The 72089-nt window shown below is 36.4% G+C and overlaps 3 protein-coding genes across 4 annotated transcripts; 2 read left to right on the top strand and 1 right to left on the bottom strand.

The window, feature by feature from the left end:
- Positions 1 to 15924: 15924 nt before the first annotated feature.
- Positions 15925 to 69973, bottom strand: LOC137938833 (protein transport protein SEC23 D-like). Of its 2 annotated transcripts, XM_068783894.1 has the most exons (8): positions 69395 to 69973; positions 68187 to 68332; positions 67932 to 68086; positions 19821 to 19902; positions 19603 to 19718; positions 19420 to 19515; positions 16727 to 16786; positions 15925 to 15962 (listed from the first exon to the last, which is right to left on the bottom strand). In XM_068783894.1, exons 1-7 carry the CDS (start codon positions 69765 to 69767, stop codon positions 16780 to 16782), a joined length of 975 nt encoding a protein of 324 aa, XP_068639995.1. In that variant the 5' UTR covers positions 69768 to 69973; the 3' UTR covers positions 15925 to 15962; positions 16727 to 16779. The 2 variants fall into 2 exon arrangements, with proteins under 2 accessions (XP_068639995.1, XP_068639994.1); XM_068783893.1 differs by lacking the exons at positions 15925 to 15962; positions 16727 to 16786 and having other exon boundaries at positions 19194 to 19515.
- On the top strand, positions 27605 to 33759 carry LOC137939327 (uncharacterized; the record flags this gene model as incomplete). Its single annotated transcript, XM_068784610.1, has 6 exons — positions 27605 to 27988; positions 29330 to 29395; positions 31896 to 31951; positions 32763 to 32778; positions 33354 to 33434; positions 33673 to 33759. Coding segments are annotated over 6 exons (690 nt in total), but the record flags the coding sequence as incomplete, so codon positions are not given.
- On the top strand, positions 38730 to 39218 carry LOC137939326 (probable DEAD-box ATP-dependent RNA helicase 48; the record flags this gene model as incomplete). Its single annotated transcript, XM_068784609.1, has 1 exon — positions 38730 to 39218. A coding segment is annotated over one exon (489 nt), but the record flags the coding sequence as incomplete, so codon positions are not given.
- Positions 69974 to 72089: the final 2116 nt, after the last annotated feature.

Here is a 72089-nt window from a genome sequence, read left to right as displayed (position 1 = left end):
ATTCCCAGAAGTAGCTATACAACTTACCCAATAACCCCTCCTAGGGAAGTATATTACTCAGGTAATATGCCAAGGATTCCTTATAGTGAACCAGTAACTTATGATCAAAAGATACATCCCAAAGGAAAAAGAAAAGAAATAGAAAGACCTATAAAATTCCAAGAATTGGGCAAAGGAAAAATTCTTAATCTTTCAGCCCATGACCCTCAAGAGTAGACAATAGTCCTAGACCTCTGGAAAAACCAAGTAGTTTCAGACTACATTCAGAACTTTCAATCCCAAGATGTAGAAGAAATGTATAGGTACTTAGAAACATTTTTAGGAGAAAGTGTAAAAGCTTTATGGGAAGGCTATAAAAGAAGTAATCCCGAAGAATTTGGTCATTTAATGAGTTTAGGATCTAACCCATATAACTTTGTTAACAAAGTCTATCAATTAGTAATAGGAGATGATCCTAATCTAGGATTTGTTACATTACAAAAAGATGCGGTAGTTTATCTAGAACAACTTAGTTTACACAATTACAAATATGTGAAGAAATTTCTCCAAGATTACTTCAACTATACCTGCATTTCAGGAAATGCATTCAATAGAGATTTAGGTACTAAACTGTTTAGAAAATTACCAGGAGCATTAGGAAAGGAAATTTATGATAAATGGCAAAACTTAGAAATTGCAAATCCTAAATTCAATAGGACAAAGAACAAAATTCATAATAACTATCCTTCAAGAAAAATGTACAGATATCCAAATACAAAGACAACTCAAAGGAGATGACTTTGGGTTATGTAAACAGATATATACCACCCAAGCTTATGGTTTAAAAGACTCAGGACAAAGACCTAGAAAAAACAAAAGATATTTCAAAAAAGGATATTTTATCCGAAGATTGAAAAGTAGAAAACCATATTTAAATAAAGATAGACATGTTAGAAGATTTAACCCAAAAAGAACCTATAAGAATAAATTATCTTGCTATATTTGCGGACAAACTGAACATTTAGCCAACACCTGCCTAAAAGACAAAATATTAACTCTAGAAGATCTACCCTTGTAGTGAATGTCCAATAAGACCTTATAGAAGTTGACGAATATATGTCAGACACAGAATCCATTTACATCATTGTAAGCATACAAAATGCTCCTCTAGACTTATTAGATTCCGATGAAGACTTAGTCTTAGACATAGAAGGAAACCTTGATCTTATGGATACAACTTCAGAATGCACACATACCTGGTCTTGGAATACTGGGTTAGACAACAACCCTTGTTTTAAGTGTGCCTGGTATCCCAGTAAGAAACAACGAGCAAAGTGAAATCAATGTTCCTTAGAAGCCTGTATCCCTTGCCTCAAAATCTTAGGAATAGAACCCGTCAACCAGACTATCCATAATAGGATACATAACACTAAACTCGATATCATGGCCAGAAAAATAGAAAATTGTGAAGCAGAAATTACTCTCCTCAAACATAGATTAGATACAATCGAAAAAGACTCCTGCGATGGGATTACTATAGGCATCGAAGACCCAGAAACCTCTTACGTCTGTAAAGATAAATCTTTTTCCAGCATACTTGTTAGGGCTAAGATCCTTTTCCCTAATAAACAATCCCTCATATTAGATGCTCTCGTAGACTCTGGCTGCACAAAATGTATTATTCACCGGAGACTAGTTCCCCCTCAGTTTCTTAAGAAAACAACTAAGCAAGTATGTAGCCAACAGGTATATGGTACTTATAACCCTTACACCACCTATTTCGATGAAGGCAAGATCCAATTTTTTACTAATTGCTCTACCTTTTCTGGATCTTATTCTTTACCCTTAACATGGGTTAGAGACCTCAAACTTAAAGTAGACTTTAGTTTAGGTCTTAATTTCATCTTACATAATAATGGCTTCCTTACTATTTCCCGAGACTATTTACAATTTCACAAGAACTCTAGTACTATTCCTGTCCAAACCACTTATTCACCAACTCTCACCTCTACAGCAGAGCGTGGTGGTCCCCTAGATACAGAAACTGACAAAGCAAAAGAAACTAGTTGTCAATGTAAAATTTTAGGAAGCTGCAAACAAGTTAACAATCCTACAATTTTAGCCTTAGAACAACAATTAGATAATAATATTGTTAAATTAGATAATAAGCTCTTCTGTTATGAAGAAATAGATGAAGACTTAACAGAAGTTCCAATACAACACTCCCAGACTTTTCCTGAAGCAGTAGCACATACAGGCTTAGTCCAAGTCTCAGTCCAACCAGAACCTTATATCCAACCATTACCAAGTCCACAGGATTATCCAGAAGAAATAATGGGAGAAAATGAAGACTTTGATGATTGGATAGAACGGATGATAGACCTAGATTACACCTTTTTAGATACAGAAAATTTTTATTTAGAAATAATTAATGTCCATCATAAAGATAAACAACACTTGCAACAGATCATAGACAAATTAGATCAATTAGAATATTTCAGAGAAAATCCCTTAAAACATTGGGAAAATAATCATATACAGTGCAGGCTAGAACTATTAAATCCTAATTACATAGTAAAAACAGCCAACATAGAAGCTACAAATTTAGACAAAGAAGACTTTAAACTTCATATCACAGAATTATTAAACCTAGGAATTATTAGAAAATCCATAAGTCCCCATAGATCAACAACCTTTATAGTTAGAAAACATAGTGAACAAAAAAGAGGAAAGTCTAGAATGGTTATTAATTACAAAAGACTAAATGATAATACAGTCACAGATAGTTATAACATACCAGATAAATCTCAATTAATTAATAGGATTCAAGATAAAAAAATATTTAGTAAATTTGATTGTAAATCAGAATTTTGGTAGGTAAAAATGCATCTAGATAGCATAGAATGGACCACATTCACATGTCCAGTAGGACATTTCGAATGGTTAGTAATGCCTTTTGGATTAAAAAATGCACCAGCTATTTTCCAGAGAAAAATGGATAATATATTCAAGAAATATGATACATTTGTGCTAGTATATATAGATGACATCTTAGTGTTTAGCAAAACTATTGAAGAACATATAGGTCATTTACAATTAGTATTAGCCACCTTTATGCAAGAAGGAATCATTATTAGCAAAATAAAAATTGAATTATTCAAAGAATATATAAAATTCTTAGGAGTAAATATAGGACAAGGACATATAGAATTACAAGATCATATTTCTAAGAAAATATTAGAAATGCCAGATGACTTATCGGATACAAAACAATTACACAGGTTTTTAGGATTGGTCAATTATGCCAGACCTTTTATTAAAGACATAGGAAAAATTATTGGCCCTTTGTATGGAAAAACATCTCCAACAGGCCAAAAATTCTTTAACCAAGAAGATAAAAATCTGGTTAAAAAGGTTAAAGAGAAAATCCAGACATTATCCAAATTACAAATACCTTTAGATTTAGATTATCTAATCATAGAGACAGATGGTAGTAATCTTGGATGGGGCGGAGTCCTTATTGCCAAACCCAACAAATATAGTGAAAAAGAAGAAGAAAAAATTTGTGGCTACGCTAGTGGAAAATTTAAAGAAAAAAGCAACATGAGTAGCATAGATTCTGAGATTTTAGCAGTAATTTATTCCTTAGAATCTTTTAGATTGTTTATTATTAACAAACAAGAATTTACCCTAAGAACAGACTACGAAGCTATAGTAAAATATTTCCAAAGAAGCAAAGAAAATAAGATAAGTAGGAGAAGATGGTTAAACCTTGTCGATATTATTACAGGTAATGGGTACAAGATTGAATTTGAACAGATTAAAGGTAAAAATAATAGCCTTGCAGATACTCTTAGTAGAAGATTTTTTGACACACATATTATGACTAATTGAACAGATGGATTTTCTAGACCACGGCTCTTCCAGATCATCTTCCTCCAGATTCAATAATTATGGACAAGAATTTCTCAGCTTTGGTAATCAGAAATTAGTAGTTTTTCCAAAATCTAATATTACTTTTAAGACTTTACCAAGTATTTCAATTACAAAAGAAGAACAATGTTTATTAGATAACTTATGGCTTTCTTACCAGAGAATTCCCAAAGACCAGAAATATTTTTTAGCTATCATTAACGAACTTTCAGAATATTTTTCACAGAAAAAGAAAAGTTTTAATTTTTATGTTGTTTTCCAAGGTCACACTCCAGGAGTTTGTCATTCCTGGATAGAAGTTGTTGAAAGTATCCAGAATTTTAAAAGACCCATTTACAAAGGCTTTAATAACCTTCAAGAAGCACTAGAGGCAGCCAAATTAATTATTGGCACCAATTACTACATAGCCCCTTCCTTAAGACATATGAGAGAAGACCAAGTATCCTACGGTGTTGCCAAGGATACAAAAAGAATTATATTTTGTGACCATTGTGATACCCTGGCCAAGACTATTCAAAGACTCAATGAGAAGAGAAGATTACTAGAAGAGAAAAATGACTTCCAGAAATAATATATCAAGACTTTAGAAGAAGAGAATAGAAGACTTAAGGCAAAGACAACAGGTACTATTTGTACCTAGATCCCTACTAGTGCAGGGTTTTCACTAGCTAGTCCGGCTCAAACGGCAGCCGGTAAAGACACATCAAGTCCGTTGATGGCTAGACATTTGCCAAAAATGTCAAAAGACAAGAAGCAAGAAAAGACTGAAGAAAAACAGTATACAGACTCAGCGGACATCAAGAAGATGATGCAAGACTATTTTCAAGAATATCTTAAAGAACAAGGGTATGAAAAGAATAATTCAGACACTTCTAGTAAAATTGGCTCCACTGGAACCGGTACCCAGACTCTCCAATGCTATTCTCAAGATGAAGACGAAGATTTTGATTATGACTCAGAGGCCATCCATAATTTGACTACACTTGATGGCAAATAAGACACTTCATTACAAAAGAGACTGGATAGAAAAGACTAAAAGACATAGTACTTTAGAAAAGAGACTGGATAGAAAAGACTAAAAAGACAAAAAAAAAAATCAGAGAATATTTAAAGTCTCTCTCTCTCTCTCTCTCTCTCTCTCAAAGAAAAAAAGAAAAAATCTTATCCACAACTAGTGGACAGTTGGCCTGTATGTCGACAAAAGAATGTCACTATCACTCTATTTGGAAAATCTTTTTATATTTCTAACATCACAAGGGATTTGGCCACTAGTCGCCATAATTATGGAAGACAGTTGGTGCAAAGCAACTAGCCCTCCAATAGTACCAAAGACAGTTGGATATATAATGATGGCAAGGTCCACTCAGAGAACCTGCCGCCTCAATAATAGAGGCATCAACCGCCTCAATTATGGAGGCATCGTGTTACATTTTTATTGGTGGACTTGTAAAAAATTTGAATGCACCTTTGTAAGCTCCATCTATATAAGGAGGATTGTTTTACTAGAGAAGGCATCACCTGGAAAATAATCTTCTCTGTCTCCCAGGTTGCTTAGCAATGTGTTTGTGTTTTACAGTTTAAATTGTAAGTTTGATTTCCTTCTTTTCTTGTTGTTTTTAAAGTTGAATTTCCTCGCTTTTCGTGTATGATATCAGAGTCATGATTGGCTAAATAAGAATGTTTCTATATGACTCTATGATGTTCTAGGTTTCTTATATCATAATTAGTAATGTGTTTATTCAAGCTTGTTGCTTAAACATCGTTTCTTCTGCTCACCATCTTCCTGAGAAAGTATGGGACGTCACCCAAGTCGAGTTGAGTTAGGCCGTGTTGCCAGAAAGGCTTTGAAAGCCGTGCATACTCTTAAATCATTGATAGACATGTACTGTATAATGAACAGTAGAATAGAGGTTTAATTTGCTATGCTTTGATTAACACACTTCCTCTTATTTTATAATTTTCATAAAACATCAATAGTCATATAGAACATTCATTTCAATTTAGTTCCAATGGCTTCTAGTAGTAGAAGATCTGTGAAGAATTCACAATTAGTTGAATATCGAATTCAAAAAAAAATTAATACACAGAAAGCGAAGAAAATTCAACTTTAAAAACAACAAGAAAAGAAGGAAAACAAACTTACAATTTAAACTGCAAAAAACAAGCACACTGCTAAGCAACCTTGGAGACAGAGAAAATTATTTTCCAAATGATACCTTCTACAATAAAACAACGCTCCTTATATAGATGGAGCTTGCAAAGGTGGATAAAACTTTTTTACAAGTCCACCAATAAAAATGTAACATGATGCCTCCATTATTGAGGTTGTAGGTTCTCTAAGTGGACCTTGCCATTATTATATATCTAGCTGTCTTTGGTACTGCCGGAGGGCCAATTGCTTTGAACCAGCTGTCTTCCATTATTATGGCGGCAAGCGGCCAAATCTCATGTGTTGTTGGAAATATAAAAATATTTTCCAAATAGAGTGATAGTAACATTCTTTTGTCGACATACATGTCAAATGCCTCTCTATAAAAGCCAACACGGGTTCCCATACCCCCGCATTTCAAAATGATTAAGATGAAGTTCGGGAGGTAGTAGGTACTATGGATCCCCTGACTCCCAATCGGGTTGCCAAACTGGGTCTCGCCGGTGTTGCCGGTAGGTCATGATGTGCCTCGAGATGGCCGTCTCCTGTCCCACTGCCGGTGGGGAATCCGCTCCCAGGTCGTCGCTCTGCTGCATCTGGCCCGTCCTCTAGGCACCTTTGGAAGGCAGGGAGTGTGACAACTACCACGCTTCCCCGGTCCTTCTCATCGCGCCTCTTCATGTTCTGATGCTACTGCACCACCCGTGAAGCAAGTGCCGCTTGCTGTGGTATGCGGGGTTGCAGCCGCTCGAAAGCAATGTGCCGCACACGTTTCCTCCTTAGTCGCGCACACACATGTTGCTCTAGTTTGCTGCACCGTGTGCGTCTGTGCCCTTGCCAGCAGCTGCTGCGCCCTTTTCATTTGCACCTGGTTGCCGCACAAGTTGGAAGGGTTGCTGCGTGCGCCAAGACTGCACTTGCTGGTGCTAGTTGCACCATGTGCGCCAAGCTCATGGTAGTCTCTTCCTCGTAAGAGTTAGGTGCGTCCACCATCCTGCCCAGTGCGTCTGTAGCACCATTGGCCTTCCCTGCTTTATACATCATCTGAAAGTCAAACTCAGCCAAGAAATCTTGCCACCGAGCCTGCTTTGGATTGAGCTTTTTCTGCGTAAGAAAGTAGCTAGATACGACGTTGTCAGTTTTTACAGTAAATTTGGAGCCTAAAAGATAGTGCCTCCAAAGACGTAAACAATGTACTACAGTCGTCATCTCTCTCTCTCTTGTACAATACAGCGTTGCTCAGTTTCATTCAGCTTCCTACTCTCATAAGCGATTGGGTGTCTGTCTTGTTCTAGTACACCTCCAATGGCAAAGTTCGAGGCATCTGTATTTACCTCAAACGGCTTGCTGAAATCAGCAAGGTGCAACACTGGTTCAGCCACCATGGTGTCCTTTAGCCGTTGGAATGCTCTTTGGCATGAGTCCGTCCATCGTCACTTTTGGTCTTTCTTGAAAAGGTCAGTCAAGGGGGCTGCTATAGCTGAGAAGCCCTTGATAAACCTCCTGTAATAATTTGCAAGACCAAGGAAACTCCTAAGCTCACGCACCTTGGAAGGGATCGACCAGTCATGCACAACCTCCACCTTCTTGTTGTCCATCCATATCCGTCCTCCCCCTATCCAATGTCCAAGAAAGGATACCTCTTGCAACCCATAGGAGCACTTCTCTTCCTTGACATACAGCTGATTATTTCTCAACGTTTCGAACACCTTTCAAAGGTGTTTCTTGTGCTCGTCTATACTCTTGTTGTACACCACGATGTCATCCAAATAAACAACGACAAACTTGTCCAAGTATTCGGAAAAATGGGAGAGTGAGTTTTGGATCTGAAAAAAAATTGAACATCCAAAATGGAAATGCACAAATGCTAAGAGAGATAATTCCAAAAAGTGGGTTGTTTGGCTCTGGTAAATATCCAACCACTTGAGAATTTGATTTTTTCTACTCGTTGAAAATTTTGGATCATTAGGTCACTTGCATCCTCAACATGTTTCTGGCATGCATGTCCACAACATTTGAAGCATGTTAGGATCAGTTAGAAGTCCCTTTCCTATAAAATTCCACCAAGCTTATTATTAGGGGTTGTACTAGTGGAATTTCCCAAACATGGATAACAAAACATTGGAGTTCATTTTTAGTGCGTTCACTTACATTTATTATAGTTTTCAAAAAAAATTTCACACATGAACTCTTAAATTTTCATTTTGTTATGCCTCATATCTTTTTTGTTTACGAGAAAAATGGGAGAGTGAGTTTTGGATCTGAAAAAAAATTTGAACATCCAAAATGGAAATGCACAAATGCTGAGAGAGATAATCCCAAAATGTATATGTGATTTTTAAGGATAGGCAAAAAGTGGGTTGTTTGGCTTTGGTAAATATCCAACCACTTGAGAATTTGATTTTTTCTACTCCTTGAAATTTTTGGATCATTAGGTCACTTGCATCCTCAACATGTTTCTGGCATGCATGTCCACCACATTTAAAGCATGTTTGGATCAGTTGGAAGTCCTTTCCTATAAAATTCCACCAAGCTTATTATTAAGGGTTGTATTTGTCGAATTTCCCAAACATGGATAACAAAACCTTGGAGTTCATTTTTAGTGTGTTCTCTTACATTTATTATAATTTTCAATTTTTTTTGCATAAAATTTTCATTTTGTTATGTCTCATATATTTTTTGTTTACGAGAAAAATAGGAGAGTGAGTTTTGGATCTGAAAAAAAATTTGAACATCCAAAATGAAAATGCACAAATGCTGAGAAAGATAATTCCAAAAAGTATCTGTGATTTTTAAGGATAGGCAAAAAGTGGGTTGTTTAGCTCTGGTAAATATCCAACCACTTGAGAATTTGAGTTTTTCTACTCGAAATTTTTGGATCATTAGGTCATTTGCATCCGCAACATGTTTCTGGCATGCATGTCCACCACATTTAAAACATGTTAGGATCAGTTAGAAGTCCCTTTCCTATAAATCTTGCCACCGAGCCTACTTTGGATTGAGCTTTTTCTGCGTAAGAAAGTAGCTAGATACGACATTGTCAGTTTTTACAGTAAATTTGGAGCCTAAAAGATAGTGCCTCCAAAGACGTAAACGATGTACTATAGTCGTCATCTCTCTCTCTTGTACAATACAGCGTTGCTCAGTTTCATTCAGCTTCCTACTCTCATAAGCGATTGGGTGTCTGTCTTGTTCTAGTACACCTCCAATGGCATAGTTCGAGGCATCTATATTTACCTCAAATGGCTTGCTGAAATCAGCAAGGTGCAACACTGGTTCAGCCACCATGGTGTCCTTTAGCCGTTGGAAAGCTCTTTGGCATGAGTCCGTCCATCGTCACTTTTGGTCTTTCTTGAAAAGGTTAGTCAAGGGGGCTGCTATAGCTGAGAAGCCCTTGATAAACCTCCTGTAATAATTTGCAAGACCAAGGAAACTCTTAAGCTCATGCACCTTGGAAGGGATCGATCAGTCACGCACAACCTTCACCTTCTTGCTGTCCATCCATATCCACCATCCCCCTATCCAATGTCCAAGAAAGGACACCTCTTGCAACCCATAGGAGCACTTCTCCTCCTTGACATACAATTGATTATTTCTCAACGTTTTGAACACCTTTCGAAGGTGTTTCTTGTGCTCGTCCATACTCTTGTTGTACACCACGATGTCATCCAAATAAACAATGACAAACTTGTCCAAGTATTCGGAAAATACCTCGCTCATGAGAGTGCAAAATATTGCAGGTGCATTGGTTAGGCCAAAGGGCATAACCATGAATTCGTAAGCCCCATATCTGGTTACACAAGTAGTCTTCCCCTCGTCTCCTTCAGCAATCCGGACTTGGTAATAACCACTTCGCAAATCCAATTTGGAGAAAACTTGCGCCTCTTTCAACTGATCAAAGAGATCTGCAATAAGAGGAATAGGGTACTTATTCTTTATAGTTACCTAGTTGAGCGCCCTACAATCGATGCACAGTCTCATACTTCCATCCTTCTTAGTCTGAAACAGTATAGGGGCCCCATAAGGTGCTTCGCTTGGCCTTATGAACCCAGCGTCCAGCAGCTCACTGAGTTGTCTTCGCAGTTCGTCCAACTCTATGGGTGCCATTCGGTATGGTGCTTGTGCTGGCTTTCTTGCTCCGGGTTCAAGCTCTATGCGATGGTCCATCCCTCTCCTAGGTGGTAACCGCGCTGGAAGTTGTTCAGGCATGACATCTCTATTCATGCAGTACGACTTCTATCTCTTTAGGGGTAGGCATGACCTCTACCTGCTCTATAGCACAAATAGAAGTAATGTAAGTAGAGCGACCCTGCTTAAGACCTTTCTTAAGCTGGAGGGCTGATAGCATTAAGTCCTTTTTTGTTACATCTTTGTTGTCAAGTTCAGAAATAGTACAAGGACTTTACTCGTCCATAATCCCCACTACCCCAACATACGGCATTGCAAATGCCTTACAAACCGTGAAAAACTCCATTCCCAAAATCACATTGAAATCATCCATGACAATAATAGTAAAATTCAGAAATCCAACCCACTTGCCTATCTCCACCGGGACGTTCTTGGTAATGTCTTGGACTTCACGAGCAGCAGAATTTACAGCTTTCATTTTGCTCCCATCTTTCTCTCCTCGTATATTTAGGCGCCTAGCCTCCTCCGACGAAAGGAAGTTGTGGGTGGTGCCAGTGTCCACCACTGCTTTAACAGTACGTCCAGCAAGTGTTAGAGAGATAAAAAGAAGTTCTCTTAAGGGTCTTACCGAAAGTGGAGCAACCTTCTCCTCCTTTGAACGGACAATAGCATGGAGAAGTGTTAAGGAGCCCAACCTAGGCTCAATCCCTCCATTGTTCACCTCAGTTTGAGCAGCATTGAGGAACCTCTTTCTAAGACAATCCCTCGCATATGAAATAATGGACCTTCTTTTTCTGTTTGTCCCCTCGTTTCTTCTCTTCCGGCCTAGTCTTGGCTTCCTTTGCCCATGACTTCTTCTCCCCTTTCTCCTTCTTAAAATTTGTTTTACCATTGTTATTTTCCTTAGACACTTTGTTAGCCGAATAATTCTTTCTCTCATATTCGGTTAACTTTTCAGTAGTAGATAAAGGTGAAGCTAACATCTTTACTTTCCGTGGGCTGTGTAAGAATTGAGAAGAAGTCCAAGCCCATTGTTCAAGCTCGCAGTAGGAATTGAAATAAGCCCAGCAATTATCGCAGCGAGGAACAAGGTTACCATTGGACCCGGAAACAGGGGGGTTACCAAGCTCGTCAACTGGAGAAAATGGGGTAACGGTGACTCCCCAAGGAAGGCCGGAGGCTTCCAGTGCATTGGGATCGGTCGGGAAATGAGATACTGTCGGCCTAACTGCCATCGACGAGAAGACAACAGCAGAGTTGCAAAGTCGTGAGATCGATAAAAACCCAAATAATGAGGAAGCAAAAAAAACACAAACTTCTTTCCCTGCTTGGCTCTATTCGTCTAAACCAGTGATCTAGTAAACGCTGTTTGAGCTGGTTCGGCCAAAGAAAAAGTGGGTTAATTCAGAGGGGAAAGCATGGGTCTAGTTTTGAGAACCCGAACCCCAACTCGAAAACCCGAACGGTTTAGAAATCAAACATTATCCATTATCTCATTCCCAAGTCAACCTAGTAATTCTCCAATTAAAATATTTTTTAAATATAAAAATAATTAAAGAATACAATGCATAAAATTATTATACAATGTCAAAATATAAATAATAAAAAATAAAAATAGATAAGTTTTATTTATATGTTATTTTAATTTTTAAAAAATATCAATAAGGTATTTCCATCAAGTTTAGGCCAAATTTGGGAAAACCCAAGCCTATCTCTAACTTAGGGTTCTTTCCCTCCATCCCTTCTCCTCCCAACAGAGTGAATTTAAGTTTTTTTTTTTCGCCCACTCCTAACTTTGATTATGTGTTGGACCTCGAGTCCCAAACTTGACCTGAACTTAGGGTTATTTCCTTCTATTTCTCCACCCAATGGAGTGAATTTAAGTTTTTTTTTTTTTCGCACACTCCTAGTTTTGATTATGTGTTTGACCTGAGTCTTTGATGAGGGCAATGCAACCTTAGGTTTGTGGAGGTCATGAGAAACATGATTGAAAAATAACAAGGTATACCCTAGCTAGCACATATTTTACTTATGTTATGGAGATTACATGTAACGAGTCATAAAAAATTTAAGGGTGTGTATATGCCGATAGAACATTATAAGAAAAATATATAGAGGAATTTTTTTTTTTTGAATTTTTTTCTAATATTTGCATGAATAGAAAAAGTTTTCTTTTTTATCTTCTTGTCTTTAAAAAAAAATAAGTATGTTTCTTATTGCTTAATCTGATATCATGGGAAAAGTAAGCCAAAAAGATTTATGTTGATTGCTCATTTTCTATATTTAATTTCTTATTTTGTTCCAATTGTAAACACTACAGCTACGTAATTATTATTTTATTTTATTTTCAATGGCGTCACAAATGCAAGAAAATTTGTCAATAAAAACATCATCCAATGAGAAAATTAGTAAAAGAAAAAATAATTTTCTCACCGTTTTATTTTCCTAAGTCGACACAAATGATCCTTAAGCGTTGATGTTAATGTCTTATGCAATTATCAAAATTAACTAAATCATCTCTTACAACAGCTGAATTGCCATCAATTATGCATTAAATTGGAAATTGAAGTGAAGAAAAGTATTGGTGTTGTTAGATACATACCCTTTATTACACACTCTAGTGGTCTATGGTATGAGTTGGAGTGAGAAAATAGAAGATCGTAAAAGTCAAATTTTATATAAAAGTTATAAAACCTAGTTCATATGGATTAAACCATGGAATTTAACAATAATTCAAGTCCATCCACAAAAAAAAATGTATTATTGATCCATTCAGTGTTTTTCATGGGTTACCCTAGATTTGAGAAATGGTATATAGATGTTATGACCCTCAAAGTAGAACTTGGTATGTTTCGACATATGTTTCCTTCTTTTAAGATAATCCTTAACTATCGGCCCAACATGTTCAAAGATCATTCTCATGAAGAAGTACTTATTGTCCTACCAATGAATGCATTGGAAGATAGGCAGAGTTGATAATTGTGATACTCCTCTTCAAGGCTCCCTGTAATCATTTCTTCCGAAGGAGAGTCCTCTTCCTTATTTCCTAATTTGCATTTGCTTCTTGTTATTAGGAAGGGAGTTAGACAATGAACGAACGAGTTGCTTCTAAAAAGGGAAGAAATACTTTTCGGTTTCAGTATTCTCGATTCTAATTAGTTCTCTGTCGCTCACTGTAAGGGACACAGAAGAGGGACCTATTTCTTTCTTCACTTGAAAGTGATTACAGGGGTGGACGACTCGTTCGTCGCCCCTTCTGACCACCGCCTCTGGAAAGAGCAGAAACTAAAAGACGAAGAAGCAGAATACCAATGCGATATCAAAGGCTGCTCCATGGGTTTTGACACAAAGCATGATTTGGTACTACAAGAACATTTATTTATCTATCTATCTATCTATCAAGCCATAATTGATGCTTTGTTTTACCCTTAATAGAGAAGAACTGATCATCATTAAGCACATATCCAAAGAGGGTTTTGTTCTTTTAAAATAGAAGAAAATAAATATTTATTTGATAAATACCAACATAATACTAAAAAAAATCATATATATGGTTGTCATTGTAGAAAACTGACTTTTAACATGGACTCATATATGTAGGTGTGAACCTAGCATCCTATTTAAAGATCATTTCTTAAATGAAATCCTCAAGGTATACACATCCAAGGTGGTCTTCTTCAAAACCAACATTATTTCTAACAAGTGACTGACAATCGACAGCTTGCACCCACCAATGGAGGGTTTATACCATGAAGAGGCTCGCTCATGTTAGAGCAAATTGACAACCTCATCATTGCCACATTATTCAATCCACTACATAGGACAAACTCCTACATAACTCAGCAGCATTATGTCTTTGCAAGTGCAAGCATGTGGTAGCATTGACCAACCAACTCTAGGCCACCTCTTGGGTGGTACATCCAAAACTGGCACCCTCAAAATAGCAAATAATCGAGCCACACAGGTTCTCGACATTGCATCTACAAGGTCAGGTAATATAAGAAAAAAAGTTCAAATATAAACGTACAACAAATCAATATGCTTGGACAAGATGCAGAACACCAATCAGTAAAATGCAGCTCAACTAATTTGTGGCAAAAAACACAAAAACCAAGGCACAACAAGAATTTTTTTTCAATGACAACAAGAAAAAAAGAAAGAATTTATTAAGAAATACATGGAACAGCCTGACTATTTGATAGGAGAAAAATGAAAGCAAATGTAAAAAAGGATTATCAAGAATGGATATGATAATATTAATTAACATATTCTTGATATAGAATCTTATATGATATAGATCGCGATATAAGATATCACCAAGCACTACGTCAGTACAACAACTCCAAATGACTGGCAACCACAACAGAAGTTCTGAAATTTAAATTTTTTCATCCAATAGCATCACCACCAAAGTTCTTGATAAGTTACTTTAAATAGACCATGTCAGACATTTGGTATTCCACACTACAAAAGAGAGCAGCCTACTTCCAACTACATGATTCTTTAAATTTTTGGTAATAGAAAAATTAATTGAAATTGCACCTATCATGATGGAGATGTCCACTGGTAAGCATGATTATGTTTAGCCTATGTGACAATCAGTATAATCACAGTACCAAGATGAAGTAAGATTATACATGAAATTGGATGAAATCATGGATGACCAATGTGTAATTAGGGGTGGCATTGAGCCGAGTCGAGCCCGAACCTACCTATGTTCGAGTCGAACTTGATTTAAATATTTCGAGCCGAGCCTCGTCTCGAGCCTAAAATTGTTATCGAGCTCGACCCCAAAAATTTTAACCGAGCTCGAGCCGAGCTTCGAGCCGAACTCGAGCCTCACATACATTTAAAAATTTTCAAAAAATATATATCAAATAAATTATATATAAAATTATACATACATTTTATATAAAATTGGACATGACCTCTACAAAAAATTAAGCATAACCTATATATATAATACATGTATAAGATTGAGGCATAACCTCTTCTTAAAATTGAGAATAATTTATGTATATAATACCTGTATAAAATTCGGCATGACCTCTACTTAAAATTCGGCATAATCAATATACATAATACCTGTATAAACACTCCATAAATACTCCATAAACACTCCATAAAATTATCTATACATTCCATAAACACTCCATAAAATAGTCTAAACACTTTATACACTGCATAATATTATAAATAAACTTCATACAATAATCAAACACAACAAAATTAAATGAAATATCGCTATCAATTTACAATCACCCAAATAAAAACTATAAATCCATTATAAAATTACAAACTATAATTGTTTCTCTTAATGCTAGAAAATAATATACATCCTTGCATGAGCAAAATCTCCACCTACGACAAAAACAAAAAAATAAAATTAGTTATTATCAGATAAAAAAATACTCTTCTATTACTAGTTACTTAATGTCGTTAAAAATATTAAAATTACCATGATGAGAGAAACATGAAAAATCATGTAGCTGGTAGCATTATCTCTACACTCTTCTTCTCAGGCTGTAATCATAAAACAAAATGTTAATAAATAAAACTAAAAAATATACTAAAAAATATCATAATAAAGAATTGATCAAAGAAATTCACCTTTTGATTTTTCTTTACACTCTGAAGAACCCGAATCCAATCACTGCCACAAATCAAGCATTTGGTGAGAAATAAAGCTTACTGTATCATTTCTGAAGTCACACTCCTCCAACATGGGATACTTTAATGCATTTGGTAAGCACCTTTGCTTGACACTTTCAACCTGTAAATGTTTAAGTTGGGTCAAAAAAATTATAACCACTAATCACTTAAATATACATCATCAGTCATAGACCACCCTACTTGAGTAGGATCTATTTCAAAAGAATGGGTTTCTTTCTCTTCAGCTATTGCTGCCACATCAGCACAAGTGAACAACTCCTGATGACCACCACCATCCATTTCACTCAAAGCTTTGCTAACTGTAAATACATCACTTCCTTGTGAACCCTAAACAGTAGATCAAGAGTTTGCATCACCATCAGACTTTTGTCAGAGTTCTCATGATCTATCATAGAAATTTAACCATTTATCTGAAGGTTTAGCCATAGTGACAAATAATCTCTCCATGCTGCAGTGTGATAGTGGCTTTGGAGATGATTTCATAATTTCAATTCAAATGAGTTTTGATTCACTATGCAGGCAAAAAATGATTTAATTATTTAACAGCACAGTTTTTTTTTTTCAAAAGAGATGTTCAAACTCCACTTCCCTTCTATGAAAAAGAAAAAGAGCAGAAGTTATTTTCTTCCACTGTAACAAGCAAACAACTTCATGATTTAAATGGTAAATGCAACCATTTTGAATAATAGTAAAATATGTAAAGAATAGGCATATAGATGAATCCATAGAAACTCCTATGTAAATTTTCTGTCACTCGCCAAAAAGATAAGATAAAAGACAAAATATAAAAAGGCACAACTCAAAATAACACCTCAGAAAAATAAAGTGGACATGCATGAAGAAAATAACAGCAAAATAAATTACCTCATTGGAATAAATTCTCGCTTTAGATATAACCTCGTCCTTCAGCAAAGTCTTCAGCACCTGCAAGTATCATGTAAAGCAATAAGTTCCAAATTCCCCTCATCACCATAAGAATAATAATAATGATAATAACAACATCAATAATAATAATAAACCACTTGTGATAGAATACGAGACCAAATTCGCACCACTGGGAAAGGGGACTACACAAAGTACCGGTTCTTCTTCAGTACAAGTTTTACTTTCCCATAATTAGAAGTTGAAGCATAAATGAAATCAATCATTTCTTTAGGGAGCTTAGTATTTGATAGCTTGTTCAAAACAGTAATTATTGTTTCAGTCTCGAACCCAACAGAAACAGCAGCATATAAGGAATGAGGCGTCAAGTTATACTCATGCATAGACTCTGGCCTGCACAACATTTTTCCAACAAAATGAAAATGAGCAACCACACAGAGTTTTAAGTAGAAGAAAATAGAAGGACATCTTAAATACCGGCAAACGGGCTCAGCAATTGCAATGAGGAAATCATAGGCTTGCTTATACAACGGTGAGAATGTCTCAAGAAAGATCCGGCCATCAGCGCAAGCCCATAAAGGGCGGTTTGCATGATCAGGCTTTAATTCGAGTTTAGAAAAATCCCTCTTCGTCAGTTCGCTTTCATCTTCATAATCCATATTCCGTACCCATAAACACAATTCAAGCACCTAAAGTGAACTAAAAACAAAAAGCTAAAACAAAACGAAAAAACGAGCAAAAGTAATACCTTCACGACGATCCTCACCAAAATCTTCGGCATAATCAACATCATCATCAACAATAGCAATTCGATAATCCTCCTGCCAAGAAAAAACAATCAGGGGAAGAACAGGAGAGCAACCAAATACATAACGAGAGTTGGGGATTTCAAAATTATAAAACCTTAGTGGAAGTCCTGAGCTTCTTATTAGGCCGACCTTTTTCCCTTGCAAATGAAGAGACATGAAGACATTTCAGCTCGCAGAGAATTGAACCATAGGATTGAATAATTAGGAGAAAGAAAGAAAGTAGTACCATGTCCAGCCATATTTTATGAGTCCCACAGTTCGATGTAGTAACCGTCAAAATGAACGAGTTGCTTCTAAAAAGGGAAGAAATACTTTTCGGTTTCAGTATTCTCGATTCTAATTAGTTCTCTGTCGCTCACTCTAAGGGACACAGATGAGGGACCTATTTCTTTCTTCACTCGAAAGCGATTATAGGGGTGGACGACTCGTTCGTCGCCCCTTCTGACTACCGCCTCTGGAAAGAGCAGAAACTAAAAGACGAGGAAGCAGAATACCAATGCTCTATGGGTTTTGACACAAAGCATGATTTGGTACTGCAAGAACATTTATCTAGCTAACTCATTTATGCAAGATACTCCGCCACCCGCTGAGTCACTTCATCCAAGAAGGATACAAAGCCTACCACACTTGTTAAACCATTACCATCAACATCCTGCTCTTCTATGAGATAGTTTTCGAACACAGTGGCATCGTCCTGTCCCCCTTGAATAAATGTGAGCTTTGGAGTGATACTTCTGTCTTGTTTCAGTTTGTTAATTGTTGTTCGCAAGAGGCCTGCACCAAATAACATTAGTATTAGTAGGTGAAGCAAAACAATCTATAAAATTTTGGTCCAGTGAAATTCCTGACCTTTTTCATCTCCTTGGATCCATTCAGAGAGAAACAGAAAGCTGATTGCCTCACATTTGACTGCTAGAATGGAGACAATCAAGGAGTAGATACCACCATAGAACAGGTGGTAAAAGCACAATTTTGATCTCAGAGCAATCCTAGCCTAGCTGGTGGATGCAGTGTTACCCATTGAGGCAGAGTTTTTGATCCTCCTCATAGGCCTTAAGAGTGTTTACCAACTCTTTTTTCTAATCCTGCCATCATTGAGGTGATTTGGCTGTTGTTTCAAGCAGGATGTTTAGGGAAGTCCTCACCTTGATGCTTAATTCTGATTTTTGAGAAAATTGTCGACCTTTATAGGCATTTGATGGAAGAGCTGGATGCCACTCTATGGGGATGTGAATCATCTAACTGATTTCTTGGAACAACAACTCATTGTGGGAGATTCCCTTCCCATTGCTTAACATTGTAATAGATTGGTTGTGCTATTGTATTTGTTTTCTTTGTTGTCCTCTAATAACTATTCAGTTGTATGCTTTTTAAGTTTGCTTTTAACATCTTGTACCTCTCTCTACTAATAAATTACTATCTCGCTTTTATACAAAAAAAGAAAAAAGAGATAGAGAACAGCTAATAACTATTCAGTTGTATGCTTTTTAAGTTTGCTTTTAACATCTTGTACCTCTCTCTACTAATAAATTACTATCTCGCTTATATACAAAAAACGAAAAAAGAGATAGAGAACAGCTTATTACTCCTCTTCCCAAGAAACTCTAATATTAGACCAATTTCTGATCTCCATACATTGCTTCTATAATACTAATTACAATATAATATGAAAAACCAGAGAAATCCTTGTGATGACATAGTACAAGAAACCTAAAATACATATGATTCTGGGTTAAAAAAACTTTGATGTTTACACAACTTTAACTGTAGGTAAGAGCAATTATAAATTTTAGTCGATTAAAACACAGAATGACCACAAATGAAAAGACAAGGACTTCCTAGCACATGGCAGCTGGTTATACGTACTTGTTTTCAGCACTTGATCCTGAAACTGAAGATTCCTCAGGTGGCACAATGACAGTATACTGGAAAGCAATTTGTATCACAGGAGGCTCTGTGTGTCTGTACATGATTTAAGACATTGTTTCATATTTCTAAAATAAAGACCCATCCTTCTCAGTATATGACATCAAGACAGGATCTGAATACCTCGAGAATCCCACAGAATTAGAAAAATCAAAGTCATAACCATAAGTGGCATAAAAGTCGCAACATATAATGTGCTGAACGTTCTCATACTGAGGATCTACAAAGAAATGACCATACTATAGAAGAAAAAAGTAAATCAGACCACATAAGAGCAGCTCTTAGTTAGATATGAATCAGAAGCAAAACTTAAATGTTTTTGAAGATCTCCAAGACCATACCGAGCGTCCTGGCTGGAAATCAGAGGATGTTCTCAATCTTAGTATGCATCGAAAGGCATATGAACGGCTAAGCATCCGGTATCTGAAACATCAATTATATCTTCAAAAATGAACTTAGATTAAGCTACCCATGAAACTGTCAAAATATAGACAGTAGTGGACTATAGCTTATCCTTGCCCATTATGAGTCATATACTTGTGTTGAGTCATACATGTAATATCAGAATAAAGCTTCACCCTCTTTGAATTAATAAAACAGTCAAACAAACCAGTTTGAGGGTAATCTAGCACTCACTACCAATCAGCTTACTCATAGATGTTTTATTTAAGAATAAAGATAACGCAAAATTTTCATGTAATCAATGGAGAAGGTAGTGACCACACAATCAAAATGTCCATGAAAGCACCGAGCCTCATTGCCATTGTGGCAGGCAGCAAAGACGACAAGCCCTTTTTTACATTTTTTGGCACTCCAGCCACTAATCTGTTAATTTCCCCTCCTCCCTTCCTCTCCCATAAATTTTTTATGTAATATTAAAGAAATTCAATAGAAAAAACAACAACATAATCTGCCTTTATGTCTTCCACTATGAGAAATCAAGGGCAAAGAGCGGATGCATGCAAAGGCTAAGCAGCTTTCAGCTTCATACCACCTGCATCCAAGCTCCAAATCACAACCACAAATAACATCATAAGGGTGAAACAAAGACCAATACACCAATTGGTGCACAAACAGAGTTTCTAAGCCCCTTCCCAAGAAACATTTATAAGAGAACCAACAAAATCTAATGACTGCATCTTCCCCATCACTGCACAGCACTTCCTTTTCCTTCTCTCTGTCATTTTTATTTTAGATAGTAGAGAAATAGATACATGAGCCTACTAAAAACATTAGATGACTGCAAGGAGCCCATCATCGCCAGTCCATCTATACGAGGGGAATGCAATCACCCATGATAGGATTGACTGCTGTAGTCACTCCCAACGAAAGAAATATCATGGAGAATTGCTGAGCGAGGGGTGCATACCCAAGAAACAGCAAGAGAACTTTTTTTTAAAAAAACTTGTCATCGATCTCCTTAAACATATGTGAGAGCTTCCAAAATGGAGGGATCTAGCCTAAACCCACTAGGTGACATTTGAAGAGGCTCCTTCAAGTCTAAGCAAGATGAAAAAGCAATCTCTAGACAGCCTCAAACCATGAAGCAGAGGCCACAATGCTTGAACAGTCTCATGGTTTCCTCCACATCCCCTCCCTGACTCTGCATTTAGTGCTATGAAATCCATCTGCAAGCTCACTCTGTTGTTTTTAGTGGATTATGAATTGATGTCCAGAAAGATAACTTCACCAGATGTTTGCTTGATCCTGGGTCAGAGGTCTACATGCATATGCCAAACACGCTCAAGTTAAGGTCCAAAATTCCCTTCATCACAGTGGTACATTTTGTCCTTGAGACCTTAATCAGAGGCATGCTTTGACCAACACTGGGATGGATGAGGCAAGAAACCTTCTTAACCACCTTGAGAACAGATACATTCTTAGGACAGGTTGTTGACCTCATGGTTTGGAAAGACAGCACATAGGGTCATTAACTGTCTACTCTCCGACAATAATCATCTGGTTGGCTGACAAGCACGAGCATCTCTCTCTCTCTCTCCACTCTTAATCCTATGGGTCAAATCAGGAGACAAAACAATTTTACCAATTTAAATCTCAAAACAATTGGCCAACAGCTAATTCGTATTGAAGATTTTTTGGATAAAGGTAAAATCCAGAGAAATATTGTCAAAATCCTTATGACTTATCTTCTCGAAAATTACCTTTGTTGATGAACAATAAACCGCTCATCAAACCACCCGTTCCTATTAGGAACTTTAAATGGGATAATAATTCTAAAGTTGTTGATGAATTATTATCTCAGCTTGGAAGATTGAATCTTTCTGAAGATCAACTAAAACAAGCCAAAGAAGCAAAAGCTGCGAAGATTTTGAAAAGTATTCAAACATTAGAATCTCACGAAGATCTAAATGAAGATTTTTCATCTCAAAATTCTGAGGATTTAACTCCTTCAGCATATTCTGATTCTGATATTGGTCAAAACTCTAATCTCAACGATTTAGGTTTAACCAATGTCAATCAGACTGAAGAAATTCTTCAAGACATGATACAAGATCCGAGTATCCAAAAATTGGATTATGAGAAAAAGTCTACTCGGAAATGGGATCTACCTAACAAACTCTATTACCATAGGCCTACACCTCAAGACCTATTGTATGAAGAGAATGTTTATTTAGATAAAAAATCTTATGATGGCAAATCCATTTATGAATGGAATATAGATGGATTATCTGAATATCAGATATTGGAACATTGTCACCGAATGCTTATGTATTGTACAATCTGTCGGTAACATAAGAATTTCGATCAAGGAATTGCAGAAATGCTTACTGTAGGGTTTTCTGGAACTCTCAAAGGTTGGTGGGATAATATCCTCACCCCTGAACAACATCAGGAAATTTATAATTCAAAGAAGGTTATCAAAACTGAATCTGGCCAAGCCTACCTAGGTGAGGACGATGCAGTTTATACCTTGATTTCCTGTATTGTTCATCATTTCATTGGAAATCTGACTTCCCAATCAGATAAGGGAAGAGAGGTTTTGAAAAATCTTAGGTGTCGAACACTTAGCCAGTTTTGCTGGTATAAAGATGTTTTCCTCACTAAGGTTATGCAAAGACCAGATGCCAATAATGAATATTGGAAAGCAAAATTTATTGATGGTTTACCAACTCTTTTTGCCAGCAAGGTAAGAAAAAGGTTAGGTAATAAGGTAGGAATTATAAACTACCATCAATATACATATGGTCTCCTTACTAGTGCTATCATCCAAGAAGGGCTGACCTTATGTAATGATTTAAAGCTTCAAGCTCAGCTTAAGAAACAAAATCTTACTGGAAAGTGTGAGCTTGGTGAATTATGTGAACAATTTGCTTGTGACACAGGTCCATCACCTTCCAATCAAAGGAAGGGAAAAGGTAAAGTCTCTCACTCTAAGAGACATGAACCCTATTCACACCAGAGTAGGAGATATCCAAAAAGACAGTCTCATCAAAAGACTCGTCATGAATCTAGGAGACCTCCTCCTCGTCAGAGACCACCTCCTAGAAGAAATCCTCCAGACAAAAAGAAAATTGTCTGTTACAAATGTGGTAAATTAGGCCACTATTCAAATAGATGCAAAACTAAAGAGAAACTTAACAAACTTCAGATTGATGAAGGATTAAGAATTCAGTTGGCCAAAATTCTCTTAAACTCTGATTCTGGGGATGATATTGATTATGCCTCATCCAGCCAATCAGAAGAAGACCAAGATTGTAGCTGTTCTCATCTACAATCTATGGCACAAATGCATCAGATTAATGTTCTTACGAATGAACAACAACTTGTGCTTAAGAACATTGATCAAGAGGAAGATCCTCAAACCCAAAGATATTTAATCAAAGAATATCTCTGTCTGTTTAGATCTGTACCTTCCCCTAACCCGGGGTTAATCCCAAGCACAGAGTAAAAGCATTGCGGTATTCCTTTGATGCTTCACGGTCCATGCGTCCCTTGTTTCTGCCCGTTTATACCCAAGGAGGTTTTAGGGCTTTGTTTTCTTGGGACAAAATGTTGGAGCCCGTGGCAGAAGCTTAATGCTAGGAAATTGCACACCTCTCTGTGTCTTGGGTTTCCCATACCTGAAGGAGTAAGCATAAAGATCTAAACAACTTTGATCTAAAGATAAACCCCTCGGGAATTACACTTCTTACTTATTTTTCGTAATCATCTCCATGCTTGTGCTTTTTATAACTTTAGGTATTGTTCTTATCTGTTTAATCCTCACTGTTTTTATTGTCTGCTAAGTTTTATAGATTGTGTGGCTTGGTGTTTGTTTTTGTGTTTATACATAAGGGTATATGAGGCTGGAAACTGCTGGGTGAGGGCTGACAAATGCCTCTGCCTCTTCGGAGCCAAGCGTTGCTCCCGGAAGCACAACGCTGCTATACTTTTATGTTTATTTGGTTAGTTAATAAAATATTAAGACAATTTTTTAGAATAATCTTACCCATATTACCTATATACTATATATATCTAGCTATTTTTTACAACTCCATATATTACGGTAGAAGATTTAAAATATAGGAACTTATACTAGTATCCTGTTTTTATTTATATTAGTGGTTGAATTATTTAATTACTTTGTTTTCCTGCCATAACAATTAGAAAACCTTTTAGTTTCTTACATATTTTTAATTGCTAATACTATAGGTAGAATATTAGATACATGATCTTTGTTTTTATAGCATTAACAATAGTTATTTGTAATATTTTCATATTTAGTATTATCTGTCTTATATTATCCTTTATTCCTACAGAAGAGTAGTAGAAACCCCTAGGCAAATATTTATACCTAGAAGGCAAGTAATAAGAAAATCTCGTAATAATTCACCTTTAAATACTCCAGACTAGATTAAATTAAATTAGTACCCCCTTTAAATTGGTATCAGAATCAACATCTTGTCCCTGTAAAGTTCCAGGAAGCTGTAAACAACCCAATAATTCTACAATTCTTGCCCTTGAACAACAGATAGACAACTCCATAGTCAAATTAGATAATAAATTGTTATGCTACGAAGAAATAGATGAAGCCCTAACAGAAGTTCCTATCCAACACTCCCAGACTTTGCCTGAAGCAGTAGTACATACAGGCTTAGTTCAAGTTTCCGTCCAAACAGAACCTCCAAGGGAAGTATATTATTCTGGTAATATGCCAAGGATTCCTTATAGTGACCCAGTAACTTTTGATCACAAGATAGGTCCCAAAGGAAAAAGAAAAGAAATAGAAAGACCTATAAAGTTTCAAGAAATGGGCAAAGGAAATTTTTTTAATCTTTCAGCCCATGATCCCCAAGAATGGACAACAGTATTAGACCCTTGGAAAAATCAGGTAGTGTCAGACTATATTCAAAACTTTCAGTCTCAAGATGTAGAAGAAATGTACATATACTTGGAGACATTTTTAGGAGAAAGCATAAAAGCTTTATGGGAAAGTTATAAAAGAGGGAATCCAGAAGAATTTGGCCATCTAATGAGCCTAGGATCCAATCCCTATAATTTTGTTAATAATGTTTATCAATTAGTAACAGGAGATGACCCTAATCTAGGATTTGTAACATTACAAAAAGATGCAGTAGTTTATTTAGAGCAACTTAGTTTACATAATTATAAATATGTTAAGAAATTTCTCCAAGATTACTTTTATTATACCTGTGTTTCAGGAAATGCTTTCAACAAAGACTTAGGCACAAGGTTATTTAGGAAATTACCAGGAGCACTAGGAAAAGAAATATATGATAAATGGCAAAACGTAGAAACAACAAATCCTACAGCAGTGTATTCAATAGGACAAAGAACCAAGTTTATTATGACTATCCTTCAAGAAAAATGTACAGACATTCAAATACAAAGACAACTTAAAGGAGATGATTATGGGTTCTGTAAGCAGATATATACTACCCAAGCTTATGGTCTAAAAGACTCGGGACAAAAACTAAGAAAACATAAAAAATACTTCAAGAAAGGATACTTTATCCGTAGATTCAAAAGTAGGAAACCATATTTAAACAAAGATAGACATGTTAGAAGATTTAACCCAAAAAGAACCTAAAAGAATAAACTTTCTTGCTATATTTGTGGCCAAACAGAACACTTAGCCAACACCTGTCCCAAAAGACAAAACATTAACTCTAAGAGATCCACCCTTGTAGAAAATGTCCAACAAGATCTCATAGAAGTAGATGAATACATGTCAGATACGGAATCTATTTATAGCATAGTAAGTATCCAAAATGCACCTTTAGATTCTTCAGATCGTCTCCTTCAGCAATCCGAATTTTTTAAAAACCACTTCGCAAATCCAATTTGGAGAAAACTTGCGCCTCTTTCAATTGATCATAGAGATCTGCAATAAGAGGAATAGGGTACTTATTCTTTATAGTTACCTTGTTGAGCGCCCTACAATCGATGCATAGTCTCATACTTCCATCCTTCTTAGTCTGAAACAGTATAGGGGCCCCATAAGGTGTTTTGCTTGGCCTTATGAACCCAGCGTCCAACAGCTCACTGAGTTGTCTTCGCAGTTCATCCAGCTCTTTGGGCGCCAATCGGTATGGTGCTTGTACTGGCTTTCTTACTCCGGGCTCAAGCTCTATGCAATGGTCCACCCCTCTCCTAGGTGGTAACCTCGCTGGAAGTTGTTCAGGCATGACATCTCTATATTCATGCAGTACGGCTTGTATCTCTTTAGGGGTAGGCATGACCTCTACCAGCACAAATAAAAGCAATGTAAGTAGAGCAGCCTTGCTTAAGACCTTTCTTAAGCTAGAGGGCTGATAGCATTAAGTCCTTTTTTGTTACATCATTGTTGTCAAGTTCAGAAATAGTACAAGGACTTTGCTCGTCCATAATCCCCATTACCCCAACATGCGGCATTACAAATGCCTTACAAACCGTGAAAAACTCTATTCCCTAAATCACATTGAAATCATCCATGACAACAATAGTAAAATTCAGAAATCCAACCCACTTGCCTATCTCCACCGGGACGTTCTTGGCAATGCCTTGGACTTCACGAGCAGCAGAATTTACAGCTTTCATTTTGCTCCCATCTTTCTCTCCTCGTATATTTAGGCGCCTAGCCTCCTCCGACGAAAGGAAGTTGTGGGTGGCGCCAGTGTCCACCACTGCTCTAACAATACGTCCAGCAAGTGTTAGAGAGATAAAAAGATGTTCTCTTAAGGGTCTTACCAGAAGTGGAGCAGCCTTCTCCTCCTTTGAACGGACAACAGCATGGAGAAGTGTTCAGGAGCCCAACCTAGGCTCAATCCTTCCATTGTTCACCTCAGTTTGAGCAGCATTGAGGAACCTCTTTCTAAGACAATCCCTCGCATATGAAACAATGGACCTTTTTTTGTTTGTCCCCTTGTTTCTTCTCTTCCGGCCTAGCCTTGGCGTCCTTTGCCCATGACTTCTTCTCCCCTTTCTCCTTCTTCTTAAAATTTGTTTTACCATTGTTATTTTCCTTAGGCACTTTGTTAGCCGAATAATTCTTTCTCTCATATTCGGTTAACTTTTCAGCAGTAGATAAAGCTGAAGCTAATGTCTTTACTTCCCGTCTTCTCAATTCTTGCTCAGCCCACGGGAAGTAAAGACATTAGCTTCAGCTTTATCTAATGCTGAAAAGTTAACCGAATATGAGAGAAAGAATGATTCGGCTAACAAAGTGACTAAGGAAAATAACAATGGTAAAACGAATTTTAAGAAAAAGGAGCAAATCAAGGGATTTGAATGGAGGATCAAATCAAGGAGATTTTATAAGGGAGGATCTCTGCTCTCATTGGACGGAAGCATGAGAGAAGGGAGGGGTTGAAGCCTATAAATACCAAGGCATTCAACCCTTGTAGATTCATTCAGCATAGACGAGAGGGAGAGTTTTTGTAGAGTGCTGGCCTTCCACCTTGGACGGTCACTCCTTGTAATCTTCTCTAGTATTAATACAAGTTTACTTTCTCTTCCTATTCCACTGTCTTTCTATCTTTTCATTGCTCATGCTTCATTTGAGAGGAAGGAGTTTGCAACGTTGATCTAAGGGGTGAGAGGCTGTACTACCTTTGACGAATTGAAGGTAGGCCATCACGGGAGTTGGAGTTCCGCTAGCCCAAGTGAGTTTGGGCTCATCTGACCTCGTGACAAACTGGGTGGGGGGCCTTGTACCTACCTCTGCAGAGTCTCGAAATGGCAGTGGAAGCGGATGCAGGCCCAAAAAGCCAAACAGCTCCTAAAGGCCCGTCTTTGCCGTGAGTGCCAGATTTACGAAATGAGGCAGAGGGCGGAACTTAGAGCCGCAGTTTCTGAGCTTGAGCGACCGTGGGAGGCTGTTGAGCGAGCCCCAACTCTCTTTTCCAGCAAAGCCGACGAGCAATTGAAGGCTTTGGCTAACAGGTCTCAATTTTCTGGAGGCTACGATCTGTGGTCGAAGCGGGATGAGACTCAGCTTTTTCATAACCAGGACTGGCTCCCTTCCGCGAGGTTTTTCCCTAAAGGGGCTGTGCACAATGTCAAACCGTATGGTATTATTGACAGTGTTGGGCGCACCAGTTATTCAGAAATGACGGACGTTGAGGAAGATTTACCCAAGAAGTGGAATGGGACTAAAAGATCGATTCTCTTGTTTGGATGCCCATGATTTACCTTTAGTATCTGTGTACATGATACTTTCTTCAGGACTGATTATTTTTTCTTCTATAAATTTAAGGTTCCATTCCAATTCTACTAAAATGTCTAGAGAATATTTAATAGGCTTAATTAATTTTATTCCTTTGTTTCCTATTAAATTAACTACATCATCTATTTTAACCTTGAACCTAGTAGTGCCAGAACAAGTACACCTTCCTAAGAATTCAATACACAATAAAAGATTGTTTCCTACAAAGGATTCATATCCTTTTGTCTGAATACCTATTTTGATATATTTTCTAAAATCTTGTATTCCAATAAGGAAGTCTGGGGAGCAATAAAATATTCCTCCATTTTGATTCATATCTACCTCAGTGATTCCTAACATTGCCTTTTTAGGGTCTGCCCATCTATCATCGTAGATACTAAGTAAGGTTTTAGTTCCTAGATGATTTCGTCCTAATCCTTTTACCCCTATTACAATCAGACCTAAATGAATCCTTTTACCCCTATTTCTTTAAAGGCTTGTTCTGCTATTAAGTTAATGTTAACAGAATCTTGTCCTACACAACTAATCTGGATTTCTCGGTAATGTCTAAATAATCCGGTATTAAAGTTTAATGGTCATGTTCTATATAATTGTCTGGGGTTAAGAAGGTTTAATTGGTTATTGCTAAATATAGTAATGTCTTGATCTATATCTATTATTTCGTCTAATTGTATATCTCTTTGGTCTACACTTCTCCTTCCTGTTATTCTGTCTTTTATATTAAGATTTCTAGAAGAACTTTCTATTTCCGAGGTAAATCCTTCACCTTGCTGTGAAAGTGCCATGGTTTTTTAGCTGAGGAGGTTTTGGGTTCTATTGTGATGCCTTTCAATTTCTGGGATATTAAATCTATTTCTTTATCAATATTTTGTTGTGATCCTTTACTACTTTTTAGATAGTCTAAATTCTCAGAGAGTTTTTCTGTTTTTAATTTTAAAGTCTTAATTTCGTCTTGTATCTTAGTTAAAGTGAATTCTTTTTCAGTTACTTTGTTTGAAGATTATTACCTAGACTTATAATAAGATCTGTGATAGTATTAATTGGGGATTATTCCCGTGTAAAATATGTTCTTCACTGTTGAAATGACACCTAAGGGAATTAGGTCCTATATATTTTATCTCAAATCTTGATGGAAGTCTAAAGTCTAAATAATCTAGTTTTTTGGAGGGTTCCAGGTCTTAGGGCTCTGATACCAATTTGGAGGGGGTACTGATTAATCTGGAGTATTTAAAGCTGAATGATTTGCAGGTCTCCTTACTATTTGTCTTCTAGGTATAAAGATTTGCCTAGGGGTTTCTACGAATCTTCTATAAGAATATAAAGACAAAGTAAAACAGATAAAACTAAAAATAACCAAATTACAGAAAACTATTACTAAGGCTATAAAGACAAAGATCATGTATCTACGATTCTAACTATAATATTAATAATTAAGAATATATAGGAACCTAAAAAAATCTCTATGCTTGTGCTTTTCATAACCTTAGGAATTGTTCTTATCGCTTTAATACTTACTGCGTTTATTGTTTCCTAAGTTTTATAGATGGTGTGTGTTTAATACATAATACATAAAAGTATATTAGCAACGCTCTAACCCATGTCAAAGGTAAAGAATAAGATCCAGAAAAACTGGAGCAGTTGGTAAAGAATTGGATCTTTCCTTCATCGAGGGGGAACGAGTCTTCTATGGATGATACATTTTGTACAGCCAGAGTCTACTAAGGCATCTAATATTAAGGATTGTTTATTAGGGAAAACAATCTTGGCCCTGACAAGTATGCTAGAAAAAGATATGTCTTGGTTGCGGACGTAAAAAGTTTCTGGGTCTTCTATGCCAACAGTAATCCCATCAAAGGAGTCTTTTTCGATTGTATCTAATCTATATTTGAGGAGAGTAATTCACAGTTTTCTATTTTTCTGGCCATAATTTCTAACTTAGTGTTATGTATCCTATTATGGATAGGCTGCTCTCTCTCTCTCTCCATCTCACTCTCTCTCTCTCCCTCCCTCCCTCTCTCTCTCTCCCTCTAGATACCAATTCGGAGGGGTACTACTTTAATCTGCTTTAATCTGGAGTATTTAGAGGTGAATTATTTGGGGTTCTTCTAATTACTTGTCTTCTAGGTATAAATATTTGCCTAGGAGTCTCTACAAATCTTCTGTATGAATATAAAGATAAGGTAAAACAGACAAAACTAAAGATAACTAAATTACAGAACACTATTGTTAAAGCTATAAAGATAAAAATCATGTATCTAAGGTTCTATCTATGATTCTGGCTAAAATATTAACGAATAAGAATATATCAGAGGCTAAAAGATTATCAACTTGTTCTGGGAGAAATATAAAATATCCAAATAATTCTAATGCTATTATTACCAAGAACAATATGTACCTATAAGTTCCAATCATATTGCATAATAATCTCTTAAGGTATTATATAATAATCCTAAGTATAAGTAATATATAGGTAATATTCGCAAAAATAATCTCAAAAACTGTTTTATTATCTTATTAATTAACTAAATATACATAAAAAGGTACAACGGCGTTGTGACAACCAAGAGCAACGCTTGGCTCAACTGAGGCAAAGGCGTTTGTCAGGGCTTAGCCCTCACCCAGTAGTTTCCAGCCTTATATACCCTTCCATAATAACGTCTTAAAATAAAGTAGTAAATATGAACAAAAACGAAAATACTCAACACACAATAAAAGCAGTAAGTATTAAGGTAACAAGAACGATGCCTAGTATTATGAAAAGTATAAGCATGAAAGCAATCGTAAGAGAACGAAAAGATAGTTGTAAAAACTTTCAGAAGGTAGTTCCTAAAACGTTTTTGTCTTTTAATTTTCTGTCAGAACACTTAGCCAGAAGGTAGTTCCTAAAACACTTCTGTCTTTAATGTTCTGTCAGAACACTTAGCCTCCCTCCCTCCCTCCCTCTAGATACCAATTCGGAAGGGTACTACTTTAATCTTCTTTAATCTGGAGTATTAAGAGGTGAATTATTTAGGGTTCTTCTAATTACTTGTCTTCTAGGTATAATAATTTGCCTAGGAGTCTCTACAAATCTTATGTACGAATATAAAGATATGGTAAAACAGACAAAACTAAAGATAATTAAATTCCAGAAGAATATTGTTAAAGCTATAAAGATAAAAATCATGTATCTAAGGTTCTATCTATGATTCTGGCTAAAATATTAAAGAATAAGAATATATCAGAGGCTAAAAGATTATCTACTTGTTCTGGGAGAATATAAAATATATAAATAATTCTAATGCTATAATTACCAAGAACAATATGTAGCTATAAGTTCCTATGATATTGCATAATAATCCTAAGTATAAGTAATATATAGGTAATATTCGCAAAACAAATATCAAAAACTGTTTTATTATCATATTAATTAACAAAATATACATAAAAAGGTACAGCGGCGTTGTGACAACTGAGAGCAACGCTTGGCTCAACTGAGGCAAAGGCGTTTGTCAAGGCTTAGCCCTCACCCAGTAGTTTCAGCCTTATATACCTTTATGCAATAACGTCTTAAAATAAAGTAGTAAATATGAACAAAAACGAAAATACTCAACACACAATAAAAGCCGTAAGTATTAAGGTAACAAGAACGATGCCTAATATTATCAAAAGTATAAGCATGAAAGCAATCGTAAGAGAAGGAAAAGATAGTTGTAAAAACTTCCAGAAGGTAGTTCCTAAAACGCTTCTGTCTTTAATGTTCTGTCAGAACACTAAGCCTCCCTCCCTCCCTCCCTCCCTCCCTCTAGATACCAATTCGGAGGGGTACTACATTAATCTGCGTTAATCTGGAGTATTTAGAGGTGAATTATTTGGGGTTCTTCTAATTACTTGTCTTCTAGGTATAAATATTTGCCTAGGAGTCTCTACAAATCTTCTGTATGAATATAAAGATAAGGTAAAACAGACAAAACTAAAGATAACAAAATTACAGTAGACTATTGCTAAGCAATAAAGATAAAAATCATGTATCTAAGGTTCTATCTATGATTCTGGCTAAAATATTAAGGAATAAGAATATATCAGAGGCTAAAAGATTATCTACTTGTTCTGGGAGAAATATAAAACATCCAAATAATTCTAATGCTATTATTACCAAGAACAATATGTAGCTATAAGTTCCTATAATATTGCACAACAATCTCTTAAGGTATTTTATAATAATCCTAAGTATAAGTAATATATAGGTAATATTCGCAAAACAAATCTCAAAAAATGTTTTATTATCTTATTAATTAACCAAATACACATAAAAAGGTACAGCGGCGTTGTGACAACCGAGAGCAACGCTAGGCTCAACTAAGGCAGAGGTGTTTGTCAGGGCTTAGCCCTCACCCAGTAGTTTCCAACCTTCTAGACCTTTCTATAATAGCGTCTTAAAAAAAAGTAGTAAATATGAACAAAAACGAAAATACTCAACACACAATAAAAGCAGTAAGTATTAACGTAACAAGAACGATACCTAATATTATGAAAAGTATAAGCATGAAAGCAATCGTAAGGGAAGGAAAAGATAATTGTAAAAACTTCCAGAACGTAGTTCCTAAAATGCTTATGTCTTTTAATGTTCTGTCAGAACACTTAGCCAGAAGGTAGTTCCTAAAACGCTTCTGTCAGAACAATTAGCCTCCCTCCGTCCCTCTCTCCCTTCCCTCTAGATACCAATTCGGAGCGGTACTACTTTAATCTGCTTTAATCTGGAGTATTTAGAGGTGAATTATTTGGGGTTCTTCTAATTACTTGTCCTCTACGTATAAATATTTGCCTAGGAGTCTCTACAAATCTTCTGTATGAAAATAAAGATAAGGTAAAACAGACAAAACTAAAGATAACTAAATTACAGAAGACTATTGTTAAAGCTATAAAGATAAAAATGATGTATCTAAGGTTCTATCTATGATTCAGGCTAAAATATACAGGAATAAGAATATATCAGAGGCTAAAAGATTATCTAATTGTTTTGGGAGAAATATAAAATATCCAAATAATTCTAATGCTATTATTACCAAGAACAATATGTAGCTATAAGTTCCTATGATATTGCACAATAATCTCTTAAGGCATTATATAATAATCCTAAGTATAAGTAATATATAGGTAATATTCGCAAAACAAATCTCAAAAACCGTTTTATTATCTTATTAATTAACCAAATATATATAAAAAGCTACAGTGGCCTTGTGACAACCGAGAGCAACGCTTGGCTCAACTGAGGCAGAGGCGTTTGTCAGGGCTTAGCCCTCACCCAGTAGTTTCCAGCCTTATATACCTTTCTGCAATAACGTCTTAAAATAAAGTAGTAAATATGAACAAAAACGAAAATACTCAACACACAATGAAAGCAGTAAGTATTAAGGTAACAAGAATGATGCCTAATATTATGAAAAGTATAAGCATGAAAGCAATCGTAAGAGAAGGAAAAGATAGTTGTAAAAACGTCCAGAAGGTAGTTCCTAAAACGCTTCTATCTTTTAATGTTTTGTCAGACAGAACACTTAGCCTACACTTGCCCTCAAAGACAGAACATTAATTCTAAAGATAGTTGTAAAAAGGACATTGCAAACAAGGAGTAAAGAGAACCATTGTTATGAAGAATAAAATTAAGAACTAAAATAAAGTCTACGTTGAGTTTGAGATCTCTAACCCATGTTAAAGGTAAAGGAAAAGATCCAGAAAAAGTTGAACAGTTGGTAAAGAACTGGATTTTGCCTTCATCAAAATAGGTTGTATACGGGTTATAGGTACCATCTACATGTTGGCTAAACACTTGTTTATTGGTTTTCTTAAGGAACTGAGGAGGAACTAATCTTCTATGGATAATACATTTGGTACAGCCGGAATCTACTAAAGCATCTAACACGAGGGATTGTTTGTTAGGGAAAATAATCTTTGCTCTAACAAGGATACTGGAAAAAGATTTATCTTGGTTACATACGTAGGAAGTTTCTGGTTCTTCTAATCCTACAGTGATACCATCATAAGAATCTTTTTCTATTGTATCTAATCTATGTTTGAGAAGAGTTATTTCTGCCTCACAGTTTTCTATTTTTCTGGCCATAATTTACAATTTAGTATTGTATACCTTATTATGATTAGGGATTCTACATGTTCAATACCTAAGAGTTTTAAGCAAGGAATACAAGCTTCTAGGAAACATTGAGTGCATATTGCTCTTTGTTTCTTACGAGGATACCAGGAGCATTTAAAGCAAGGGTTACTGTCTAAACCAGTATTCCAGGACCAGGTATGGGTACATTCTATTACTGTATCCATAAGGTCAAGGTTTTCTTCAATATTAAGGTCTAGGACAAGATCTTCATCAGAGTTTGATGTATCTAAAGGAGCATTGGGTATGCTTACAATACTATAGATGGATTCTGTGTCTGACATATATTCATCTACTTCTATAAGATCTTGTTGTACGTTTTCTACAAGGGTGGATCTTCTAGAATTAATGTTCTGTCTTTTATGGCAAGTGTTGGCTAAGTGTTCTGTCTGACCACAAATATAACATGATAATTTATTTTTATAAGTTCTTTTTGGGTTGTATCTTCTGACATGTCTGTCTTTGTTCAGGTAAGGCTTTCTACTCTTAGATCTTCGGATAAAATATCCTTTCTTAAAATATCTTTTATTTCTAGGTTTTTGTCTTTAATCTTTTAGACCATAAGCTTGAGTAGTATATATCTGTTTGCAGAAGCCAAAGTCATTTCCCTTAAGCTGTCTTTGTATCTAGATATCTGTACATTTTTCTTGGAGAACTGTCATAATGAATTTTGTTCTCTGTCCGATGGAGTATACCGATGTAGGGTTTGCTGATTCTATGTTTTGCCATTGTCATAAATTTCTTTTCCTAAAGCTCCAGGTAGTTTTCTAAATAATTTGATTCCTAAGTCTTTGTTAAAGGCATTACCTGAAATGCAGGTATAATAAAAGTAGTTTTGTAGGAATTTTTTAACATATTTATAATTATGTAAACTAAGTTGTTCTAAGTAAACTACAACATCTTTTTGTAGTGTTATAGAACCTAAATTAGGGTCATCTCCTGTTACTAACTGGTAAACTTTGTTAACAAAATTATAAGGGTTGGATCCTAGGCCCATTAAATGACCAAATTCTTCTGGATTACTTCTTTTGTAGCTTTCCCATAAAGCTTTAACGCTTTCTCCTAGGAGTGTATCTAAGTACCTATACATTTCTTCTACATCTTGGGATGAAAAGTTCTAGATATAATCTGATACTACTTGGTTTTTCCAAAGGTCTAATACAGTTGTCCATTCTTGAGGATCATGGGCTGAAAGATTAAGAATTTTTCCTTTGCCCTTTTCCTGAAAAGTTATAGGTCTTTCTATTTCTTTTCTGTTTTCCCTTTGGATGTATTTTTCTATCCAAATTTATGGGTTCACTATAAGGAATCCTAGGCATGTTGCCTGAATAATATACTTCTCTAGGTGGAGGTCTTGGATACGTAGTATAACTACTTCCAGGAATATTAGTAGAACTTTCTTCATCCATATACTCTTTGATACTAAAGGTTTCATCTTCTTTTGGTTCTAAAGGCATTTTTCCTATTCTAATGTTCATTTCACTGTCGTAATACAAGTATTCTTCTTCTTTTATCCTCTTGTTTTTTATCAGATCTTCTTCCAGGTGAAGAAGTTCTCTTTCTACCAGTTTTAATTCTAGTTCCTTAGGATATATTATTTCATCTGTTTCTAATTCAATATTAACTAAATCATAGTTCTCACTGGAGGCTGATTCAGTGTCCTCTGTATTTTTCTGTTCGTAGCTATTAAATCTAATGTTTATGTTACCCCTTGTGTCTGTATACATGATACTTTCTTCGGGACTAATTATTTTTTTTCTCTAAATTTAAGATTCCATTCTAGTCCTACCAAAATATCTGGAGAATATTTAATAGGTTTAAGTAATTTGATTCCTTTATTACCTATTACATTTACTACATCATCTACCTTAACTTTAAACCTGGTGGTACTAGAACTAGTCCATCTTCCTAAGAATCCAATACATAATAATAGATTATTTCCTACAAAGGATTCATATCCTTTTGTTTGGAGGCATCTGTATTTACCTCAAACGGCTTGTTGAAATCAGCAAGGTGCAGCACTGGTTCAGCCACCATGGTGTCCTTTAGCCGTTGGAATGCTCTTTGGCATGAGTCCGTCCATTGCCACTTTTGGTCTTTCTTGAGAAGGTCGGTCAAGGGGGCTGCTATAGCTGAGAAGCCCTTGATAAACCTCCTGTAATAATTTGCAAGACCATGGAAACTCCTAAGCTCAATCACCTTGGAAGGGATCGACCAGTCATGCACAGCCTCCACCTTCTTGCTGTCCATCCATATCCGTCCTCCCCCTATCCAATGTCCAAGAAAGGACACCTCTTGCAACCCAAAGGAGCACTTCTCCTCCTTGACATACAGCTGATTATTTCTCAATGTTTCGAAGGTGTTTCTTGTGCTCGTCCATACTCTTGTTGTACACCACGATGTCATCAAAATAAACACCGACAAACTTGTCCAAGTATTCGGAAAATACCTCGCTCATGAGAGTGAAAAATGTTGCAGGTGCATTGGTTAGGCCAACGGACATTACCATGAATTCGTAAGCCCCATATCTGGTTACACAAGCAGTCTTCCCCTCGTCTCCTTCAGCAATACGGACTTGGTAATAACCACTTCGAAAATCCAATTTGGAGAAAACATGCGCCTCTTTCAACTGATCAAAGAGATCTGCGATAAGAGGAATAGGGTACTTATTCTTTATAGTTACCTTGTTGAGCGCCCTACAATCGATGCACAGTCTCATACTTCCATCCTTCTTAGTCTGAAACAGTATAGGGGCCCCATAAGGTGCTTTGCTTGGCCTTATGAACCCAGCGTCCAACAGCTCACTGAGTTGTCTTCGCAGTTCGTCCAGCTCTTTGGGCGCCATTCGGTATGGTGCTTGTGCTGGCTTTCTTGCTCCGAGCTCAAGCTCTATGCGATGGTCCACCCCTCTCCTAGGTGGCAACCTCGCTGGAAGTTGTTCAGGCATGACATCTCTATATTCATGCAGTACGGCTTGTATCTCTTTAGGGGTAGGCATGACCTCTACCAGCACAAATAAAAGCAATGTAAGTAGAGCGGCCCTGCTTAAGACCTTTCTTAAGCTGGAGGGCTGATAGCATTAAGTCCTTTTTTGTTACATCATTGTTGTCAAGTTCAGAAATAGTACAAGGACTTTGCTCGTCCATAATCCCCACCACCCCAACATGCGGCATTACAAATGCCTTACAAACCGTGAAAAACTCCATTCCCAAAATCACATTGAAATCATCCATGACAACAATAGTAAAATTCAGAAATCCAACCCACTTGCCTATCTCCTCCGGGACGTTCTTGGCAATGCCTTGGACTTCACGAGTAGCAGAATTTACAGCTTTCATTTTGCTCCCATCTTTCTCTCCTCGTTTATTTAGGCGCCTAGCCTCCACCGACGAAAGGAAGTTGTGGGTGGCGCTAGTGTCCACCACTACTCTAACAATACGTCCAGCAAGTGTTAGACAGATAAAAATAAGTTCTCTTAAGGGTCTTACCGGAAGTGGAGCAGCCTTCCTCCTTTGAATGGACAACAGCATGGAGAAGTGTTAAGGAGCCATACCAAGGCTCAATCCCTTCATTGTTCACCTCAGTTTGAGCAGCATTGAGGAACCTCTTTCTAAGACAATCCCTCGCATATGAAACAACGGACCTTCTTTTTCTGTTTGTCCCCTCGTTTCTTCTCTTCCGGCCTAGCCTTGGCATCCTTTGCCCATGACTTCTTCTCCCCTTTCTCCTTCTTCTTAAAATTCGTTATACCATTGTTATTTTCCTTAGGCACTTTGTTTGCCGAATAATTCTTTCTCTCATATTCGGTTAACTTTTCAGCAGTAGATAAAGCTGAAGCTAATGTCTTTACTTCCCGTCTTCTCAATTCTTGCTAAGCCCACGGGAGGTAAAAACATTAGCTTCAGCTTTATCTACTGCTGAAAAGTTAACCGAATATGACAGAAAGAATGATTCGGCTAACAAAGTGTCTAAGGAAAATAACAATGGTAAAACGAATTTTAAAAAAAAGGAGCAAATAAAGGGATTTGAATGGAGGATCAAATCAAGGAGAATTTATAAGGGAGGATCTCTGCTCTCATTGGACGGAAGCATGAGAGAAGGGAGGGGTTGAAGCCTATAAATACCAAGGCATTCAACCCTTGTAGATTCATTCAGCATAGACGAGAGGGAGAGTTTTTGTGGAGTGCTGGCCTTCCACCTTGGACGGTCACTCCTTGTAATCTTCTCTAGTATTAATACAAGGTTACTTTCTCTTCCTATTCCATTGTCTTTCTATCTTTCAATGCTCGTGCTTCATTTGAGAGGAAGGAGTTTGCAACGTTGATCTAAGGGGTGAGAGGCTGTACTACCTTTGACGAATTGAAGGTAGGCCATCACAGGAGTTGGAGTTCCGCTAGCCCAAGTGAGTTTAGGCTCATCTGACCTCGTGACAAACTGGGTGGGGGGCCTTGTACCTACCTCGGCGGAGACTCGAAATGGCAGTGGAAACGGATGCAGGCCAAAAAAGCCAAACAGCTCCTAAAGGCCCGTCTTTGCCGTGAGTGCCAGATTTGCGAAATGAGGCAGAGGGCGGAACTTAGAGCCGCAGTTTCTGAGCTTGAGCGACCGTGGGAGGTTCTTGAGCGAGCCCCAACTCTCTTTTCCATCAAAGCCGACGAGCAGTTGAAGGCTTTGGCTAACAGGTCTCAATTTTCTGGAGGCTACGATCTGTGGTCGGAGCGGGATGAGACTCAGTTTTTTCATAACCAGGACTGGCTCCCTTCCGCGAGGTTTTTCCCTAAAGGGGCTGTGCACAATGTCAAACCGTATGGTATTATTGACAGTGTTGGGCGCACCAGTTATTCAGAAATGACGAACGTTGAGGAAGATTTACCCAAGAAGAGGAATGAGACTAAAAGATCGATTCTCTTGTTTCGATGCCCATGAAAAATAAGAGAGAAAAAAAAGAGAAATGTGGTTTCTCCTGTTTGGATGCACAAGGAAAATGGAAAAGAAAAGAAAAGAGAGCATGCATATTACCAACCACTAGTAATATGCATGCTCAGATTTTTACGGAAGTTTCGTATTTCAGTCCTTCCTCAACCTATTTCCGCCATGTTCCATCTTCAGCGCTTTCAATCTCTTCATCGCACAACCGCATTTAGACATTGCTGACCTGCGCGTTGCAGACGAAAGTCACGGAATATATGTCAGCCACAGGTAAGCTCATTTCTCCCATTTGATCTCCTTCATCCTTATTCTCTCCGTGCAATGTAGTACAGAATTTATGCAATACAAATTATTTTGAGATCCTTTATGAGTTATAGATCTAGTCGTTTCTTAATAACTCTGATATGCAAGATTATCTCTATTTGTTTTCCATACTTTTAGGATTCTTTGAACTTAATATTAAACATGTATTTTATGGAAAGTTTTAAATGTAGGTTAAAGTTCAAACCCGACTCGAGCTTGAGCTCAAATTTGGTTAAAATTCTTGGGCTAGAGCTCGATTCCAATTTTAGTCTCAAAGCTAAGCTTGAGCTCGAACTCAAGTTCAAAGTATTCAAATCAAGCAAAGCTCGAACATATACAAGTTCGAGTTTGGCTAGGCTCAAGAGAGTGGGAAATGTATATAAAAGTCACATTTTGTATATAGGTCATGTTTTTATATAAGTCACATTGGCATAATATTATGCAGTGTTTATAAACAATTTTATGCAGAGTTTATAGGCAATTTTATGCAGAGTTTATGTACAAAGGTCATGCCCAATTTTAAGTAAAATTTATGCATAATTTTATGCACAGTTTATTTGACTTGTATTTTATACAAAGTTTTAAATGTAGGTTGGAGCTTGAACCCTGCTCAAGCTCAATTCAAATTTTAAGCTTAAGGCTGGGCTCGGCTCTAGCTTGAGTTCGAAGTATTTAAATCAAGCCCAGCTTGAACATATGCAGATTCAAACTCGGCTCGACTCGATGCCACCCCTAGGCACTGCACGTATAGGCTGGGCACATACGGACTAGTGCCTGAACACCAAGGCATGGAGGCAAGTCAGATTAGTGGCAGCCAACTTTTTTTTTAATGATGATAAACTTATTTCAAAGAAAGGGAAGATACATCAAGGGAGACCTCCCCTAACAATAAGAGATTGAAGGGGGGACCTAGGCACACAAATCAGCAACCGAAATGGCTGATCTAAGTATATGAGACGAAGTACAAGAAATGGTGGATACAATATCCAAAATATCAAGAAAAATCTGCTAGTGACGCCACGGGGGGAAGGATGAGGTGGAGCACCATCCGATGACGACTTTGGAGTCTCCCTCCATGATAAAGAGACCACTAAAGCGATCCTTAAAAATACACAAGCCGTGAAGGAGACCAGAGAGCTCAGCAATGGTCGAGTCAGCAATTCCGAGGGGGGCATAGTAAGAGAGTATGGCAATGCCGCCCGGATCAAAAATCACCCCGCCAAAATCATCCAAACCCGGGTTCCCAAAGGCGCTACCATCAAAATTCAGCTTATAATGGTTCCTAAACGGTTTCTAGTCACGTGGGCCATGGGGTGTTAGCTGGGGCGGTTGTACATGAGGAGGCATGCGCCAAGAAGCACATGACCATTCGAAGGGGCATGTGGCCAGCAATTTCCCCAACTATATATAGGGGGGCTGGATGAGTGCCAATCAATCAGACATTGACATAGAGACTCAAAGGAGCGCTCGAATATCTTGTATGTAGACAGATTTGTGTATATGAGAAAAGGTTTATTGTGTGCCAACTATTTGTATGCAAGGGAGGCTGACTAGTGTGGGTTATCCCAAGGACGCAACTAGGCCGACACAGGTAAAAGTAAATTCAACTTTCCACTGCATAACTGAACCCATGCAACACCTAAGCTCTAACATTACAAGCATGATCTTTTCACAGTATGGCACCCCATGAATGAATGAGCAGGCCAAATCGTCTCACCAAAATCGATTTAAAACAAAATGATCCCTATTAAAAAAATATTTTCTGAGTAATTAAGAACCTTAAGAGTGGACGCTACTTCAGAATGTGTACATGCGTGGTCATGGAATACAGGGTTAGATAGTAATCCTCTTTTTAATGTGCTCGGTATCCTAGCAAAAAACAAAGAGCTAAAATGCAATCAGTGTTCCCTAGAAGCTTGCATCCCTTGTCTAAAAGCCCTAGGTATAGAAGCTGCAGACCAGACTCTCTCTCTCTCTCTCTCTCTCTCTCTCTCTCTCTCTATATATATATATATATATATATATATATATATATATATATAATTATATATATATAATTCTTTAGGGTATATTATCTCATCTGTTTCTAATTCTATATTGACTAGGTGATAATTTTCACTAGAGATTGATTCCGTATCTTCTATATTCTTTTGTTCATAGCTATTAAATCTTATATTTATGTTACCTTTAGTATCTGTGTACATGATACTTTCTTCAGGACTGATTATTTTTTCTTCTCTAAATTTAAGGTTCCATTCTAATCCTGCTAAAATGTCTGGAGAATATTTAATAGCCTTAATTAATTTTATTCCATTGTTTCCTATTAAACTAACTACATCATCTATTTTAACTTTGAACCTAGTAGTGCTAGAACAAGTACACCTTCCTAAGAATTCAATACACAATAAAAGATTGTTTCCTACAAAGGATTCATATCCTTTTGTCTGAATACCTATTTTGATATATTTTCTAAAATCTTGTAGTCCAATAAGGAAGTCTGGGGAGCAATAAAATATTCCTCCATTTTGATTCATATCTACCTCAGTGATTCCTAACATTGCCTTTTTAGGGTCTGCCCATCTATCATCGTAGATACTAAGTAAGGTTTTAGTTCCTAGATGTTTTCGTCCTAATCCTTTTACCCCTATTACAATCAGACCTAAATGAATCCTTTTACCCCTATTTCTTTAAAGGCTTGTTCTGCTATTAAGTTAATGTTAACAGAATCTTGTCCTACACAACTAATCTGGATTTCTCGGTAATATCTAAATAATCCGGTATTAAAGTTTAATGGTCCTGTTCTATATAATTGTCTGGGGTTAAGAAGGTTTAATTGGTTATTGCCAAATTTGTAATGTCTTGATCTATATCTATTATTTCGTCTAATTGTATTTCTCTTTGGTCTACACTTCTCCTTCCTGTTATTCTGTCTATTATATTAAGGTTTTTAGAAGAACTTCCTATTTCCGAGGTAAATCCTTCACCTTGTATCTAATCCTATTTCTGTAATAACGTCTTAAAATAAAGTAGTAAATATGAACAAAAACGAAAAATTCTCAACACACAATAAAAGCAGTAAGTATTAAGGTAACAAGAACGATGCCTAATATTATGAAAAGTATAAGCATGAAAGCAATCGTAAGAGAAGGAAAAGATAGTTATAAAAACTTCCAGAAGGTAGTCCCTAAAACGCTTATGTCTTTTAATGTTCTGTCATAACACTTAGCCAGAAGGACGTTCCTAAAACGATTCTGTCAGAACACTTAGCCTCCCTCCCTCCCTCCCTCTAGATACCAATTCGGAGGGGTACTACTTTAATCTGCTTTAATATGGAGTACTTAGAGGTGAATTATTTGGGGTTCTTCTAACTACTTGTCTTCTAGGTATAAATATTTGCTTAACAGTCTCTACAAATCTTCTGTATGAATATAAAGATAAGGTAAAACAGACAAAACTAAAGATAACTAAATTACAGAAGACTATTGTTCAAGCTATAAAGATAAAAATCATGTATCTAAGGATCTATCTATGATTCTGGCTAAAATATTAACGAATAAGAATTTATCAGAGGCTAAAAGATTATATACTTGTTCTGGGAGAAATATAAAATATCCAAATAATACTAATGCTATTATTACCAAGAACAATATGTAGCTATAAGTTCCTATGATATTGCACAATAATCTCTTAAGGTATTACATAATAATCCTAAGTAAAAGTAATATATAGGTAATATTCGCAAAACAAAACTCAAAAACTGTTTTATTATCTTAATAATTAACCAAATATACATAAAAAGGTACAGCGGCGTTGTGACAACCGAGAGCAACGCTTGGCTCAACTGAGGCAGAGGCGTTTGTCAGGGCTTAGCCCTCACCCAGTAGTTTCCAGCCTTATATACCTTTCTGTAATGACGTCTTAAAATAAAGTAGTAAATATGAACAAAAACGAAAATACTCAATACACAATAAAAGCAGTAAGTATTAAGGTAACAAGAACGATGCCTAATATTATCAAAAGTATAAGCATGAAAGCAATCGTAAGAGAAGGAAAAGATAGTTGTAAAAACTTCCAGAAGGTAGTTCCTAAAACGCTTCTGTCTTTAAATGTTCTGTCAGACAGAACACTTAGCCTCCCTCCCTCCCTCCCAAGGGGTACTACTTTAATCTGGAGTAAGTAGAGGTGAATTATTTGGGGTTCTTCTAATTACTTGTCTTCTAGGTATAAATATTTGCCTTGGAGTCTCTACAAATCTTCTGTTAAGGTAAAACAGACAAAACTAAATATAACTAAATTTAAGCTATAAATATAAAAATCATGTATCTATGGATCTATCTATGATTCTGGCTAAAATATTAAGGAATAAGAATATATCAGAGGCTAAAAGATTATCTACTTGTTCTGGGAACAGAACACTTAGCCTCCCTCCCTCCCTCCCTCCCTCCCGAGGGGTACTACTTTAATCTGGAGTATGTAGAGGTTAATTATTTGGGGTTCTTCTAATTACTTGTCTTCTAGGTATAAATATTTGCCTTGGAGTCTCTACAAATCTTCTGTATGAATATAAAGATAAAGTAAAACAGACAAAACTAAATATAACTAAATTAAAGCTATAAATATAAAAATCATGTATCTAAGGATCTATCTATGATTCTGGCTAAAATATTAAGGAATAAGAATATATCAGAGGCTAAAAGATTATCTACTTGTTCTGGGAGAAATATAAAATATCCAAATAATTCTAATGCTATTATTACTAAAAATAATATGTAGCTATAAGTTCCTATGATATTGCACAACAATCGCTTAAGGTATTATATAATAATCCTAAGTATAAGTAATATATAGGTCATATTCGCAAAACAAATCTCAAAAACTGTTTTATTATCTTATTAATTAACCATATATACATAAAAAGGTACAGCGGCGTTGTGACAACCTAGAGCAACGCTTGGCTCAACTGAGGTAGAAGCGTTGGTCAGGGTTTAGCCCTCACCCAGTAGTTTCCAGCCTTATATATCTTTCTGTAATAACGTCTTAAAAAAAATAGTACATATGAAAAAAAACGAAAAATTCTCAACACACAATAAAAGCAGTAAGTATTAAGGTAACAAGAACGATGCCTAATATTATGAAAAGTATAAGCATTAAAGCAATCGGAAGAGAAGGAAAAGATGGTTGTAAAAACTTCCAGAAGGTAGTTCCTAAAACGCTTCTGTCTTTTAATGTTCTGTCAGAACACTTAGCCAGAAGGTAGTTCCTAAAACGCCTCTGTCTTTTAATGTTCTGTCAGAACACTTAGCCTCCCTCCCTCCCTCCCTCCCTCTAGATACCAATTCGGAGGGGTACTACTTTAATCTGCTTTAATATGGAGTATTTAGAGGTGAATTATTTGGGGTTCTTCTAATTACTTGTCTTCTAGGTATAAATATTTGCCTAGGAGTCTCTACAAATCTTCTGTATGAATATAAAGATAAGGTAAAACAGACAAAACTAAAGATAACTAAATTACAGAAGACTATTGTTAAAGCTATAAAGATAAAAATCATGTATCTAAGGATCTATCTATGATTCAGGCTAAAATATTAAGGAATAAGAATATATCAGAGGCTAAAAGATTATCTACTTGTTCTGGGAGAAATATAAAATATCCAAATAATTCTAATGCTATTATTACCAAGAACAATATGTAGCTATAAGTTCCTATGATATTGCACAATAATCTCTTAAGGTATTACATAATAATCCTAAGTAAAAGTAATATATAGGTAATATTCGCAAAACAAAACTCAAAAACTGTTTTATTATCTTATTAATTAACCAAATTTACATAAAAAGGTACAGCGGCGTTGTGACAACCGAGACGCTTGGCTCAACTGAGGCAGAGGCGTTTGTCAGGGCTTAGCCCTCACCCAATAGTTTCCAGCATTATATACCTTTCTGTAATGACGTCTTAAAATAAAGTAGTAAATATGAACAAAAACGAAAATACTCAATACACAATAAAAGCAGTAAGTATTAAGGTAACAAACACGATGCCTAATATTATCAAAAGTATAAGCATGAAAGCAATCGTAAGAGAAGGAAAAGATAGTTGTAAAAACTTCCAAAAGGTAGTTCCTAAAACGCTTCTGTCTTTTAATGTTCTGTCAGACAGAACACTTAGCCTCCCTCCCTCCCTCCCTCCCTCCGGAGGAGTACTACTTTAATCTGGAATATGTAGAGGTGAATTATTTGGGGTTCCTCTAATTACTTGTCTTCTAGGTATAAATATTTACCTTGGAGTCCCTACAAATCTTCTGTATGAATATAAAGATAAGGTAAAACAGACAAAACTAAATATAACTAAATTAAAGCTATAAAGATGAAAATCATGTATCTAAGGATCTATCTATGATTCTGGAGTATCTAGAGGTGAATTATTTGGGGTTCTTCTAATTACTTGTCTTCTAGGTATAAATATTAGCCTTGGAGTACCTACAAATCTTCTGTATAAATATAAAGATAAGGTAAAACAGACAAAACTAAATATAACTAAATTAAAGCAATAAAGATAAAAATCATGTATCTAAGGATCTATCTATGATTCTGGCTAAAATATTAAGGAATAAAAATATATCAGAGGCTAAAAGATTATCTACTTGTTCTGGGAGAAATATAAAATATCCAAATAATTCTAATGCTATTATTACCAAGAACAATATGTAGCTATAAGTTCCTATGATATTGCACAATAATCTCTTAAGGTATTATATAATAATCCTAAGTATAAGTAATATATAGGTAATATTCGCAAAACAAATCTCAAAAACTGTTTTATTATCTTATTAATTAACCAAATATACATAAAAAGGTACATCGGCGTTGTGAAAACCGAGAGCAACGCTTGGCTCAACTGAGGCAAAGGCGTTTGTCAGGGCTTAGCCCTCACCCAGTAGTTTCCAGCCTTATATACCTTTCTGTAATAACGTCTTAAAATAAAGTAGTAAATATGAACAAAAACGAAAATACTCAACATACAATAAAAGCAGTAAGTATTAAGGTAACAAGAACGATGCCTAATATTATGAAAAGTATAAGCATGAAAGCAATCGTAAGAGAAGGAAAATATAGTTGTAAAAACTTCCAGAAGGTAGTTCCTAAAACGCTTCGGTCTTTTAATGTTCTGTCAGACAGAACACTTAGCCAACACTTGCCCTAAAAGACAGAACATTAATTCTAAAGATAGTTGTAAAAAGGACATTGCAAACAAGGAGTAAAGAGAACCATTGTTATGAAGAATAAAATTAAGACCTAAAATAAAGTCTACTTTGAGTTTGAGATCTCTAACCCATGTTAAAGGTAAAGGATAAGATCCAGAAAAAGTTGAACAGTTGGTAAAGAACTGGATTTTGCCTTCATCATAATAGGTTGTATATGGGTTATAGGTACCATCTACCTGTTGGCTAAACACTTATTTATTGGTTTTCTTAAGGAACTGAGGAGGAACTAATCTTCTATGGATAATACATTTGGTACAGCCGAAATCTACTAAAGCATCTAACACGAGGGATTGTTTGTTAGGGAAAAAAATCTTTGTTCTAACAAGGATACTGGAAAAAGATTTATCTTTGTTACATACGTAGGAAGTTTCTGGTTCTTCTAATCCTACAGTGATACCATCATAAGAATCTCTTTCTATTGTATCTAATCTATGTTTGAGAAGAGTTATTTCTGCCTCACAGTTTTTTTATTTTTCTGGCCATAATTTCCAATTTAGTATTGTATACCTCTTTCTAAGACAATCCCTCGCATACGAAACAATGGACCTTCTTTTTCTGTTTGTCCCCTCGTTTCTTCTCTTCCGGCCTAGCCTTGGCATCCTTTGCCCATGACTTCTTTTCCCCTTTCTCCTTCTTCTTAAACTTCGTTATACCATTGTTATTTTTCTTAGGCACTTTGTTAACCGAATAATTCTTTCTCTCATATTCGGTTAACTTTTCAGAAGTAGATAAAGCTGAAGCTAATGTTTTTACTTCCCGTGGGCTGTGCAAGAATTGAGAAGACGGGAAGTAAAGACATTAGCTTCAACTTTATCTACTATTGAAAAGTTAACCGAATATGAGAGAAAGAATGATTCGGCTAACAAAATGTCTAAGGAAAATAACAATGGTAAAACGAATTTTAAGAAAAAGGAGCAAATCAAGGGATTTGAATGGAGGATCAAATTAAGGAGATTTGATAAGGGAGGATCTCTGCTCTCATTGGACGGAAGCATGAGAGAAGGGAGGGGTTGAAGCCTATAAATACCAAGGCATTCAACCCTTGTAGATTCATTCAACATAGACGAGAAAGACAGTTTTTGTAGAGTGCTGGCCTTCCACCTTGGACGGCCACTACTTGTAATCTTCTCTAGTATTAATACAAGGTTACTTTCTCTTCCTATTCCATTGTCTTTCTATCTTTTCATAGCTCGTGCTTCATTTGAGAGGAAGGAGTTTGCAACGTTGATCTAAGGGGTGAGAGGCTGTACTACCTTTGACGAATTGAAGGTAGGCCATCACGGGAGTTGGAGTTCCGCTAGCCTAAGTGAGTTTAGGTTCATTTGACCTCGTGACAAATTGGGTGGGGGGCCTTGTCCCTACCTCAGCGGAGTCTCGAAATGACAGTGGAAGCGGATGCTGGCCACAAAAGCCAAAAACCTCCAAAAGGCCCGTCTTTGCCGTGAGTGCCGGATTTACGAAATGAGGCAGAGGGCGGAACTTAGAGCTGCAGTTTCTGAGCTTGAGCGAGCCCCAACTTTCTTTTCCATCAAAGCCGACGAGCAGTTGAAGGCTTTGGCTGATAGGTCTCAGTTTTCTGGAGGCTACGATCTGTGGTCGGAGCGGGATGAGACTCAGCTTTGTCATAACCAGGACTGGCTCCCTTCCACGAGGTTTTTCCCTAAAGGGGCTGTGCACAATGTCAAACCGTGTGGTATTATTGACAGTGTTAGGCGCACCAATTATTCAAAAATGACGGACGTTGAGGAAGATTTACCCAAGAAGAGGAATGGGACTAAAAGATCGATTCTCTTGTTTGGATGCCCATGAAAAATAAGAGAGAAAAAAAGAGAAATGTGGTTTCTCTTGTTTGGATGCACAAGGAAAATGGAAAAGAAAAGAAAAGAGAGCATGCATATTATCAACCACTAGTAATATGCATGCTCAGATTTTTACGGAAGTTTCGTATTTCAGTCCTTCCTCAACCTATTTCCGCCATGTTCCATCTTCAGCGCTTTCAATCTCTTCATCGCACAACCACATTTAGACATTGCTGACCTGGGCGTTGCAGACGAAAGTCACGGAATATATGTCAGCCACAGGTAAGCTCATTTCTCCCATTTGATCTCCTTCATCCTTAGTCTCTCCATGCAATGTAGTACAGAATTTATACAATACAAATTATTTGGAGAAACTTTATGAGTTATAGATCTAGTCATATTTCGTTTCTTAATAACTCTGATATGCAAGATTATCTCTATTTGTTTTCCATACTTTTAGGATTCTTTGAACTTAATATTAAATATGTATTTTATGGAAAGTTTTAAATGTAGGTTAAAGTTCAAACCCGACTCGAGCTTGAGCTCAAATTTGGTTAAAATTCTTGGGCTTGAGCTCGATTCCAATTTTAGACTCAAAGCTAAGCTTGTGTTCGTACTCAAGTTCAAAGTATTCAAATCAAGCAAAGCTCGAACATATACAGGTTCGAGTTTGGGTAGGCTCAAGAGAGTGGGAAATGTATATAAAAGTCACATTTTGTATATAGGTCATGTTTTTATATAAGTCACATTGGCATAATATTATGCAGTGTTTATAAACAATTTTATGCAAAGTTTATAGACAATTTTATGCAGAGTTTATGTACAAAGGTCATGCCCAATTTTAAGTAAAATTTATGCATTATTTTATGCACAGTTTATTTGACTTGTATTTTATGCAAAGTTTTAAATGTAGGTTGGTGCTTGAACCCTGCTCAAGCTCAATTCCAATTTTAAGCTTAAGGCTGGGCTCGGCTCTAGCTTGAGTTTGAAGTATTTAAATCAAGCCCAGCTTGAACATATGCAGATTCAAACTCGGCTCGACTCGACTCGATGTCACCCCTAGGCACTGCACGTATAGGCTGGGCACATACGGACTAGTGCCTGAACACCAAGGCATGGAGGCAAGTCAGATTAGTGGCAGCCAACTTTTTTTTTAATGATGATAAACTTATTTCAAAGAAAGGGAAGATACATCAAGGGAGACCTCCCCTAACAATAAGAGATTGAAGGGGGAACATAGGCACACAAATCAGCAACCGAAATGGCTGATCTTAGTATATGAGACGAAGTACAAGAAATGGTGCATACAATATCCAAAATATCAAGAAAAATCTGCCAGTGACGCCATGGGGGAAAGGATGAGGTGGAGCACCATCCGATGACGATCTCGGAGTCTCCCTCCATGATAAGGAGACACTAAAGCGATCCTTAAAAATACACAAGCCGTGAACGAGACCAGAGAGCTAAGCAATGGTCGAGTCAGCAATTCCGAGAGGGCCACAGTTAGAGATTATGGCAGTGCCGCCCGGATAAAAAATCACCCCGCCAAAATCATCCAAACCCGGGTTCCCAAAGGGACTACCATCAAAATTCAGCTTATAATGATTCCTAAACGGTTTCTAGTCACGTGGGCCATGGGGTGTTAGCTGGGGCGGTTGTACATGAGGAGGCACGCGCCAAGAAGCACATGAACATTCGAAGGGGCATGTGGCCAGCAATTTCCCCAACTATAAATAGGGGGCTGGATGAGTGCCAATCAATCAGACATTGACATAGAGACTCAAAGGAGCGCTTGAATATCTTGTATGTAGACAGATTTGTGTAAATGAGAAAAGGTTTATTGTGTGCCAACTATTTGTATGCAAGGGAGGCAGACTAGTGTGGGTTATCCCAAGGACGCAACTAGGCCGACACAGGTAAAAGTAAATTCAACTTTCCACTGCATAACTGAACCCGTGCAACACCTAAGCTCTAACATTACAAGCATGATCTTTTCACAGTATGGCACCCCATGAATGAATGAGCAGGCCAAATCGCCTCACCAAAATCGATTTAAAAAAAAATGATCCCTATTAAAAAAATATTTTCTGAGTAATTAAGAACCTTAAGAGTGGACACTACTTCAGAATGTGTACATGCGTGGTCATGGAATACAGGGTTAGATAGTAATCCTTGTCTTAATGTGCTTTGTATCCTAGCAAAAAACAAAGAGCTAAAATGCAATCAGTGTTCCCTAGAAGCTTGCATCCCTTGTCTAAAAGCCCTAGGTAAAAAAGTTGCAGACCAGACTCTCTCTCTCTCTCTCTCTCTCTCTCTCTCTCTCTCTCTCTGTATATATATATATATATATATACATATAATTCTTTAGGGTATATTATCTCATCTGTTTCTAATTCTATATTGACTAGGTCATAATTTTCACTAGAGATTGATTTCGTATCTTCTATATTCTTTTGTTCATAGCTATTAAATCTAATATTTATGTTACCTTTAGTATCTGTGTACATGATACTTTCTTCAGGACTGATTATTTTTTCTTCTATAAATTTAAGGTTCCATTCTAATCCTGCTAAAATGTCTGGAGAATATTTAATAGGCTTAATTAATTTTATTCCTTTGTTTCCTATTAAATTAACTACATCGTCTATTTTAACCTTGAACCTAGTAGTGCTAGAACAAGTACACCTTCCTAAGAATTCAATACACAATAAAAGATTGTTTCCTACGAAGGATTCATATCCTTTTGTCTGAATACCTATTTTGATATATTTTCTAAAATCTTGTAGTCCAATAAGGAAGTCTGGGGAGGAATAAAATATTCCTCCATTTTGATTCATATCTACCTCAATAATTCCTAACATTGCCTTTTTAGGGTCTGCCCATCTATCATCGTAGATACTAAGTAAGGTTTTAGTTCCTAGATGTTTTCGTCCTAATCCTTTTACCCCTATTACAATCAGACCTAAATGAATCCTTTTACCCCTATTTCTTTAAAGGCTTGTTCTGATATTAAGTTAATGTTAACAGAATCTTGTCCTACACAACTAATCTGGATTTCTCGGTAATGTCTAAATAATCCGGTATTAAAGTTTAATGGTCCTGTTCTATATAATTGTCTGGGGTTAAGAAGGTTTAATTAATTCTTGCTAAATATAGTAATGTCTTGATCTATATCTATTATTTCGTCTAATTGTATATCTCTTTGGTCTACACTTCTCCTACATGTTATTTTGTCTATTATATAAAGATTTCTAGAAGAACTTCCAATTTCCAAGGTAAATCCTTCACCTTGTATCTAATCCTATTTTTGTAATAACGTCTTAAAATAAAGTAGAAAATATGAACAAAAACGAAAAATTCTCAACACACAATAAAAGCAGTAAGTATTAAGGTAACAAAAATGATGCCAAATATTATGAAAAGTATAAGCATGAAAGCAATCGTAAGAGAAGGAAAAGATAGTTGTAAAAACTTCCAGAAGGTAGTTCCTAAAACGCTTCTGTCTTTTAATATTCTGTCAGAACACTTAGCCAAAAGGTAGTTCCTAAAACGTTACTGTCTTTTAATTTTCAGTCAGAACACTTAGCCTCCCTCCCTCCCTGTAGATACAAATTCGGAGGGGTACTACTTTAATCTGCTTTAATATGGAGTATTTAGAGGTGAATTATTTGGGGTTCTTCTAATTACTTGTCTTCTAGGTATAACTATTTGCCTAGGAGTCTCTACAAATCTTCTGTATGAATATAAAGATAAGGTAAAACAGACAAAACTAAATATAACTAAATTAAAGCTATAAAGATAAAAATCATGTATCTAAGGATCTATCTATGATTCTGGCTAAAATATTAAGGAATAAGAATATATCAGATGCTAAAAGATTATCTACTTGTTCTAGGAGAAATATAAAATATCCAAATAATTCTAATGCTATTATTACCAAGAACAATATGTAGCTATAAGTTCCTATGATATTGCACAATAATCTCTTAAGGTATTATATAATAATCCTAAGTATAAGTAATATATTGGTAATATTCGCAAAACAAATCTCAAAAACTGTTTTATTATCTTATTAATTAACCAAATATACATAAAAAAGGTACAGCGGCATTGTGACAACCGAGAGCAACGCTTGGCTCAACTGCGGCAGAGGCGTTTGTCAGGGCTTAGCCCTCACCCAAAAGTTTCTAGCCTTATATACCTTTCTGTAATAACGTCTTAAAATAAAGTAGTAAATATGAACAAAAACGAAAATACTCAACACAAAATAAAAGCAGTAAGTATTAAGGTAACAAGAACGATGCCTAATATTATGAAAAGTATAAGCATGAAAGCAATCATAAGAGAAGGAAAAGATAGTTGTAAAAACTTCCAGAAGGTAGTTGCTAAAACGCTTCTGTCTTTTAATGTTCTGTCCCTAATATTATGAAAAGTATAAGCATGAAAGCAATTGTAAGAGAAGGAAAAGATAGTTCTAAAAACTTCCAGAAGGTAGTTCCTAAAACGCTTCTGTCTTCTAATGTTCTGTCAGACAGAACACTTAGCCTCCCTCCCTCCCTCCCTCCCGAGGGGTACTACTTTAATCTACTTTAATCTGAAGTATTTAGAGGTGAATTATTTGGGGTTCTTCTAATTACTTATGTTCTAGGTATAAATATTTGCCATGGAGCCTCTACAAATCTTCTGTATGAATAAAAAGATAAGGTAAAAAAGACAAAACTAAAGATAACTAAATTACAGAAGACTACTGTTAAAGCTATAAAGATAAAAATCAAGTATCTAAGGTTCTATCTATGATTCAGGCTAAAATATTAAGGAAAAAGAATATATCAGAGGCTAAAAGATTATCTAATTGTTCTGGGAGAAATATAAACTATCCAAATAATTCTAATGTTATTATTACCAAGAACAATATGTAGCCATAAGTTCCTATAATATTGCACAATAATCTCTTAAGGTATTATATAATAATCGTACGTATAAGTAATATATAGGTAATATTCGCAAAACAAATCTCAAAAACTGTTTTATTATCTTATTAATTAACAAAATATACATAAAAAGGTACAACGGTGTTGTGACAACCGAGAGCAACGCTTGGCTCAACTGAGGCAGAGGCGTTTGTCAGGGCTTAGCCCTCACCCAGTAGTTTTCAGCCTTATATACCTTTTTGTAATAACGTCTTAAAATAAAGTAGTAAATATGAACAAAAACGAAAATACTCAACACACAATAAAAGCAGTAAGTATTAAGGTAACAAGAACGATGCCTAATATTATGAAAAGTATAAGCATGAAAGCAATCGTAAGAGAAGGAAAAGATAGTTGTAAAAACATCCAGAAGGTAGTTCCTAAAACGCTTCTGTCTTTTAATGTTCTGTCAGACAGAACACTTAGCCAACACTTGCCCTAAAAGACAGAACATTAATTCTAAAGATAGTTGTAAAAAGGACGTTGCAAACAAGAAGTAAAGTGAACCATTGTTATGAAGAATAAAATTAAGACCTAAAATAAAGTCTACTTTGACTTTGAGATCTCTAACCCATGTTAAAGGTAAAGGATAAGATCCAGAACAAGTTGAACAATTGGTAAAGAACTGGATTTTGCCTTCATCAAAATAGGTTGTATATGGGTGATAGGTACCATCTACGTGTTGGCTAAACACTTATTTATTGGTTTTCTTAAGGAACTAAAGAGGAACTAATCTTCTATGGATAATACATTTGGTACAGCCGGAATCTACTAAAGCATCTAACACGAGGGATTGTTTGTTAGGGAAAATAATCTTTGCTCTAACAAGGATACTGGAAATAGATTTATCTTGGTTACATACGTAGGAAGTTTCTGGTTCTTCTAACCCTACAGTGATACCATCATAAGAATCTTTTTCTGTTGTATCTAATCTATGTTTGAGAAGAGTTATTTCTGCCTCACAGTTTTCTATTTTTTTGGCCATAATTTCCAATTTAGTATTGTATACCTCTTTCTAAGACAATCCCTCGCATATGAAACAATGGACCTTCTTTTTCTGTTTGTCCCCTCGTTTCTTCTCTTCCGGCCTAGCCTTGGCGTCCTTTGCCCATGACTTCTTCTCCCATTTCTCCTTCTTCTTAAAATTCGTTATACCATTGTTATTTTTCTTAGGCACTTTGTTAGCCGAATAATTCTTTCTCTCATATTTGGTTAACTTTTCAGCAGTAGATAAAGTTGAAGCTAATGTCTTTACTTCCCGTGGGCTGAGCAAGAATTGAGAAGACGGGAAATAAAGACATTAGCTTCAGCTTTATCTACTGCTGAAAAGTTAACCGAATATGAGAGAAAGAATGATTCGGCTAACAAAGTGTCTAAGGAAAATAACAATGGTAAAACGAATTTTAAGAAAAAGGAGCAAATCAAGGGATTTGAATGGAGGATCAAATTAAGGAGATTTGATAAGGGAGGATCTCTACTCTCATTGGACGGAAGCATGAGAGAAGGGAGGGGTTGAAGCCTATAAATACCAAGGCATTCAACCCTTGTAGATTCATTCAGCATAGACGAGAAGGAGAGTTTTTGTAGAGTGCTGGCCTTCCACCTTGGACGGCCACTCCTTGTAATCTTCTCTAGTATTAATACAAGGTTACTTTCTCTTCCTATTCCATTGTCTTTCTATCTTTTCATTGCTAGTGCTTCATTTGAGAGGAAGGAGTTTGCAACGTTGATCTAAGGGGTGAGAGGTTGTACTACCTTTGACGAATTGAAGGTAGGCTATCACGGGAGTTGGAGTTCCGCTAGCCTAAGTGAGTTTAGGCTCATCTGACCTCGTGACAAACTGGGTGGGGGGCCTTGTACCTACCTCGGCGGAGTCTCGAAATGACAGTGGAAGCGGATGCAGGCCACAAAAGCCAAACAACTCGTAAAGGCCCGTCTTTGCAGTGAGTGCCAGATTTACAAAATGAAGCAATGGGCGGAACTTAGAGCCGCAGTTTCTGAGCTTGAGCGAGCCCCAACTCTCTTTTCCATCAAAGCCGACGAGCTGTTGAAGGCTTTGGCTAATAGGTCTCAGTTTTCTGGAGGCTACGATCTGTGGTCGGAGAGGGATGAGACTCAGCTTTTTCATAACCAGGACTGGCTCCCTTCCGCGAGGTTTTTCCTTAAAGGGGCTATGCACAATGTCAAACCGTATGGTATTATTGACAGTGTTGGGTGCACCAGTTATTCAAAAATGACGGACGTTGAGAAAGATTTACCCAAGAAGAGGAATGGGACTAAAAGATCGATTCTCTTGTTTGGATGCCCATGAAAAATAAGAGAGAAAAAAAGAGAAATGTGGTTTCCCTTGTTTGGATGCGCAAGGAAAATGGAAAAGAAAAGAAAAGAGAGCATGCATATTACCAACCACTAGTAATATGCATGCTCAGATTTTTACGGAAGTTTCGTATTTCAGTCCTTCCTCAACCTATTTCCGCCATGTTCCATTTTCAGCGCTTTCAATCTCTTCATCGCACAACCGCATTTAGACATTGCTGACCTGGGCGTCGCAGACGAAAGTCACAGAATATATGTCAGCCACAGGTAAGCTCATTTCTCCCATTTGATCTCCTTCATCCTTGGTCTCTCCATGCAATGTAGTACAGAATTTATACAATACAAATTATTTGGAGATCCTTTATGAGTTATAGATCTAGTCATATTTCGTTTCTTAATAACTTTGATATGCAAGATTATCTCTATTTGTTTTCCATACTTTTAGGATTCTTTGAACTTAATATTAAATATGTATTTTATGGAAAGTTTTAAATGTAGGTTAAAGTTCAAACCCAACTCGAGCTTGAGCTCAAATTTGGTTAAAATTCTTGGGCTTGAGCTCGATTCCAATTTTAGTCTCAAAGCTAAGCTTGTGTTCGAACTCAAGTTCAAAGTATTCAAATCAAGCAAAGCTCGAACATATACAGGTTCGAGTTTGGGTAGGCTCAAGAGTGTGGGAAATGTATATAAAAGTCACATTTTGTATATAGGTCATGTTTTTATATAAGTCACATTGGCATAATATTATGCAGTGTTTATAAACAATTTTATGCAAAGTTTATAGACAATTTTATGCAGAGTTTATGTACAAAGGTCATGCCTAATTTTAAGTAAAATTTATGCATAATTTTATGCACAGTTTATTTGACTTGTATTTTATGCAAAGTTTTAAATGTAGGTTGGAGCTTGAACCCTGCTCAAGCTCAATTCCAATTTTAAGCTTAAGGCTGGGCTCGGCTCTAGCTTGAGTTTGAAGTATTTAAATCAAGCCCAGCTAAAACATATGCAGATTCAAACTCGGCTCGACTCGACTCGATGTCACCCCTAGGCACTGCACGTATAGGCTGGGCAGATACGGACTAGTGCCTGAACACCAAGGCATGGAGGCAAGTCAGATTAGTGGTAGCCAACTTTTTTTTTAATGATAATAAACTTATTTCAAAGAAAGGGAAGATACATCAAGGGAGACCTCCCCTAACAAAAAGAGATTGAAGGGGGGACCTAGGCACACAAATCAGCATCCGAAATGGCTGATCTTAGTATATGAGACGAAGTACAAGAAATGGTGGATACAATATCCAAAATATCAAGAAAAATCTGCCAGTGACGCCATGGGGGAAAGGATGAGGTGGAGCACCATCCGATGACGACCTTGGAGTCTCCCTCCATGATAAGGAGACACTAAAGCGATCCTTAAAAATACACATGCCGTGAAGGAGACCAGAGAGCTCAGCAATGGTCGAGTCAGCAATTCCGAGAGGGCCACAGTAAGAGAGTATGGCAGTGCCGCCCGGATCAAAAATCACCCCGCCAAAATCATCCAAACCCGGGTTCCCAAAGGCGCTACCATCAAAATTCAGCTTATAATGGTTCCTAAATGGTTTCTAGTCACGTGGGCCATGGGGTGTTAGCTGGGGCGGTTGTACATGAGGAGGCATGCGCCAAGAAGCACATGACCATTCGAAGGGGCATGTGGCCAGCAATTTCCCCAACTATATATAGGGGGGCTGGATGAGTGCCAATCAATCAGACATTGACATAGAGACTCAAAGGAGCGCTCGAATATCTTGTATGTAGACAGATTTGTGTAAATGAGAAAAGGTTTATTGTGTGCCAACTATTTGTATGCAAGGGAGGCCGACTAGTGTGGGTTATCCCAAGGACGCAACTAGGCCGACACAGGTAAAAGTAAATTCCACTTTCCACTGCATAACTGAACCCGTGCAACACCTAAGCTCTAACATTACAAGCATGATCTTTTCACAGTATGGCACCCCATGAATGAATGAGCAGGCCAAATCGCCTCACCAAAATCGATTTAAAAAAAAATGATCCCTATTAAAAAGCCCTAGGTATAAAAGCTACAGACCAGACTCTCTCTCTCTCTCTCTCTCTGAATATATATATATATATATATATATATATATATACATACATATAATTCTTTAGGGTATATTATCTCATCTGTTTCTAATTCTATATTGACTAGGTCATTATTTTCACTAGAGATTGATTCCGTATCTTCTATATTCTTTTGTTCATAGCTATTAAATCTAATATTTATGTTACCTTTAGTATCTGTGTACATGATACTTTCTTCAGGACTGATTATTTTTTCTTCTATAAATTTAAGGTTCCATTCTAATCCTGCTAAAATGTCTGGAGAATATTTAATAGGCTTAATTAATTTTATTCCTTTGTTTCCTATTAAATTAACTACATCGTCTATTTTAACCTTGAACCTAGTAGTGCTAGAACAAGTACACCTTCCTAAGAATTCAATACACAATAAAAGATTGTTTCCTACGAAGGATTCATATCCTTTTGTCTGAATACCTATTTTGATATATTTTCTAAAATCTTGTAGTCCAAAAAGGAAGTCTGGGGAGCAATAAAATATTCCTCCATTTTGATTCATATCTACCTCAATGATTCCTAACATTGCCTTTTTAGGGTCTGCCCATCTATCATCGTAGATACTAAGTAAGGTTTTAGTTCCTAGATATTTTCGTCCTAATCCTTTTACCCCTATTACAATCAGACCTAAATGAATCCTTTTACCCCTATTTCTTTAAAGGCTTGTTCTGATATTAAGTTAATGTTAACAGAATCTTGTCCTACACAACTAATCTGGATTTCTCGGTAATGTCTAAATAATCCGGTATTAAAGTTTAATGGTCCTGTTCTATATAATTGTTTGGGGTTAAGAAGGTTTAATTAATTCTTGCTAAATATAGTAATGTCTTGATCTATATCTATTATTTCGTCTAATTGTATATCTCTTTGGTCTACACTTCTCCTACATGTTATTTTGTCTATTATATTAAGATTTCTAGAAGAACTTCCAATTTCCAAGGTAAATCCTTCACCTTGTATCTAATCCTATTTTTGTAATAACGTCTTAAAATAAAGTAGTAAATATGAACAAAAACGAAAAATTCTCAACACACAATAAAAGCAATAAGTATTAAGGTAACAAAAACGATGCCAAATATTATGAAAAGTATAAGCATGAAAGCAATCGCAACCAGAAGGAAAAGATAGTTGTAAAAACTTCCAGAAAGTAGTTCCTAAAACGCTTCTGTCTTTTAATGTTCTGTCAGAACACTTAGCCAGAAGGTAGTTCCTAAAACACTATTGTCTTTTAATGTTCAGTCAAAACACTTAGCCTCCCTCCCTCCCTCCCTCCCTCCCTGTAGATACCAATTCGGAGGGGTACTACTTTAATCTGCTTTAATATGGAGTATTTAGAGGTGAATTATTTGGGGTTCTTCTAATTACTTGTCTTCTAGGTATAACTATTTGCCTAGGAGTCTCTACAAATCTTCTGTACGAATATAAATATAAGGTAAAACAGATAAAACTAAAGATAACTAAATTACAGAAGACTATTGTTAAAGCAATAAAGATAAAAATCATGTATCTACGGATCTATCTATGATTCTGGCTAAAATATTAAGGAATAAGAATATATCAGATGCTAAAAGATTATCTACTTGTCCTGGGAGAAATATAAAATATCCAAATAATTCTAATGTTATTATTACCAAGAACAATATGTAACTATAAGTTCCTATGATATTGCACAATAATCTCTTCAGGTATTATATAATAATCCTAAGTATAAGTAATATATTGGTAATATTCGCAAAACAAATCTCAAAAACTGTTTTATTATCTTATTAATTAACCAAATATACATAAAAAAGGTACAGCGGCATTGTGACAACCGAGAGCAACGCTTGGCTCAACTGAGGCAGAGGCGTTTGTCAGGGCTTAGCCCTCACCCAAAAGTTTCTAGCCTTATATACCTTTCTGTAATAATGTCTTAAAATAAAGTAGTAAATATGAACAAAAACGAAAATACTCAACACAAAATAAAAGCAGTAAGTATTAAGGTAACAAGAACGATGCCTAATATTATGAAAAGTATAAGCATGAAAGCAATCATAAGAGAAGGAAAAGATAGTTGTAAAAACTTCCAGAAGGTAGTTGCTAAAACGCTTCTGTCTTTTAATGTTCTGTCCCTAATATTATGAAAAGTATAAGCATGAAAGCAATTGTAAGAGAAGGAAAAGATAGTTCTAAAAACTTCCAGAAGGTAGTTCCTAAAACGCTTCTGTCTTCTAATGTTCTGCCAGACAGAACACTTAGCCTCCCTCCCTCCCGAGGGGTACTACTTTAATCTGCTTTAATCTGATGTATTTAGAGGTGAATTATTTGGGGTTCTTCTAATTACTTGTCTTCTAGGTATAAATATTTGCCATGGAGCCTCTACAAATCTTCTGTATGAATAAAAAGATAAGGTAAAAAAGACAAAACTAAAGATAACTAAATTACAGAAGACTACTGTTAAAGCCATAAAGATAAAAATCATGTATCCAAGGTTCTATCTATGATTCAGGCTAAAATATTAAGGAAAAAGAATATATCAGAGGCTAAAAGATTATCTAATTGTTCTGGGAGAAATATAAAATATCCAAATAATTCTAATGCTATTATTACCAAGAACAATATGTAGCTATAAGTTCCTATAATATTGCACAATAATCTCTTAAGGTATTATATAATAATCCTACGTATAAGTAATATATAGGTAATATTCGCAAAACAAATCTCAAAAACTGTTTTATTATCTTATTAATTAACCAAATATACATAAAAAGGTACAGCGGTGTTGTGACAACCGAGAGCAACGCTTGGGTCAACTGAGGCAGAGGCGTTTGTCAGGGCTTAGCCCTCACCCAGTAGTTTCCTGCCTTATATACCTTTCTGTAATAACGTCTTAAAATAAAGTAGTAAATATAAACAAAAACGAAAATACTCAACACACAATAAAAGCAATAAGTATTAAGGTAACAAGAACGATGCCTAATATTATGAAAAGTATAAGCATGAAAGCAATCGGAAGAGAAGGAAAAGATAGCTGTAAAAACTTCCAGAAGGTAGTTCCTAAAACGCTTCTGTCTTTTAATGTTCTGTCAGAACACTTAGCGAAAAGGTAGTTCCTAAAACGCTTCTGACTTTTAATGTTCTGTCAGAACACTTAGCCTCCCTCCCTCCCTCCCTCTAGATAACAATTCGGAGGGGTACTACTTTAATCTGCTTTAATCTGGAGTATTTAGAGGTGAATTATTTGGGGTTCTTCTAATTGCTTGTCCTTTAGGTATAAATATTTGCCTTGGAGTCTCTACAAATCTTCAGTATGAATATAAAGATAAGGTAAAACAGACAAAACTAAAGTTAACTAAATTACAGAACACTATTGTTAAAGCTATAAAGATAAAAATCATGTACCTAAGGTTCTATCTATGATTCTGGCAAAAATATTAAGGAATAAGAATATATCAGAGGCTAAAAGATTATCTAATTGTTCTGGGAGAAATATAAAATATCCAAATAATTCTAATGCTATTATTACCAAGAATAATATGTAGCTATAAGTTCCTATGATATTGCACAATAATCTCTTAAGGTATTATATAATAATCCTAAGTATAAGTAATATATAGGTAATATTCGCAAAACAAATCTCAAAAACTGTTTTATTATCTTATTAATTAACCAAATATACATAAAAAGGTACAGCGGCGTTGTGACAACCGAGAGCAACGCTTGGCTCAACTGAGGCAGAGGCGTTTGTCAGGGCTTAGCCCTCACCCGTAGTTTCCAGCCTTATATACCTTTCTGTAATAACGTCTTAAAATAAAGTAGTAAATATGAACAAAAACGAAAAATACTCAACACACAATAAAAGCAGTAAGTATTAAGGTAACAAGAACGATGCCTAATATTATGAAAAGTATAAGCATTAATGCAATCGTAAGAGAAGGAAAAGATAGTTGTAGAAACTTCCAGAAGGTAATTCCTAAAACGATTTTGTCTTTTAATGTTCTGTCAGACAGAACACTTAGCCTCCCTTCCTCTTTCCCTCCCGAGGGGTACTACTTTAATCGGCTTTAATCTGGAGTATTTAGAGGTGATTTATTTGGGGTTCTTCTAATTACATGTCTTCTAGGTATAAATATTTGCCTAGGAGTCTTTACAAATCTTCTGTATGAAGATAAAGATAAGGTAAAACAAATAAAACTAAAGATAACTAAATTACAGTAGACTATTGTTAAAGTTATAAAGATAAAAATCATGTATCTAAGGTTCTATCTATGATTCAGGCCAAAATATAAAGGAATAAAATTATATCAGAGGCTAAAAGATTATCTACTCGTTAGGGAGAAAAATAAAATTTTCAAATAATTTTAATGCTATTATTACCAAGAACAATATGTAGCTATAGGTTCCTATGATATTGCACAATAATCTCTTAAGGTATTATATAATAATCCTAAGTATAAGTAATATCTAGGTAATATTCGCAAAACAAATCTCAAAAACAGATTTATTATCTTATTAATTAACCAAATATACATAAAAAGGTACAACGGCGTTGTGACAACCGAGAGCAACGATCGGCTCAACTGAGGCAGAGGCATTTGTCAGGGTTTAGCCCTCACCCAGTAGTTTCCAGCCTTATATACCTTTCTGTAATAACGTCTGAAAATAAAGTATTAAATATGAACAAAAACGAAAATACTCAACACACAATAAAAGCAGTAAGTATTAAGGTAACAAGAACGATGCCTAATATTATGAATAGTATAAGCATGAAAGCAATCGTAAGAGAAGGAAAAGATAGTTGTAAAAACTTCCAGAAGGTAGTTCCTAAAACGCTTCTGTATTTTAATGTTCTGTCAGAACACTTAACCAGAAGGTAGTTCCTAAAACACTTTTGTCTTTATTGTTCTGTCAGAACACTTAGCCTCCCTCCCTCCCTCCCTCCCTCCCTCCCTGTAGATACCAATTTGGAGGGGTACTGCTATAATCTGCTTTAATCTAGAGTATTTAGAGGTGAATTATTTGGGGTTCTTCTAATTACTTGTCTTTTAGGTATAAATATTTGCCTTGGAGTCTCTACAAATCTTCTGTATGAATATAAAGATAAGGTAAAACAGACAAAAATAAAAATAACTAAATTACAAAAGACTATTGTTAAAGCTATAAAGATAAAAATCATGTATCTAAGGTACTATCTATGATTCTGGCTAAAATATTAAGGAATAAGAATATATCAGAGGCTAAAAGATTATCTACTTGTTATGGGAGAAATATAAAATATCCAAATAATTCTAATGCTATTATTACCAAGAACAATATGTAGCTATAAGTTCCTATGATATTGCACAATAATCTCTTAAGGTATTATATAATAATCCTAAGTATAAGTAATATATAGGTAATATTCGCAAAACAAATCTCAAAAACTGTTTTATTATCTTATTAATTAACCAAATATACATAAAAAGGTACAGCGGTGTTGTGACAACCGAGAGCAACGCTTGGCTCAACTGAGGCAGAGGCGTTTGTCAGGGCTTAGCCCTCACCCAGTAGTTTCCAGCCTTATATACCTTTCTGTAATAATGTCTTAAAATAAAGTAGTAAATATGAACAAAAACGAAAATACTCAACACACAATAAAAGCAGTAAGTATTAAGGTAACAAGAACGATGCCTAATATTATGAAAAGTATAAGCATGAAAGCAATCGTAAGAGAAGGAAAGGATAGTTGTAAAAACTTCCAGAAGGTAGTTCCTAAAACGCTTCTGTCTTTTAATGTTCTGTCAGACAGAACACTGAGCCAACACTTGCCCTAAAAGACAGAACATTAATTCTAAAGATAGTTGTAAAAAGGACGTTGCAAACAAGAAGTAAAGAGAACCATTGTTATGAAGAATAAAATTAAGACCTAAAATAAAGTCTACTTTGAGTTTGAGATCTCTAACCCATGTTAAAGGTAAAGGATAAGATCCAGAAAAAGTTGAATAATTGGTAAAGAACTGGATTTTGCCTTCATCAAAATAGGTTGTATATGGGTGATAGATACCATCTACCTGTTGGCTAAACACTTATTTATTGGTTTTCTTAAGGAACTGAAGAGGAACTAATCTTCTATGGATAATACATTTGGTACAGCCGGAATCTACTAAAGCATCTAACACGAGGGACTGTTTGTTAGGGAAAATAATCTTTGCTCTAACAAGGATACTGGAAATAGATTTATCTTGGTTACATACGTAGGAAGTTTCTGGTTCTTCTAACCCTACAGTGATACCATCATAAGAATCTTTTTCTATTTTATCTAATCTATGTTTGAGAAGAGTTATTTCTGCCTCACAGTTTTCTATTTTTCTGGCCATAATTTCCAATTTAGTATTGTATACCTCTTTCTAAGACAATCCCTCGCATATGAAACAATGGACCTTCTTTTTCTGTTTGTCCCCTCGTTTCTTCTCTTCCGACCTAGCCTTGGCGTCCTTTGCCCATGACTTCTTCTCCCCTTTCTGCTTCTTCTTAAAATTCGTTATACCATTGTTATTTTTCTTAGGCACTTTGTTAGCCGAATAATTCTTTCTCTCATATTCGGTTAACTTTTTAGCAGTAGATAAAGTTGAAGCTAATGTCTTTACTTCCCGTGGGCTGAGCAAGAATTGAGAAGACGGAAAGTAAAGACATTAGCTTCAGCTTTATCTACTGCTGAAAAGTTAACCGAATATGAGAGAAAGAATGATTCGGCTAACAAAGTGTCTAAGGAAAATAACAATGGTAAAACGAATTTTAAGAAAAAGGAGCAAATCAAGGGATTTGAATGGAGGAGCAAATTAAGGAGATTTGATAAGGGAGGAGCTCTGCTCTCATTGGACGGAAGCATGAGAGAAGGGAGGGGTTGAAGCCTATAAATACCAAGGCATTCAACCCTTGTAGATTCATTCAGCATAGACGAGAAAGAGAGTTTTTGTAGAGTGCTGGCCTTCCACCTTGGACGGCCACTCCTTGTAATCTTCTCTAGTATTAATACAAGGTTACTTTCTCTTCCTATTCCATTGTCTTTCTATCTTTTCATTCCTAGTGCTTCATTTGAGAGGAAGGAGTTTGCAACGTTGATCTAAGGGGTGAGAGGCTGTACTACCTTTGACAAATTGAAGGTAGGCCATCACGGGAGTTGGAGTTCCGCTAGCCTAAGTGAGTTTAGGCTCATCTGACCTCGTGACAAACTGGGTGGGGGGCCTTGTACCTACCTCGGCGGAGTCTCGAAATGACAGTGGAAGCGGATGCAGGCCACAAAAGCCAAACAACTCGTAAAGGCCCGTCTTTGCCGTGAGTGCCAGATTTACAAAATGAAGCAGTGGGCGGAACTTAGAGCCGCAGTTTCTGAGCTTGAGCGAGCCCCAACTCTCTTTTCCATCAAAGCCGACGAGCAGTTGAAGGCTTTGGCTAACAGGTCTCAGTTTTCTGGAGGCTACGATCTGTGGTTGGAGAGGGATGAGACTCAGCTTTTTCATAACCAGGACTGGCTCCCTTCCGCGAGGTTTTTCCCTAAAGGGGCTATGCACAATGTCAAACTGTATGGTATTATTGACAGTGTTGGGCGCACCAGTTATTCAAAAATGACGGACGTTGAGAAAGATTTACCCAAGAAGAGGAATGGGACTAAAAGATCGATTCTCTTGTTTGGATGCCCATGAAAAATAAGAGAGAAAAAAAGAGAAATGTGGTTTCTCTTGTTTGGATGCACAAGGAAAATGGAAAAGAAAATAAAAGAGAGCATGCATATTACCAACCACTAGTAATATGCATGCTCAGATTTTTACAGAAGTTTCGTATTTCAGTCCTTCCTCAACCAATTTCTGCCATGTTTCATCTTCAGCGCTTTCAAACTCTTCATCGCACAACCGCATTTAGACATTGCTGACCTGGGCGTTGCAGACGAAAGTCACGGAATATATGTCAGCCACAGGTAAGCTCATTTCTCCCATTTGATCTCCTTCATCCTTATTCTCTCCATGCAATGTAGTATAGAATTTATGTAATACAAATTATTTGGAGATCCTTTATGAGTTATAGATCTAGTCATATTTCGTTTCTTAATAACTCTGATATGCAAGATTATCTCTATTTGTTTTCCATACATTTAGGATTCTTTGAACTTAATATTAAATATGTATTTTATGGAAAGTTTTAAATGTAGGTTAAAGTTCAAACCCGACTCGAGCTTGAGCTCAAATTTGGTTAAAATTCTTGGGCTTGAGCTCGATTCCAATTTTAGTCTCAAAGCTAAACTTGAGCTCGAACTCAAGTTCAAAGTATTCAAATCAAGCAAAGCTCGAACATATACAGGTTCGAGTTTGGGTAGGCTCAAGAGAGTGGGAAATGTATATAAAAGTCACATTTTGTATATAGGTCATGTTTTTATATAAGTCACATTGGCATAATATTATGCAGTGTTTATAAACAATTTTATGCAGAGTTTATAGACAATTTTATGCAGAGTTTATGTACAAAGGTCATGCCCAATTTTAAGTAAAATTTATGCATAATTTTATGCACAGTTTATTTGACTTGTATTTTATGCAAAGTTTTAAATGTAGGTTGGAGCTTGAACCCTGCTCAAGCTCAATTCCAATTTTAAGCTTAAGGCTGGGCTCGGCTCTAGCTTGAGTTCGAAGTATTTAAATCAAGCTCAGCTTGAACATATGCAGATTCAAACTCAGCTCGACTCGACTTGATGCCACCCCTAGGCACTGCACGTATAGGCTGGGCACATACAGGCTAGTGCCTGAACACCAAGGCATGGAGGCAAGTCAGATTAGTGGCAGCCAACTTTTTTTTTAATGATGATAAACTTATTTTAAAGAAAGGGAAGATACATCAAGGGAGACCTCCCCTAACAATAAGAGATTGAAGGGGGGACCTAGGCACACAAATCAGCAACCGAAATGGCTGATCTAAGTATATGAGACGAAGTACAAGAAATGGTGGATACAATATCCAAAATATCAAGAAAAATCTGCCAGTGACGCCACGGGGGGAAGGATGAGGTGGAGCACCATCCGATGACGACCTTGGAGTCTCCCTCCATGATAAGGAGACCACTAAAGCTATCATTAAAAATACACAAGCCGTGAAGGAGACCAGAGAGCTCAGCAATGGTCGAGTCAGCAATTCCGAGAGGGCCACAGTAAGAGAGTATGGCAATGCCGCCCGGATAAAAAATCACGCCGCCAAAATCATCCAAACCCGGGTTCCCAAAGGCGCTACCATCAAAATTCAGCTTATAATGGTTCCTAAACGGTTTCTAGTCACGTGGGCCATAGGGTGTTAGCCGGGGCGGTTGTACATGAGGAGGCATGCGCCAAGAAGCACATGACCATTCGAAGGGGCATGTGTCCAGCAATTTCCCCAACTATATTTAGGGGGGCTGGATGAGTGCCAATCAATCAGACATTGACATAGAGACTTAAAGGAGCGCTCGAATATCTTGTATGTAGACAGATTTGTGTATATGAGAAAAGGTTTATTGTGTGCCAACTATTTGTATGCAAGGGAGGCTGACTAGTGTGGGTTATCCCAAGGACGCAACTAGGCCGACACAGGTAAAAGTAAATTCAACTTTCCACTGCATAACTGAACCCATGCAACACCTAAGCTCTAACATTACAAGCATGATCTTTTCACAGTATGGCACCCCATGAATGAATGAGCAGGCCAAATCGTCTCACCAAAATCGATTTAAAAAAAAAATGATCCCTATGAAAAAAATATTTTCTGAGTAATTAAGAGTGAATTTTACTCTTGATTGCAGATGAACAGTTAATGTCATTCTACATCATTTCAAAAAAAAAATTATTCTTTAATCATTCAAAAAAAGTGATTCCACGTTCATTCACAACAAAAAAAAAAAAAAAAGTATGATTTCTCAAAATGATGGATATAAGCAAATCAACTTACATGTCCTGAGGAAGTGTAGAGTCATCAGTATTAGAGTACAGAAACAGTGAACCGCCACTCTCGATGCTAAGGAATTTTAATGAAGCTAAGTCTGTATATTCATTGGTAACAGCAAATATGTCCACACAAACCCCCGATTGAACAGCAACAGCTGCCTGTGCAAAGTCATCATGGGTTATTTTTCCAAAGATCTGTAGATTCTACAAAACTCAACCATTTCAGCACTTGGGTGTATATAGGCATAAGGCAATTTACCAGTTCTTTGTAGAAGGGTGTCTGCTCAGGAAGCAGTGTACAGTCTGCATCCTCTCCTTTACTGGCATATTGCTCACCATAACGCCTTGTATCTAATTGACTAGCTCCATAATCAGGAGGACCAGACAAAAATGTAAAAACCCTAGCTGCAATCAATTTTTGACCCACATAAATATCTAATAAACAAATGCTGATAGTCACTAATGCAGTCGATTTTGGAGCCACATAACCAATAAACGAATGTTTATAAATACTAATACAATTAGTACAATCAATTTTAAGAAAACAAAATTCAGAAAGGTAAATTGGGACAAGATATTCTTCCAGGCCCCTATTGTCGCCCTTGAGAGGAAACATTTCACCCAAGGAAAAGAACATGTTATTACCTGGTAAGAGGAAGTATCCAAAAAAATTGTGACCAGTGCTTTTCCAGGAAACCGATAATCAACCATTGAAAAACCAATTCTTTCAATTGGCAACATTTAGCTCATTTCCAGCCATTATGGTTTCACAAGACATAATTAATAGAATGAACATATACTTTTCATAGTGAGGGATAAAGACAATCCTAGATTCAAAGCAGAAATCTTCAAAAATACGAATAGAAAAACAAGGAATGACTCTCCAGATTTATCCCTCACAATAAGTTGCATGCATATGACTAATGAACATCAATGGGAAAAGAACAATGAAAACACTCAACTTTTTTAAAGAGAGAGCATCCAGCAATAAGGGGTACAGGCCATTTTTTCAATAATGAAAAAGATTTTATTAGAAAAAAATTAATGATAGATTTTAGTTGAAAGAATAAGTCTACCCATAAGGAAAATAGAACCAGATATATCTTGTGCATGGAAAAGAGGAAGACATCAAACATGGATGACACACTTTGGTGGCAGTAACTGCAAGAATGTTTGATGATCTAAATCTGGTGCCACCAGATGTCAATAAGTTGAAAGATTAACAGAAATTTCCTCATAGCCTTTTCTCATCCAAGGATGGAGGCTTTGCAATTCAAGACCACTTCCTAAGAAACAAAATGTCATTCTGTAAATCCATTTACAGGTAATATGCATTTACTTGATTTTCAACAAACATCACTAAATAGTTAGAACAAAGATGACTATAAAAGAAACATATGTTAATTTATTTTGGTCCATGATAATGTAAAAGAAGCACAGGGAAGTAAGAATTGGACTTTACCATACCCAGTGCAAATGTATTTCCGTATTCTGATCCAAGGTAGTTAATTAGAGCCTCCATTGCAGCACCAAAACCTCTGCCACCTAATAATATACCGTCAAGTCCTTGTCCAGCAGCTATAGTTCTTTCCCATGAAGTTGTAGGTTTCAGTGTTTCCAAGGCTGCAGCTATTCGGTCTTTCCAAGGCTTCAGTCCTTGGAGAATGAACCAAACCTTCACTAAAATCCATTTTCCAATTGATTGTAGTGTTGGTAGAGATTCTTTTTTTTTTAACAATTTGAAGTCAAGGGTATGTTGACATTGTCCATCATAAACATACAGGAGCCAAGAAAGAAAACAATGGCATGGCATCTTCAAGCTCAAAGGGCAATGAAGCATCTGTATCTGGGGGGAATAAAGACATTTTTGACAACTGGTATGGGTCCTTGCACATCGTATAAGCCTATCTTATGACTGAATATAACAAGCCCAAACAGAGAACCCGGCCCAAGTGCTGCAAATGTAAAAGGTAATTGGTATTAAAACATTATCATAAACAAGAAAAATAATTACCAATGCAACCACAAATGTGTGAAAAGCTGAGGGTGATCTTCTAAAATATTGATCACCTTATGAAGGCCAATACTGAGATAAACAATTGCCCACCTTCTAAAGCAGCCAGTAGCGCACTTTTGATCAACTCCAAAAACTCCTCAGATGCTGCATTTATGTTCAGAAGTACAACAAAAAACTAGTAAGTGAATTCTAGCACAATGTAAGGGATAGAGCATGTTGAGAACTTAAAATTTTTATATCACTAATAAATGTGCAAAATAATTAATACAGTTTTGAGCCTCATGCCAACTCATCATGTTGAACTTGTAGAAGACAAGATTTATGATTATAATTCCGCCTCCATGTAATATCCATGAATGATAACCATGAACACAAGATTACCCTCATCATCTTGCTTTTGCATCACAGCCGCAAACAACTTTTAGATGGGCTTTTGAGACATCTTTGAGAAAGTTTTGCTTACTATGATCCATTTAGAAAAAATAAAAAAGGCTAGAAGAACTGTAATGCAATACCATAATGGATGTAGGGTCATAAATATTTAGTGGATGAGCATTCAAGTGATTGAACTATACAATGTTCCTGAAACATGAACAGTATCTTTAATGAAGTAGCCATTTGTTAATGCTTGATGACACCAAAAATGAAAAAAGAAGAATGCCAATTATCTTTTCTCCCAATAAATCTTCAGGCAACATTTGGCTCCTAACAGGTAACGTAAACATACAAACATAGCAACATAATCACCTCAATACATGAGCCATCTTATCAGTAAACCATGGTTAAACATTTAACAGTAACAAAAGAAGACACCCCTACAACACTTACACCTCGATCTACGAAATACAAACTCTATATAAGGTACTAATAAACACTTTCGAAAAAAAACAAAATGCAGTAGTAACATCGATAAAGATAAAATGTAGCAAAGTTCGCATATGAAATGAAGGGTATCATCACAAAGACTATCGGATCTTACATGCAAGATCCACTGCTGCAACATAAACCGGCCGAGCCTTCACAGCTTCCTCGCCGTCATCTGGTAAGATCAAACGCTATTAGACTTAAATTCTCACAGCTAAATGATCTAGTAAAACTCGGGTTCAATTATAATAAAACGGAACTCTACCAGGTAGCTCGAGATCTATGAAGGAAGAGCACATCTCTGCACATAACTCCGGTTGAGAGTAACGAGCGATTGTTTCTGACGTTAACCTATTAAGAGTGCCACAGAGAGAACAAGTCCCAGCCCATTGTTCAAGCTCGCAGTAGGAATTGAAATAAGCCCAGCAATTATCGCAGCGAGGAACAAGGTTACCGTTGGACCCGGAAACAGGGGGGTTACCAAGCTCGTCAACCGGAGAAAATGGGGAAACGGTGACTCCCCAAGGAAGGCCGGAGGCTTCCTGTGCATCGGGATCGGTCGGGAAACGAGATACCGTCGCCCTAATCGCAGCGAGGAACAAGGTTACCGTTGGACCCGGAAACAGGGGGGTTACCAAGCTCGTCAACTGGAGAAAATGGGGAAACGGTGACTCCCCAAGGAAGGCCAGAGGCTTCCTGTGCATCGGGATCGGTCGGGAAACGAGATACTGTCGCCCTAACCGCCATCGACGAGAAGACAGCAGCAGAGTTGCAGAGCGAGGTCGATAAAAACCCAAATAATGAGGGAGAAAAAAAACACACAGACTTCTTACCCAGACTTCTTACCCTGCTGGCCTCGATTCGTCTAACCAACGCCGTTTGAGCTGGTCCGGCCAAAGAAAAAGCGGGTTAATTCAGAGGGGAAAGCATGGTTCGGGTTTTGAGAACCCGAACCCCAACTCGGAGACCCGAACGGTTTAGAAATCAAACATTATCCTTTGTCTCATTCCCAAATTAACCTAGTAATTCTCCAATTAAAATATTTTTTAAATATAAAAATAGTTAAAGAATACAATGCATAAAATTATTATACAATGTCAAAATATAAATAATAAAAAATAAAAAAATAGATAAGTTTTATATATATGTTATTTTAATTTTAAAAAAATATCAATAAGGTATTTCCATCAAGTTTAGGTCAAATTTGGGAAAACCCAAGCCTACCTCCAACTTCGGTTTCTTTCCCTCCATCCCTTCTCCTCCCAACGGAGTGAATTTAAG

This window comes from Aristolochia californica, unplaced genomic scaffold, assembly GCF_029961685.1.
Source record: "Aristolochia californica isolate CCGP_79_NKW_82.1479 unplaced genomic scaffold, dmAriCali1.0.hap1 SCAF_8, whole genome shotgun sequence".
In the NCBI taxonomy this organism is placed as follows: Eukaryota; Viridiplantae; Streptophyta; class Magnoliopsida; order Piperales; family Aristolochiaceae; genus Aristolochia; species Aristolochia californica.
The sequence above is the reverse complement of the archived record's forward strand: the minus strand, read 5'-3'. Positions and strand labels throughout refer to the sequence as shown.

Excerpts from the sequence above, each read along its gene's own strand:
- LOC137938833 (XM_068783893.1), bottom strand. The coding sequence starts at position 69,767 with ATGCTTCATTGCCCTTTGAGCTTGAAGATGCCATGCCATTGTTTTCTT. Across the intron at positions 68,333-69,394 it reads CGGAAATACATTTGCACTGG|CTAGGGTTTTTACATTTTTG; the intron begins GTATGGTAAAGT and ends AATTGATTGCAG. Across the intron at positions 19,903-67,931 it reads TCTACACTTCCTCAGGACAT|ATACCGGATGCTTAGCCGTT; the intron begins GTAAGTTGATTT and ends TTGATGTTTCAG.